At 38.3% G+C, this 72,089-nt stretch overlaps 3 protein-coding genes across 5 annotated transcripts; 2 read left to right on the top strand and 1 right to left on the bottom strand.

Annotated features, from left to right (window-relative positions):
* Positions 1–22,752: 22,752 nt before the first annotated feature.
* On the bottom strand, positions 22,753–27,692 carry LOC142235487 (uncharacterized). The gene is made up of 2 exons (XM_075306739.1): positions 27,117–27,692; positions 22,753–22,890 (listed from the first exon to the last, which is right to left on the bottom strand). Exons 1-2 carry the CDS (start codon positions 27,690–27,692, stop codon positions 22,753–22,755), a joined length of 714 nt encoding a protein of 237 aa, XP_075162854.1.
* A 9,141-nt stretch (positions 27,693–36,833) lies between these two features.
* LOC142234656 (putative small nuclear ribonucleoprotein Sm D1) lies at positions 36,834–38,780 on the top strand. 3 transcript variants are annotated; one of them, XM_075305824.1, is made up of 3 exons: positions 36,834–36,984; positions 38,147–38,523; positions 38,577–38,780. In XM_075305824.1, exons 1-2 carry the CDS (start codon positions 36,971–36,973, stop codon positions 38,505–38,507), a joined length of 375 nt encoding a protein of 124 aa, XP_075161939.1. In that variant the 5' UTR covers positions 36,834–36,970; the 3' UTR covers positions 38,508–38,523; positions 38,577–38,780. The 3 variants fall into 3 exon arrangements, with proteins under 3 accessions (XP_075161939.1, XP_075161940.1, XP_075161938.1); XM_075305825.1 differs by having other exon boundaries at positions 38,589–38,780; XM_075305823.1 differs by having other exon boundaries at positions 38,147–38,780.
* A 21,835-nt stretch (positions 38,781–60,615) lies between these two features.
* Positions 60,616–63,817, top strand: LOC142235488 (uncharacterized). The gene is made up of 3 exons (XM_075306740.1): positions 60,616–61,201; positions 62,966–63,692; positions 63,757–63,817. The coding sequence occupies exons 1-3, from the start codon at positions 60,616–60,618 to the stop codon at positions 63,815–63,817; spliced, it is 1,374 nt and encodes a 457-aa protein (XP_075162855.1).
* The last annotated feature ends 8,272 nt before the right edge of the window (positions 63,818–72,089 follow it).

Genomic DNA, 72,089 nt, shown 5'->3' on the forward strand with positions numbered 1-72,089 from the left:
CACGCGATCGTAAATGGACTCGTTAAGCCCGATCGATTTTTAAATTTCAAATAAATTTGACTCGGAAGAGCCGGGTGTCGAGGACTCATTAAGTCGGAAGACAATGGAAGATTGTCTTACACCCAATTATATGGGGTGGCGAAGCCACAAACAATTCTCCTGGAGGAACCCCAGAAGCCGTCGACAACGGTTTTTTATTGGTTGCTGTTGCAACATTGTCGGCCAGAATGGCAGAATCAGTAGTCGTACTGATGGTATGTTCATCGGCAAGGGGTGCGATGCTAGAATTAATCTCCCGTTCCTCATCCAACATGGGGACGTCGTCCTCAGACTCTGGAAGGGTAGCAGCCATCTTTGCTATGTTTTCTATCTATGAAAATATAGAAAGATTTCGGAACGGAAAACCAAATTAACATAATGGTCAGGGTGACCAGAAACCGTAGGTCGCCTTACAACTTGCAGTCCGATCTATTGCGATTCGAACGCGGCCATCAACCCAAAGATTTTTCACGTAACAAAAACTAGGGAGGACGCGAGCATAACGCGACAGATAGACCTATGTTAACTCCCTAAAAGACAAGGATGTAATCCATTTGAACAAACGACGACCGTTAGTACCCGGATGAACATCGCGAAGACGACATAATTTCCACGTAGTGGGGAGTAATAGTTCTCGTCGAGAATGTCGTGGACAAATCAAAAGTAGCATGTAAAGTTACCGCTTTCGTAGAAAAGCAGTCAGTTTTGTAAACATAACCGTGGGTTATCATCAAGGCGTGACCTGTAAAGCATTCCACATAATCCCATTGTCAAAACCAGTAGTGGTAAAATAGCGTCGCGCTCTATGTGAGAAGACAGCTCAGAATTATGGTGTATATTGTCCCTTGAACCAGACGCATTATTCAAATTATGGTACCCCGTCAATACGTCGTCAACGTACATGCTCTTCCGTAGGACTTGTACATAAAGAGGAAACCCATTCTCCGTGTCGTCAGCCAAATGCAAAAGTTGTCCAAGTCACTGTCTGTAACTAAAAGTTCCGGATAATATTTTGCAGAGAATATCTTAACTGTTTTCAATGCAGAAATGTCTAGGACGGGTCAACATATATATGTCTGTATACATCTGTGTGATATCGCAATTGTATACGAATTTATACAACCTCCACCTCAAAACGAGGAGAAACAAGTCTGATTGTTGAGTCGGACCGACGTGTAAAAATGTCATTCAAGGCAGTGAAAACCAATCGAAGTCAAATTGTCTTTCTATCGGTGGATGACCGGCGATAAGGCAGATAACAAATTTTCATTTGTAGGCGTAACCCAAACTGGCCTCATATGGTATAACTGTATATACCCCCGGACAAAGTCGTGGTGAATCGTCTTAATTCATGGTTTTCACAAGAGGGATGCCTAATTTCGAAGAAATTGTGTCAGCCAGGCCGTCCTTGGTTTCCGATTTGTCCGAAGAAATAAGTTTCAAGAGGAAGAGTATCTTCACTCAGAATACTGTCGGGATGTCGTTTTATAATTTTCCTCGCAAAACTTATCTAAATCAGATAAGAGAGGACGTCGGGGAAGCTCTTCTAGTTCCCAAAGTGCGGAGAAGTGTCTCGTGAAGACCATTTTCCTTGGAGAGGTCCACAGTAGTCGTGTAGACAGAAATATTCGAGGAAGGGATAGGACCCGTGACAACCCAGCCGAAGACTGTGTTTTGTGTGTGTTAGTAATGATCCCAAAATATTCGTTCGCGTACCCTCCAACACAATTTTCGGATAAAGATCCGCGCCCAAAAGCAGGTCAACAGGACGACAAACAAATAAATTGGGGTCAGCCAAACGTAGATTTGGCATACTAGACACAATGTCACGATCTAGAGAAAAAGATGGCAGGTTGCCGGAAATGTTCGGAAGAACATACGCTGTAGTCTCCAGTAGGAGCGACTCATCTAGTGGGGTACCAATGCAAAGTGAACAAAGTTCTCTCGACGTGATCGAAACACTTTGATTCACACCAGAAATTGTAGCCGAAGTCGAAGACGTACTCAGTCCAAGTCGGTTCCGCAATCCTTCCGTAATAAAGGATGATTCCGAAGCGGGATCTATTAAGGGCCTAGCAGGATACGTGATACCCTGGTGAACGATATTCACCATTGCAGTTCCTAATAATACATTTCCAGTACGCGAAGTATGGAATACCTGTCTACTCGACGTCCCTGACACAATGCCAGTCGATGTAGAAGGCTGATTGGTATCCACTGATGCTACCCCGGTATCTCGTATAAGCGGTGCGGAAACGACCGGAGCAGTTATGGGATCATATATCCCTGTGCAGAAGAGTGTGGTGTCTTCTACCACATTTACCGCAATCATATGCGCTGGGGCAATTAGCTGCAACATGTCTGCGGGACAGACAATTCATGCAGCACTGATGGCTCCTAATAATATTCATCCTCTCACGAACTGAAAGATTATGAAACCTAGAACACGTTCTGAGGTGATGATGTCGTCGAAAGAGAACGCATAATCTGTCAGGAGAGGATTGGGAGGAAGGAGGCGTACTTGATGGGGAACGAGTCGTTTTCGCATTCGTGAAATGCGAGCGAATTCTTTTGTTGGCCGGAGGCCTGGCGTCAAAGCCGCGGATATCGCGAAGACATGTCAATGTCTGGATTCTTTCCGTGAGAAAGAAGTCCAAATCTGACCAAGAAGACAAAGCAGACTTTTCCTTAATACTCTGTTCCCAAAGTGTGACAGTACATTTCGGCAATCTTTGAAGGCATAAAAAGACGAGGATGGGATCCCAGTCATCAGTAGCCACATCGTAGATGGACATTGTCGAAATGCATGTTGAGATACCACGTTGTAACTTCTTCAGTCCTGAACTGGTCTCAGACTCCAAGACTGGCAAATCAAATAATAATTTGAGTTGGTGGTTCACCAAGAGGCGGGTATTATCATAAGTACCCTTTAGCGCCTTCCACGCAAGAGCGAAGCTTCTATGCGTGAGCGGAAATTTCGAAACCACATCGCGAGCTTCACCACTGGTTTTCTTGAGTAAATGACACAATTTTTCAATATCGCTAAGTCGGCTATTGTTAATGTATACCGCTGTGAAGAAATCTCTAAATGTCGGTCAATTGAGAAAATCGTCGTCAAAACATCTATATCACAAGGCGGCAGATTGAGACTGTGGGAGGAACTATTGTCTCCCCTAGAGCTGATAGAAGAGCCGCGTGACTCATCGGACCTATGGGAAACATTCAAAAGTGATGTTTGGTCCTCCAACCGAGGCGATTTAGCAGAATGCTTAGATGGTGCACGTAGTGCCTCCAATTTACGTTGAATTGACTCCATGACATTCAGATAACAATTATAAGCCACGTCATATTTGCTGTCAGCAGTGGCGACTGCCTCGGTTGCTTTGCTCTGTGTGGACACAAAGTCAAGACATTCGTCGAATAAGCTCTTAACTTTTTCCCACAACGACTTAGCCTCGGAACCATGACATTCTAGTCTATAGGCGGTTAAATCATCGTCTCGCAAACTGTGAAACTTCGTTTCAAATCGGACTACTGCGTCAGTTGCTCTTGTGGAAGCAGTCAGTGGTGTAGTAGTCATTATGACCAAGTACTGTCAAACTTAAAGGGCGACAAAATTGACACGTGATTTCCAAAACTCTCGAAAAGAGTATAAATCGATCCAAACGCTACTTCGATTTGTCGTGGAACAAATGAAAATGCAGTTTTTTCCAGTGTATGCGAAATGTGTATCGTCAACACACAATATTTTTCGCAGTGTACCGAAAGTACCACAAATGTGAACAAGGTAACGTAATTACCACAAAAACACAAAAAATGAGATCAGAAAATTTCTCACAGTGTACGGAGTACAACCAATTTTTTACAGTGTATCGTCGATACACCAATTTCCTCACAGTGTATTGGAAATACCAGCTAAAATTAGCTCTGTAAGGTAAATTATAAGTATTTCAACTTTTTGTAAAAATTGGCGAAAAATTTCTCCAAGTGTATGAAAACACGTAAAGTTTCTTCCAGTGTATCGTAAATACAAGAAACCCTTTTTCGCGTGGCGAAATATATGCAAAATCTTTATTTGGAAAATATTACAATATTTTTCCAGTGTACCCTGTGTTCCAAAAGATTTTTGCAAGTGTATCGTGAATACAAAAAATATTTTCAGTGTATCGTAGAATACAAAGAATAATTTTTGCGTGGCGAATTATCGAAAAAATTGAAAACTTTATATATTACGAGAAGAATAATTTTTGCGTGGCGAATTATCGAAAAAATTGAAAACTTTATATATTACGAGAGAGGGGAAAATTCCCATCAACAACTAGAGATATTATACAGAGAACCCTCCGGATGACTGAGAAATGGGCGAAAGATAATGGTCTTGGGGTAAATCCTGCAAAGACAGAAATAGTCATGTACTGCAAAGATCGCAAAACTCCCACGGTTAGGCCCATTTCCTTAGGGGGTATTGAAATTCCCTTTAGGGAGTGTGCAAAATACCTTGGCGTTATTTTGGACAGGAAGCTGAACTTTAAGCTTAATATTGAAGAAAGGGCGAGGAAAGCAACGGTAGCTTTATACTCGTGCAAAAAGGCAATAGGGAAAAAGTGGGGACTAAAACCAAAAATTGTACATTGGCTATACACGGCAGTGGTTAGACCTATAATGCTATATGGTGTTGTAGTCTGGTGGCCGGCACTTCACCAGCCGACAAGTTTAGACAAAGTTCAGCGTATGGCGTGCTTGTGTATCTCAGGTGCATTCAGCAAGACAGGAACAAACTCCCTTAATGTCATACTGCATCTATTGCCTTTAGACATTTTGGCCAAACAGTCAGCTGCAACAACGGCTGTGCGGTTGCGCGAGCTATCGCTGTGGTCGGAAAAAAGTTACGGTCACAGTTCGGTCCTCAAAATAATGCCAGATGTGCCTAACGTAGTGGATTACACTTTGGCGAGTCCACTTTTCGACAAAAAGTTTGAGACTCTAATTCCCAACAGTGAGGCGTGGTGTACACGGACCCCGGGGAATAAAAGATATATAGATTTCTACACTGATGGCTCCAAATTGGATTGCCAAGTGGGTTTCGGAGTATATTCTAAAGATCTGGAACTTCGAATAGCGAAAAGATTACCTGATCACTGTAGTGTTTTTCAGGCTGAAATATTAGCAATAAGAGAGGTGGCGAATTGGCTGAGAAGTAATGTTCCAAAAAATGTGGGCATTAATATATACTCAGACAGTCAACCTGCAATAAAATCCTTGGACTCTGTGTTCCTCAACTCGAAAACGGCCATCGATTGCCGCAAATCTCTCAATGAGATGGCTGAGCAGTACAATATTCACCTAATATGGGTGCCTGGCCATAGGAACATACCGGGGAACTGCGAAGCGGATGAGTTGGCAAGGCTAGGGACTACCTTACATATTCCAGGGGAACTAGAATTTGTTGGTATGCCCCTAGCTACCTGCAAGCTCATGCTGCGTGAGAAGGCTGTTATGATGGCAAATGTTCGATGGGAGAATTGCAAGGGTTGTAACGACACCAAGCAAATATGGCCCCATTTCAACTTAAACCGCACACTAGATATGCTAAGGTTCTCGAGACGTCAGATATCACTCCTGATATCTGCTATAACGGGTCGCTGCCTGATAGGAGATTTAGCAAAAACTATTGGCGCGAAGTATAATGACTATTGTATGAGCTGTCATGATGCGGAGGAAAAATAATCAATTAAACACCTCTTGTGTGAGTGTCCTGCATTTTGTGTAAAGCGCAAGCAACTTTTAGGAGCATATAGCTTCAGATTACTGGCGGATCTGCAAAACGTTAACTTAAGCAGTCTGCTAATATTTTTGGAACAATCTGGTTGGTTCAACAAAGAAAAATAATCAAGAAGGTTCAGCGGTTAAAACTAGAAGTGCCCATATGTAATAGGTACTTTTAGTTAATGTGGTATCACAATGGACTGAATAGTCTAAGTGAGCCTGAATCTTAATCGGGCTGCCACTTTAACCTAACCTAACCTATATTACGAGAGAGTTTCTCTCAGTGTATATATTATCCAAAATTTCTCCCAGTGTACGTAGATACACAAAATTTGTGCAAGTGTATCGTGAATATCACTTGCCAAATGGAAAAAATACAAGACAATGAAAAGTCGTGAACTTTAAATTGTAAAATGTCAACTTGGCCGATTGTAGGGTGCACGGACTGTAAGATGCACACTACGAAACAGTAAGGTCCAACAACAACAATAATATAAAAAATAAAAAAGTTTCGTGGAAACTCAAATATGTCAGTATTACGATAATATAATATATAATAAATACTGTTATTTTATTGTTTATATCGACCGACCGTAGGGTACACTACCACGTAACACGAACGATAATAGTAAACGACCGATATCCGTAGGAATCAACAATAAATACTTTTCTCAATTGAACTTGCAAAAAATTATTTTTATAATTTCGCGCCCACGCTAATAAACCAACGTGTATGCAGTTCGAACGTATGTTGGATGTAACACCTGTGTGCGTACGTGTGTATAGCAAGTTGAACGGCAACTGTATAACACTTTACTATTGATGCCTATTGGCAAACCAATGCTTACAACCAATGCAATTGTTTTTGTTTTTTCTATGCCGATCGAAGATCAAAAAACCAAAAGAAAAAACACAACAATATGAATGTAATCAAATGGAGAAATACAGCGAAATTGAATTCAACTCTGACGTAGAATATTTGGACGAAAACAAAGTGGAATTAAACGCACTTTTCAACACTTTAATGACAATGTAACCGGGTATTAACGACCGACGGATAATTTAATTTTTTCTCGTAGAGATTTAATGTACAACCGATATAAAATACGAGTTGTAAAGCGACCGTAGGCGAGTGTTTATTTCTGTTTTATTTATATTTACACCGAAGGATATGCTCACTTTTTTATCACTGAAAGTACATACCTTGGTTGTTGATAATAAAAATATTTGTGTAATAAATTGAAAATGCCTCGTAGAGGATGGTGATCGTCGATCGTTTGTTGTTGATGTTGTTGATTGGCGTAGCCTTTGCCTTCGAGGAAGAAATAAAAAGAGCGAATTAATTCTTTCCAATTAATATTCGGCTCGAATGGACCAATGAATGCGTGGCATAAAAGTAGAAAAGAAATAAAAAGGCACTGGTTTAGAATTTGAACCAAAATATATGGGCTTTATTTAATAAATTATTGTTCGTCAAACAATATTTACCTTCGTAGAAGCGAGAGAGTCTCAAAGAGAATGTCAAAAAGCTTGAATGTCGAAAGGCGGGGGTTGATGACATTTGACGTTAGAAAATGTCCTTATTTTCGTACCGAAAAGCAGAAAAGGTATAGACAAATCCTAACGGCGGGATTACACTTGAAAATGATTATATGATTTAACAAAAGCTAAGAAAACGGCATTTGAACTTAAACACCTTGAGTCAAAAGCAAATGGTAGCAATTTTAAATCTTGCCCAACAAACAATGGGAAAGATTCAAATAATGGATTGATATAAATTATCGTATTTATTTGTGTGTGCAAAAAAGATCTTAATTTCACATTTGATGCCAATTGATCTCTATATTTCAAATTTAAGGCAATGTCTGTCCTATGTTTAATAAATAAAATAATTATATAAATACCCATCACAATATTAGCAGCTACCAACAGTCTTCAGTATATGTATTTTTAGATAAGTAAAGAAAGTTCAAAGTCGGACGGAGCTCATTGTATTATACCCTTCAACACATTGTGGACCAAAACTATTGAAACCATCTCAAATCCTTTAAATTTTTTATTTATAATTTTTTAGACAATTTCGTAAAAATGCACTCATGATTCATCAGTCGATATATATGTATTAGAGGTATAGGAACATTTGAGTCATTTTTACAAATTTTTTACTTATATATGGTACAGAAATAAAATTTTGACATTTTCTATATAAATAAAATGTTGACCAAAATATGTATAGAAATAAAATTTAAAGAAAAATTTCTATAGATATAAAATTTTGACAAAATTTTCCATAGATATAAAATTTTCACAAAATTTTCTATAGAAATAAATTTTTGAAAAAATTATTAATAAAAACAAAGTTTTCTATAGAAATAAAAGTTTTACAAAATTTTCTATAGAAATAAATTTTTGAAAAAAAAAAATCTGGCAATATTCGCCATATGTATATGGTTTTAAAATAAAATTTAAAAAAATAAAATTGATTGTTCGAAATATTTCAAATAAATTGTTTTGATGGTGGACATTAATATGGATTGATTCAACCCATCTGCTAGTCTAACATTTTAGGAAACATAAAATGACCTCCTTAATTGGAAGTTGCTTTTCATTTACATTACTTACATTTATCGAATGAATAACGCAATGGAAACGATTTTGCGTAAAAGCTTGTTTAATTACAAAAATGTGAAGTGATTTAAAAAATTTAGTTTAGCCGGAGTCGGAGTTGAGCAAACTTTTTACAACTCCAACTCCAGCAAAATCTTCAGACTCCGACTCCACAGCCCTGGTTTCGACGTTTGTGCAATTTCATAAAAATAAAATATTTGTTTTTAATTTGTATGTACATTTCACGGTATTTATTTGGAAGTCATTGAAATTCAACAAAACAATATAGGTCTACCAATATACGTGATGGCATATAAAGGAAATATGACATAAAGGAAACACCAGTAGAACAACCCCATTCATTCTTTATTGTGGAATTGTTTATGATGAGGTAATATTCAGTGACGCTAACCTTTGGGGGAAAACTCTTTTATGATCTTCTATTCGTAGGGATTGAAATCCGAAAAGGAGGTCAAAATCGTTGCGGCAGCAACTTAACTGGAAGGTAGAAACAATGGATGAGAATAAGTAATTTTACTTTAATATTCATTTAATTTTATATATCCTATTACATGTATTAATAAAATAATATTTCAATGTCAGTAAATGCTGGTATGATTCGTAATAAATATAACTAATAGAATATAAATATATAATAAAACAAGTAAGTAAAGTCTGAAGTCGGGCAGGGCCGACTATTAAATATATCCTTCACCACGATGTGTTACCATCTCAACTCCCTCAAATTTGTTGGGAGTTATTATGAAGGTTTATATTCCAATATTGAAATATTTATATCTTAGAAGATATGGAGACAATTTTTTTTACAAAATCTCTAGAATTAAAATTTAAATCGGCTAACGTCTTGGGATAAAGCACAATGATAGAAAAAAAGTATAGGAACTATAAACCAAAAGCAATTTTAATGAATTTGTACAAAAGAGCATTTATGATTTATCGGGCGATTCATATGTATTCGGAATAAATGACAATTTGAGTAATATTAATAATTTTTATTATTCTCTTTGATTTTCTTCGACCTTTTTATCCCAACAAAAACTCTCATTACCCGGTAATCTTGTAGGTAAGCCTATTTAAAAATTAATAACCACTTATTAATTGGCATCGTTTCGGATTACATTTACATACGCATGTCCTAGGAGGAAAGTACTTCTCCCCAGGCATACTTTCGGCCATAAAATAAGTAGTGCATTTAAAGCATATAATCACCTAATATGTAATGACTTATTCGTAGATACACCAAAGCTTGCAAAATAGCCACTTATAGTCTCAGGCAACCAAATCTCGAAGATATTGATTTCTATCGCCGATTACAATGGATCAAAATATGGCGAGTGGTGCTGTAATAGGAGAACTACTGAATAGAAATAGAATATTGTATAAATAAACAAAAAATCTAATAAATAATCTAAATACGATTACACTCAAATTAATGTCACACTTAAAATAGAAATAAATGTAGGTTGTTTAAGGGAGTTGGATTCGTGAATTACGTTATAATATATCCAATAGCCAATTCACATAAGGTTCGAAATCTACTAAAAGTGGATTTTAAGTCTCTTTTTTATAAGGCAAATGGCATTTGATTTATTTATTTATTTATTATTGTAAAACTAGTACAACAAGATTTGATATCTTATAAATTACAGTACTAGCTGATATTTGGCAATACAAATGATTTGAAATTATTATTAGAATTATACTTAGTATTAATATAAATTTTAATATAATTTTAAGATTTTAAATAATTGAACATAACAAAAAAATTTGAAATTTAGTTTAAGCGCATTTTGGATTATTATCATATTATGTTTATTTAAAACATAATATGATAATGTCATTAAACACAATTATTATGAAATATTTGTGATAAAAAATTCTTAACGGAAAAATCTTCAGAATTACCGTTACATTACATATTCTTTTTGATTTTTTATGTAAGTGCTCGATTATGTGAATACTTATATTAACTACAACTGCCTAAAAATTTGAGAATAACAATTCGAAAATTACCGAGAAGTATTTATTTTTGTCATTACAAGTTAGTCATTATAACTCGCCGCAATGTAATGCAACGTGTAATGACAGCTTTACTCCTGGTAATGTCAATTGTAATGAGATGTGGTTACCTAGTTTTTGCTGGGATGTTATAATAATAAATTAATGATTTTTCAAGCTCGAGGTCTTTTTTCAATGGTTTACGAATCCGCAAAACGCAAATTTTTTCTCAACCTCTATTTTCTGAACCATAATTATAAATAATACGAAATTTGTATAAATAAAGGGTGATTCTTTTGAGGTTAGGATTTTCATGCATTAGTATTTGACAGATCACGTGGGATTTCAGACATGGTGTCAAAGAGAAAGATGCTCAGTATGCTTTGACATTTCATCATGAATAGACTTACTAACGAGCCACAACGTCGAATTTTCAGTGAATGGGCCCTAGAAAAGTTGGCAGAAAATCCGCTTTTTTATCGACAAATTTTGTTCAGCGATGAGGCTCATTTCTGGTTGAATGGCTACGTAAATAAGCAAAATTGCCGCATTTGGAGTGAAGAGCAACCAGAAGCCGTTCAAGAACTGCCCATGCATCCCGAAAAATGCACTGTTTGGTGTGGTTTGTACGCTGGTGGAATCATTGGACCGTATTTTTTCAAAGATGCTGTTGGACGCAACGTTACGGTGAATGGCGATCGCTATCGTTCGATGCTAACAAACTTTTTGTTGCCAAAAATGGAAGAACTGAACTTGGTTGACATGTGGTTTCAACAAGATGGCGCTACATGCCACACAGCTCGCGATTCTATGGCCATTTTGAGGGAAAACTTCGGAGAACAATTCATCTCAAGAAATGGACCGGTAAGTTGGCCACCAAGATCATGCGATTTGACGCCTTTAGACTATTTTTTGTGGGGCTACGTCAAGTCTAAAGTCTACAGAAATAAGCCAGCAACTATTCCAGCTTTGGAAGACAACATTTCCGAAGAAATTCGGGCTATTCCGGCCGAAATGCTCGAAAAAGTTGCCGAAAATTGGACTTTCCGAATGGACCACCTAAGACGCAGCCGCGGTCAACATTTAAATGAAATTATCTTCAAAAAGTAAATGTCATGGACCAATCTAACGTTTCAAATAAAGAACCGATGAGATTTTGCAAATTTTATGCGTTTTTTTTAAAAAAAAAGTTATCAAGCTCTTAACAAATCACCCTTTAGTTCTTATCGAAAAGAAATTTAACTGGAAAAAATTTCATGACAAAACATGGAATGATTCAATAGAAAATGCAAAATTATGCGTTTTGCGAACTCGTAGACCAGAACATGGAGGCAAGTTCATTTTACTATCGTATGTTCCTCCATATCTTTATGCACTTTGTATTACTTTTTGTTTTTTTTTTAGATATCCAGTTTCTCAATAACACTTTGCATCTTAACTTTGCAATAAATTATTTGGAATATTGCGCTTTTTCCATATCCTTCTTCTTGATTTTTTGTCAGCACATTTTGACAATTCAAAACTAAACGATAATCGATAGCATCGATTATATATTTATCGTATACAAATCTGACCGATTGGACACACTGTACGATTTCTTTCCAACACCGACATTCCGTCCGGAATAACTGATAGTCTGTAAAGCGCATAACTTCACGGAGGTAATACTCGCCCTTTCGTTTATTGGGATGGTCAGAGAGATTAAAAATACAAGAGAACGAAAAGCGCTCTTCTACAAAAACAACAAATGTCAACCGTATAGATGTCGCAGAATGCCTGCAGCTTTGGTATTACCGACGTTGCGGTCGATAAATTCTTTATAAAGGCATCGGTCAATATATATTTAGGAAGGTGGTTTCAGGCTACCAGGTGATTACATTCATGTGAGCAAAACTTTGATTGTCGGTATTTGCTTAATGGCAAAGGCGTAGCTAAAGGGGTTTTATGGGTTTGTCATCTCCCCTATCAAATACCATGCAGTATTTCTTCAAACTATGATTATATATCATTGAATTAAATATTCTGGTTTCTTCCCATCTACAAGAATTTATTTTTTTCTCTTTTTGAGGTATTTTCACAACCCTGCCAACATTTTTTGAATTTGACGGCACTACTGAGAATCCCACCACGTCGAAAACAACCGTATACGACATGAAAAACTCGGCATCACTACCCTGCCAGCATTTCAAAGTTCCATTTCATCCTCATCGCTACCACAGACTCGTAAGTGACACTGCAACAATCGCCGACTGTGATAGTATTTTACCATCACTATTCGCATGAAAGTATTTTGCCATCACTATTGTTACAAGAGCCATTTTATATTTTGTGAAACACCAAGCACAGCTAGCTTCTTATAATTTATTTAAATAAAAACGATAATCAAGTGTTGAAAACATAGTTATTTCGTTTAAAATTGTGAAAGGTATATTGGTGAACAATTTTTGACTTTTCAAATGGAATAAAGTGATAGTTTTTCAAATATTTTTCCAGACACGCTGCCTCCATTGGGAATAAAAGCACTGCCTGATAGACGCTACAACCTGTAACTAACTTGTAACTCAATGTGATGTGATAGTCGTATAAATGTTATATTTATGAGAATTTATAAATGTTTAATAAAAATAATAAACATCTAAACAATCGTGTTTTACTTGACCACAATGATTCTTTTACAACTATCTTAAAATGCACTTTGTCTGATTGTTTGAAGGGGCTCTTATTGGCGTCTTTCTAAATGTATCCAGAAGGGCACCTAATAATGGCACTCATGCGATACTTTTTTGTAGTAACTTGGCGTGGTACAACTTCTCAATAGTGACGGCGTTTTTCCGAGGAGTTTTGGATATCGTATACGACTGTTTTCGACGTAGTGGGGTTTCTCAGAAGCGCCCCCAAAGTCAAAAATGTTGGCAGGGTATTGAGAAGTTGTACCACGCCAGGTTATTACAAAAAAGTTTCTCATCAGTGCAATTATTAGGTGCCTTTTAAGATCAATTGAGAACGACGCCAATAAGAGCCACTTCAAACAATCTGAAAAAGTGAATTTTAAGGTAGTTGTAAAAGAATCATTGTGGTCAAGTAAAACACGATTGTGTAGATGTTTATTAATTTGATTAAACATTTATAAATTCTTATAAATATAACATTTTACCGTTTACCTCATCACATTTAACATAACTTTTTTCATTAATAAAAGAATTAATTTACACGTACAAATTACATGTTGCAGCGTATATTAGCCGTTTGTTTATTCTCGATGGAGGCAGCGTGTCTGGAAAAATATCTAAAAAAACAATCACTTTATTCCATTTGGAAAGTCGAAAATTGTTCTTCATATACCTTTTAACAATTTTAAGCCTAATAACTATGTTTTCAGGACTTTATTTTCGTTTCTGTTTAAATAAATTATAACAAGCTAGTTGCGCTTGGCGTTTCACAAAATATAAAATGGCTCTTCCCAGCCAGCATTTCATAGTTCCATTTCATCCTCATCACTACCATAGACTCGTAATGCGCTTTACAGACTATCAGTTATTCCGGACGACAGTGCTTGTGTCGAATATACCCCAATAAACACAAACGTTTGAAAAATGCTAAATTTCAACAATTTTTCAAACATTTTTTCAAAGGATTAGGGTAATATTCAAGAAATTGTTGAGAAAATCGCGTTCTCAACAAAAAACAGACATTACCCTCAACAATGAAATTCAACACATTAGCAATAATATCTCAAATGTTATCCTCAAATTGAAATGCATCGCTACTCAATAATTTGTCAAACAATTTTCGATGCGAGTCAAATTCAAAATTAACATCGTTGCAAATACTTCTCAATCTAAATTTGTATGAATGATATCCCCACTTCAAATTGAAAGTCAAAGCCAAAATTCTATGAATTTTGTAATATAATAATACACTACACTACATAAAGGCCGGTACTCTGTTCGGTTTTCGCGTTGAAACTCCATACAAAACCAAAAAATGCGAAAAATTTGCGAAATTTTTTCCATTTGTGATACTTTGTTTTTTCGTGTTGAAAAACTGACGTTTATAGCACGGCGCCATTTGCAATGTGAATTAAGAAATAATTTATTTATTAAAAACTATTTGTGCGGGTTTATAAATCAAACACGGACCATATTTTCTTTCCGAAACTATACAAAGGATCAAAGGAATAGCAGATCAATTGCCCAAGGAAAAATAAAATGTTATTTTGTAAAAACAAGCAACACCACCAACTTAATCCAATATCGCTCCCTGTAAAATAGCGCTCCAAGCTACCTAAAAAAACGCCGCTTTCTATGTGCGAAATAATGGTTTCCATAAAAATTTTTCGCAAGAATGAACATAGTACCGGCCTTAATACACTACAATACCAATTGATAAATAATAATTGTAAAGGGATGAGACTCCTAGTTTATTATACTTTATATTATTTAGGGTCAAAACCAGACATTTGTCCAAGTCGTCCACTAAATAATTAACTTTTATTTTTATAGTACGAGGCTTGAACAGACGACCAGCATCCAATTCGCCAACGTACTATACATTAATTTGATTTTATTATGTGAAATTTATGGAGTTTGCTTATCGTACCGAGAGCCTTGTGAAATAAAACTCCGTGTTTTCATTTAAGATGTTTATTCGACGAAACCAAGTCATAAAGGGTGATTCTTTTGAGGTTAGGATTTTCATGCATTAGTATTTGACAGATCACGTGGGATTTCAGACATGGTGTCAAAGAGAAAGATGCTCAGTATGCTTTGACATTTCATCATGAATAGACTTACTAACGAGCAACGCTTGCAAATCATTGAATTTTATTACCAAAATCAGTGGCAGAAAATCCGCTTTTTTATCGACAAATTTTGTTCAGCGATGAGGCTCATTTCTGGTTGAATGGCTACGTAAATAAGCAAAATTGCCGCATTTGGAGTGAAGAGCAACCAGAAGCCGTTCAAGAACTGCCCATGCATCCCGAAAAATGCACTGTTTGGTGTGGTTTGTACGCTGGTGGAATCATTGGACCGTATTTTTTCAAAGATGCTGTTGGACGCAACGTTACGGTGAATGGCGATCGCTATCGTTCGATGCTAACAAACTTTTTGTTGCCAAAAATGGAAGAACTGAACTTGGTTGACATGTGGTTTCAACAAGATGGCGCTACATGCCACACAACTCGCGATTCTATGGCCATTTTGAGGGAAAACTTCGGAGAACAATTCATCTCAAGAAATGGACCGGTAAGTTGGCCACCAAGATCATGCGATTTGACGCCTTTAGACTATTTTTTGTGAGGCTTCGTCAAGTCTAAAGTCTACAGAAATAAGCCAGCAACTATTCCAGCTTTGGAAGACAACATTTCCGAAGAAATTCGGGCTATTCCGGCCGAAATGCTCGAAAAAGTTGCCCAAAATTGGACTTTCCGAATGGACCACCTAAGACGCAGCCGCGGTCAACATTTAAATGAAATTATCTTCAAAAAGTAAATGTCATGGACCAATCTAACGTTTCAAATAAAGAACCGATGAGATTTTGCAAATTTTATGCGTTTTTTTTTTAAAAAAAGTTATCAAGCTCTTAACAAATCACCCTTTAGAATGATATCATTTATGTTGCAATTATCATTTATATATAATCGAAATGAGTACATATGATGGATAGAGTGAAGAGATAAAGAGAGCGAGAGTATTTCTTTTCTAATGCAAATTCAATAACACAAAGAGCTCAAAAGGTTTACATCAAAACATTAAACTCAATTACACTGCAGAACAATTATATACGATTAACATAACTAATTCAAGCGAAATATAATTAACGTTATCAATAAATGAAAATATAATTAATACTTGTTACTAATGTGTAAAATAGCCACATTAATCGTCTCGATGATGGGGTTGACTTTTCCAAATTAGTTTGCCTTTACTAGAACGCAATTTCCTGTTGTATTCATTCTGCATATTTGTAGTTGTGCGCTCCGATGAGTTCTCGTTACTTTGGTTGCTTATGTTTGTCTGAGTGTGGAGTAATGTAGGATCTTCCTTATTGTTGTGTCTCACTGTGTTCTGTGGGATCCTAGTTCTTGGGCGGCCACGCCTTCTTATTGGGTATCTAGGCACCTCCGATGAACCCTTATATAGAGTCAGATCTGACGTATGATATGTTCCAAGTGGCACCTCAGGATTTTCCTCTGAAGCTACAGTATAAGAAATTCCTTTTCTATCTATTACAATGTAAGGACCATCTCTGCGAGGGATGAATTTCGATGTAACATTATTATTGGCGTTGCTCAGCACATGTGTTCTAACTAGGACTTTGTCGCCGATGTCAAAGCTGATTTGAGGTCTCCGCTTTAAGTCACCATACAGTTTGTTTCTATCTTGTTTCTTTTCTGTTGCTTCCTTTGCTTTTTCTAATGTGTCGGACATTTTGATGAGATGAGGCGTAATCTGCGAAATAAAGTTTTCCGATTCAATTATTGCCTTCAGGTCGTGATGTGCCTCCAAGGGACTTCTAAGTTCACGTCCAAATGTTAGGTAGGCAGCAGAGTAGCCTGTGCTATCGCATTTCGCTGTATTCATAGCAAAACGTATCGCTGCTAGTCTTGAGTCCCAGGTATCGTGCTCCTTTCCAACATAAATAGAGAGTTGCGTTTTTAAATCTCGGGTTTTCCTCCCTACCGGGTTCGCCTGCGGGTGATAAACGGGTGCAAATGTTTGCGAGATTCCCAGACAGTATGTGAGTTTTTGCATTACGCTCGATATAAATTGGCAGCCATTATCTGTATGAATACGTCTAGGAACACCATACCGTAGAATAATTTCGTTCAGTATAATTGCTGAATAACATTCTGCTGTTGCTTCCTTTAAAGCGAATAGTTCCACCCAGCGGCATCATATGTCCTCGATCACCAATATCCATTGATGTCCCTCCGCTGTACGTGGTAGCGGTCCCACAAGGTCTATGGCTACCACTTCGAAACGTTGATTACTTGATACGGTTTGAAGTAATCCTGCAGGTTTTAAATTTGATGCCTTGTACCTTTGGCATTCGTCGCACTTCTTAACGTAGTTTGCTATTTCCGACCTCATGCCCTGCCAATAGTAGTGTGGAGTAATACGGTTGATTGTTCTTTCTAAACCGTAGTGTCCCGCAGTGGGTTCATCGTGAAAACGATATAGGATCTCATTCCGCATCGACTTCGGTATAACCAATTGTCCGTTTTCCGATTCTTGGTCCGAACAATATCGGTATAGAACACCATCCAACATCATATACCCTCTATTAGTGTATTGAGGCACATTCTCATTATCTGCTTCAAAAGAGTCTATTATAACTTTTAATTGCTCATCATCGAGTTGTGCCTTCCTTATCTCTGCGGCACCTTGGATTGGAAAATCTATATGAATTGCAAAGTATTGACATTTTGTATCCTCATGCGACTCTTCGCAACACGGTGGTCTCGAGAGTGTGTCGGCTACCACATTTTGACGGCCTGGGGTATACCCGAATTGAATGTTGTACGACTGTAATTCTAAAGCCCAGCGGGCCAACCGCCCTGTAGGTGACTTTAAACTAAAGAGCCATTTTAATGGTTGATGATCAGTTAAAATCAAAATTTCCGATCCTTCGATGTACCCTCGAAATTTTTTAACTGCCCATACAACCGCTAATGCCTCTCTTTCTATTATCGAATAGTTCCTTTCGGCAGGAAGTAGTAACCGGCTTGCATATTCTATCGAGTGTCCCTGCTCTTTCTCCCCCTGGAGAAGAACAGCTCCGAGCGCATAACTACTAGCATCTGTTTTTAAGGAGAAAGGTTTAGTTTCATCAAGTTGCTGCAAAATAGGAGGAGCTGCTAGTAAGGATTTTAAAGTATTAAATGCATCGTTTTCCTCGTTCATCCATTTCCATGCTAAGCCTTTCTTTGTAAATTTAAACAATGGTTTCGAAATTTCCGCAAAATTTGGTATGAACCTTCGATACCAGGGACAGGTTTGTAAAAACGATATTAACTGTTTCAAGTTTCTGGGATGAGGTCTCTCCACAATAGCAGCTGTTTTTTCTGGGTCGGGTGCTAAACCATTTTCAGTTAAGATATGTCCCAGATATTTTACTTGTGCTTTACAGAAATTGCATTTATCTCGATTAAGCTGAATATTGAAGATTTTAGTTCTTTCTAGTACCTTTCGCAAATCCCTCATGTGATTTTCAAAATCCTGTGAACATACGATTATATCGTCCAGATATGCCAATATAGTAATTTGGGGAAGCCCATTACGAAAACGGTCAACTATTCGTTGAAAGGTCGCTGGCGCATTCTTTAAACCAAACGGCATTCGATTAAATATGTAAATACCAAAAGGTGTTGTGAATGCAGTTTTTATTTTATCCTTTTCGGCCATTTTTATTTGCCAATATCCTGCTTTCAAATCAATTGTTGACATATATGCAGATGTTTTTGCCGCGTGTAATAAATCATCCATTCTCGGGAGGGGGTATTTATCGTTTATGGTGACGGCATTTAGTTTGCGGTAATCAACACACAAGCGAACCGTCCCATTTTTCTTAGGTATTAGCACCACAGGAAAAGCCCATGGAGATTCACCCTCCGTAACAATTTTCTTATTTAGCATATCCTGTACTTCACTTTTAAGCTTTTCCTTTATTTTTGGAGAAATGCGATATGGTGGACAAGCAATTGGGACATGATTCCCTGTATTTATAAAATGTTCCACATGTGGTGTAGGCTCCGGATTTTCTTCAAAAACGCTTTGCATTTCTAATAACAAATTTTCTAGTCTTCGTTTCTCGTCCTTCAGGAGATTTTGTCCTTCATCTTCTCTCAGCTTTAAGTCAATTGAATTTATTTCGAAAGTTGTTTTAGCAATTTCATTTGGTTTCACCCTTTTTAAAGGCGGAAATAAGCATGTATCGGATGAAGTCTGTAAGTCTACAGGAACGCTTCCTTCGAAAATTTTATTTATTCCTCCTGGCGAATAATCCAAAAGGGACGCATGCTCTGTATTATTTGGGGTACACGCTCCATTTGTAGACATTGTATTTCTGTTTTCAAACCACTCTAGAAAATCATTCATAGCGTTGTGCTCTATAATATTAGCTTGACTTAATGGTAAAGTTTTTTTTCCAAATTTGGCTCATTCATTTTAAATTCAAATTTTGTTTTTGGATTGTCTACGAAATGCCACGTTCTTTGGGCCAAATCTAGTATGATTCCCGCTTGTTCAAGAAAATCTATTCCAATAAGTGCTCGGTTGTCTTTAGCTTTTGGTAAACAGATAAATCTAATTCGTTTTAATCGTTTTCCAATAAGGATGTGTACAATTGTTGAAAAAACAGTTTCTTGGTGAGGTATTCCGTCAGCCAATATAATCTCTGCCGAAACCTTCTGAAATTCTACGTCCTTTTCTCTCAAATTTCGATACAAAGTATATCCAGCAATGCTGGTGCGTGCAGCAGTGTCCAAATATGCCTTTTTATTTTATCCTTTTCGGCCATTTTTATTTGCCAATATCCTGCTTTCAAATCAATTGTTGACATATATGCAGATGTTTTTGCCGCGTGTAATAAATCATCCATTCTCGGGAGGGGGTATTTATCGTTTATGGTGACGGCATTTAGTTTGCGGTAATCAACACACAAGCGAACCGTCCCATTTTTCTTAGGTATTAGCACCACAGGAAAAGCCCATGGAGATTCACCCTCCGTAACAATTTTCTTATTTAGCATATCCTGTACTTCACTTTTAAGCTTTTCCTTTATTTTTGGAGAAATGCGATATGGTGGACAAGCAATTGGGACATGATTCCCTGTATTTATAAAATGTTCCACATGTGGTGTAGGCTCCGGATTTTCTTCAAAAACGCTTTGCATTTCTAATAACAAATTTTCTAGTCTTCGTTTCTCGTCCTTCAGGAGATTTTGTCCTTCATCTTCTCTCAGCTTTAAGTCAATTGAATTTATTTCGAAAGTTGTTTTAGCAATTTCATTTGGTTTCACCCTTTTTAAAGGCGGAAATAAGCATGTATCGGATGAAGTCTGTAAGTCTACAGGAACGCTTCCTTCGAAAATTTTATTTATTCCTCCTGGCGAATAATCCAAAAGGGACGCATGCTCTGTATTATTTGGGGTACACGCTCCATTTGTAGACATTGTATTTCTGTTTTCAAACCACTCTAGAAAATCATTCATAGCGTTGTGCTCTATAATATTAGCTTGACTTAATGGTAAAGTTTTTTTTCCAAATTTGGCTCATTCATTTTAAATTCAAATTTTGTTTTTGGATTGTCTACGAAATGCCACGTTCTTTGGGCCAAATCTAGTATGATTCCCGCTTGTTCAAGAAAATCTATTCCAATAAGTGCTCGGTTGTCTTTAGCTTTTGGTAAACAGATAAATCTAATTCGTTTTAATCGTTTTCCAATAAGGATGTGTACAATTGTTGAAAAAACAGTTTCTTGGTGAGGTATTCCGTCAGCCAATATAATCTCTGCCGAAACCTTCTGAAATTCTACGTCCTTTTCTCTCAAATTTCGATACAAAGTATATCCAGCAATGCTGGTGCGTGCAGCAGTGTCCAAATATGCCTCTCCATTCAAACCATTGATATTGATATTAACAGTGGGTACATTTCTTCCAACTAGGGTTGTATGAACTGAATTAAAATCTAGCTTTTCCGGACTATTTATAGTATTTCGCTCTCTTGAGAGTTTGGGATGCCCTTACGGTCGGCTTCAATTTTCTTATAGCACGATTCGTCCGTGTGATTCTTTTTACGACAATACGAACAAGGAAGAGAAGGTTTATCAATGAACTCAATAGGTTTTGGGTTTGGTTCCTTATTTTCCCTTATCAACATTTCAACTTCCCTGGCTTTTTGTAGCAAATCTTGGAAGGAACTAACTTTATCTCTTGCTATTTTCTCGCGTATTGAAATATGGATTTGTGAAAATAGCAAGTTAAGCATTGTATATTCGGAAAGCGGTTCTGACAATTGAGCAAATAATCGCCGTTTTCTGCATATGAAAGCATCTGTGGACTCGATAAAATATCGTTTGAAATGGTTTCTGTGAAACTTCGTCGCTCAATACCATTTGAATTATAATTCTGATTAATTCCCTGTCCTTCATCTGTATTTTGTATTGGAATCTGTACAGGATTTTGGGCTTGAGATGTTTTTGGTTATGCCGGGGACTGCTTTGCATTTTGGCTTATTTATATTGATGAAAATTTAAGTTTGAATATTCTGTAGCAACATTTACGGTGCACCCTGTATTCTACTATGTCAGCGTTAGATTTGAGTGCACTGAAACGACTAAAGAGTGCTTGTTCAATATTTACTCAATAACTCACGCCGAAATACAAAATGAGTGCTGTTATAATAATCTCTTGTTAGTGAGTACTCTCCGTGCCATAAAGCAATGATAGATCATCAACCAAAAATAAAAGATGGTCACCCCACTGGGAAAAGAGAAGAGACACAACCAACCACCAGCGATGAGAGCTTTGATTTTACCACACACTCAGACAAACAGTGATGTTAAAACACAACAACAAGTACATTGCAGCAGCTTCAACGTCGACTGTGGCTTTCTGGTGCTGCGAAGCTCCACTATGCATTCAATGCACGTGCAGAAATATTTTTCCCAATTCAGAAGAAATTTTATGTGTCCAAATTCCGGACTTTCGTAGGTTTTTATTGTTGGGCGCCAATGTAAAGGGATGAGACTCCTAGTTTATTATAGTTTATATTATTTAGGGTCAAAACCAGACATTTGTCCAAGTCGTCCACTAAATAATTAACTTTTATTTTTATAGTACGAGGCTTGAACAGACGACCAGCATCCAATTCGCCAACGTACTATACATTAATTTGATTTTATTATGTGAAATTTATGGAGTTTGCTTATCGTACCGAGAGCCTTGTGAAATAAAACTCCGTGTTTTCATTTAAGATGTTTATTCGACGAAACCAAGTCATAGAATGATATCATTTATGTTGCAATTATCATTTATATATAATCGAAATGAGTACATATGATGGATAGAGTGAAGAGATAAAGAGAGCGAGAGTATTTCTTTTCTAATGCAAATTCAATAACACAAAGAGCTCAAAAGGTTTACATCAAAACATTAAACTCAATTACACTGCAGAACAATTATATACGATTAACATAACTAATTCAAGCGAAATATAATTAACGTTATCAATAAATGAAAATATAATTAATACTTGTTACTAATGTGTAAAATAATATAATCCATTACATGACTGTTACAGCCTCCCCCTCAGCCACATTAATCGTCTCGATGATGGGGTTGACTTTTCCAAATTAGTTTGCCTCTACTAGAACGCAATTTCCTGTTGTATTCATTCTGCATATTTGTAGTTGTGCGCTCCGATGAGTTCTCGTTACTTTGGTTGCTTATGTTTGTCTGAGTGTGGAGTAATGTAGGATCTTCCTTATTGTTGTGTCTCACTGTGTTCTGTGGGATCCTAGTTCTTGGGCGGCCACGCCTTCTTATTGGGTATCTAGGCACCTCCGATGAACCCTTATATAGAGTCAGATCTGACGTATGATATTGTTACGAATTTGATAATTATAGATATAAGTTTATTTAAATTAGTTTCCGTTAATTTAAAATTTAAAATTGTAACGATAAAATTTCGCTATCACTTGTTGGAATCATCTATTCATTTTCTAGTATTTTCCTGAATTTCTTTTATGTTCTTTTGTTTGCTTACCGAAATGTTAGTTCTTACTCTCTCATAGAATAACAACCCCTTTGCTTTGTTATTTTGCTTTCTCATTTCATCTCATTGTCTATTGTCATTGTTGTTGTAGTAATGCGAGCATATATCTATGTGTGTATGTGTTTGGCAGCCACCAGACGAATTACTTAATGGTCGTAGATCCTTCTAGCATTGTCTAAGAAGGTTCTGGCGTTGCCAGAATATTGTAGTGATACCAGAATGTTCTCGTATTGCCACACCGTCATATATAAAAGCGCTCGCATGCTGCTAACGAGTCAGTCTTAATTAAAGCGTCAAACGAATAACTTCAGTGTGAACGAATTGTAAAGTGTGAAGTCATAGTAAATAAATTGTAGATTGTCGTTATTTAAAAGAACTGTGTTTTAATTGTCGGGTAATTAAAAACGCCTAAATATAAAAACGTAACAATTGGTGTCGGAAGTGAAATAACGGAAAAAAAATCTACAATGAAGTTTAATGAGCTTCGTGTGGAAGACTTAAAAAAGGAATTGAGCAAACTGGAGCTGCCGACAACAGGAAACAAGGCTCAATTACAAAAGCGACTACTGGAAGAGTTCGAGCGGCGCAGTATTGATATCGAAACACATGAGTTCGATTATAAGGAAGATCTTGACGAATCAGTAGTAGCCAGCGCCTTGGAAACTCCATCTGTAGCTTCTAATGTTGTTGATTACACATCGATGGTCAATATTTTGAGCAAAATGATGGAAGAAAATTCTCTAAAAATGCAAGAGAATTCTAGAAAAATGATGGAAGCTAATTCTAGAAAATTGGAAGAAAAATTCGACGAAAATTCAAAAAAGATGGACGAAAATTCTAGAATTCTACATGAGAATCTTCAACAAATTGCTGAAGGCATGGGAAAACGTGTGGACCATATCGAAAGCCAAATTGGGGAGCTGGATAAGAAGATTATTTCTGTGGATGAGAAAATTATGGTTCATGATGAGAAGTTTCTACATATTGAAAGAAAAATGTCAGAGCTGGAAATTAAAGGTGGGCCAGTGCGCGTCATCGAGGGCTCAAAAACCAAACCTCCTGTTTTCGATGGCTCAACTTCATTTGATGTATTCAAATTCCAATTTGAAATGGTTGCTTCTAGAAATTTATGGAACGACAATGACAAAGCAATTGAACTTCTATTGGCATTAAAGGGCAACGCCGCTGATGTGATACAAAGCATTCCCGCTGCCTCTAGAAATAATTATAATGAAGTAATAGCGGCACTTCAACGTAAGTACGGCGGAGAACATAAGCAAGACATCTTCAGAATGGAATTAAGAGGAAGAGTCCAGAAGTCAAATGAGACTCTACAAGACTTTGCAACAGAGGTTGAGCGGTTGGTGCTTTTGGCATACCCAGGAGAGAGTCACCCACTTGTGGACCGCATCAAAATTGAGACCTTTGTGAATGGCATTCGAGACCCAGACATAAAATGTGCAACATATGCGTCACAAAAAGCTACATTTGTGGAAACTGTAACATTTGCCCTTACACAAGAGACAGCAAGGGTACTAGCACGGCCTCAAATTCACAAAGTACGCAGAGTAGAGACCGAGTGTGAAGAATCGAAATCGGTCATTGAATTGGTAAAAGAGGCTCTAAAGCAGATAATGCAAGAAATGAAGCAGCAAGCAAATAAATCTAGAATGAAATGCTATAACTGTGATAAGGCTGGACATCTTTCCCGGGAATGTAAAGCGTGGCGTAAAACGTCGGGGTCAATCTCGCCATCTCCATTAAACAATAATCAGAAGAAGGCGACCACAAAGCCAAGCGACTCAAATTCAAATTTTGCGGATAATAGAAAAGGTGGCAAACAAGTTATTGATCAAGCCTTGACACGACGGCATTGCAATGTAGAAAACAGACGCTACTCGAAGGCTGAACCAAAGGAGACAGTTGTAAATGTCAGGCAGTTACACATCGAATCTGGCACAGACTGGTCAACAGAGCAACGTAAAGATCCCATTCTGAGAAAAATTATTTCGGCAAAACAAGAAAATAAGAAACCCAGCAAGAAAGACATCGCAGCCGAAAGTCCACTTATGAAAGCATACTGGGCTCAATGGGATAGTTTAGTTCTAGTTAATGGATCCCTGCAACGTAAATGGGAAAGCGAAGATGGCAAGAGCAGCCGAAATTTGATCATCGTTCCAGATTCCAAAATAAGAGACGTTTTGGCGGAGTTCCATAATGGTCCCAGTGGAGGTCATCTGGGAATAACCAAAACCGCCGAGAAAGTGAAGCAACGATTCTACTGGGTTGGATGCCAGAAATCAATTGCTGAATGGGTAGCCAATTGCGAGAAGTGCATGAAGGCGAAAGGTCCAACAAGGAAAAGTCGAGGTCCTATGCAAGAGTATAGACCTGGAGCCCCGTTTGAAAGAATAGCAATGGACGTGGCAGGCCCTTTCCCAGTAAGTGATTCTGGAAACCGTTATGTCCTTGTGGTCATGGATTACTTCAGCAAATGGCCGGAGGTGTATGCAATTCCAAACCAAGAGGCAAAAACGATTGTGGATGTGGTCAACAAAAACTGGATATGTCGCTACGGTGTGCCGTCCGAGATTCACTCAGACCAGGGAAGAAATTTTGAATCGGCCATATTCAAAGAGATGTGTGAATCCCTTGGTATCAAGAAAACGAGGACTACACCATTACATCCACAATCCGATGGCATGGTAGAAAGATTTAATCGCACTCTGGAGGAACATCTTCGAAAAGTAGTGGACAACGGCCAGAGGGACTGGGACGAGCATATACCAAAGTTTTTGCTGTCGTATAGATCTGCCATTCATGATTCCACCTCTCGAACACCGGCCAATGTTCTATTCGGAACTGAGTTGAAGTTGCCTGGAGATCTGATATTCGGCGCTAAACCTAATGAGCTCGCCATGGAAGAAAACAGAAACGACATCCCAAACACTTTCGGTGAAGTTCACGAATCAGTGCGCAACAAAATAAAAATGGTCAGCAACAGAATGAAGGCGAGATACGATCGTGCTGTAAATACTGAGGGCTTCCAAGAAGAAGAATTGGTTCTGCTATTTAACCCGCAACGAAAGAAAGGATTGTGTCCTAAACTGCAAACACAGTGGGAAGGCCCATACAAAATCATCAAGAAGATCAATGATGTTGTATACCGGATTCAGAAGGACGACAGCCCTAGATCAAAGATGAAAGTTGTACATCTGGAACGATTGGCTCCTTACGGAACAGGTTCTGTGCCTGTTCGGGACGAACAGGCTTAAGCGGGAGGCAGTGTTACGAATTTGATAATTATAGATATAAGTTTATTTAAATTAGTTTCCGTTAATTTAAAATTTAAAATTGTAACGATAAAATTTCGCTATCACTTGTTGGAATCATCTATTCATTTTCTAGTATTTTCCTGAATTTATTTTATGTTCTTTTGTTTGCTTACCGAAATGTTAGTTCTTACTCTCTCATAGAATAACAACCCCTTTGCTTTGTTATTTTGCTTTCTCATTTCATCTCATTGTCTATTGTCATTGTTGTTGTAGTAATGCGAGCATATATCTATGTGAGTGTGTATGTGTTTGGCAGCCACCAGACGAATTACTTAATGGTCGTAGATCCTTCTAGCATTGTCTAAGAAGGTTCTGGCGTTGCCAGAATATTGTAGTGATACCAGAATGTTCTCGTATTGCCACACCGTCATATATAAAAGCGCTCGCATGCTGCTAACGAGTCAGTCTTAATTAAAGCGTCAAACGAATAACTTCAGTGTGAACGAATTGTAAAGTGTGAAGTCATAGTAAATAAATTGTAGATTGTCGTTATTTAAAAGAACTGTGTTTTAATTGTCGGGTAATTAAAAACGCCTAAATATAAAAACGTAACAATATGTTCCAAGTGGCACCTCAGGATTTTCCTCTGAAGCTACAGTATAAGTAATTCCTTTTCTCTCTATTACAATGTAAGGACCATCTCTGCGAGGGATGAATTTCGATGTAACATTATTATTGGCGTTGCTCAGCACATGTGTTCTAACTAGGACTTTGTCGCCGATGTCAAAGCTGATTTGAGGTCTCCGCTTTAAGTCACCATACAGTTTGTTTCTATCTTGTTTCTTTTCTGTTGCTTCCTTTGCTTTTTCTAATGTGTCGGACATTTTGATGAGATGAGGCGTAATCTGCGAAATAAAGTTTTCCGATTCAATTATTGCCTTCAGGTCGTGATGTGCCTCCAAGGGACTTCTAAGTTCACGTCCAAATGTTAGGTAGGCAGCAGAGTAGCCTGTGCTATCGCATTTCGCTGTATTCATAGCAAAACGTATCGCTGCTAGTCTTGAGTCCCAGGTATCGTGCTCCTTTCCAACATAAATAGAGAGTTGCGTTTTTAAATCTCGGGTTTTCCTCCCTACCGGGTTCGCCTGCGGGTGATAAACGGGTGCAAATGTTTGCGAGATTCCCAGACAGTATGTGAGTTTTTGCATTACGCTCGATATAAATTGGCAGCCATTATCTGTATGAATACGTCTAGGAACACCATACCGTAGAATAATTTCGTTCAGTATAATTGCTGAATAACATTCTGCTGTTGCTTCCTTTAAAGCGAATAGTTCCACCCAGCGGCATCATATGTCCTCGATCACCAATATCCATTGATGTCCCTCCGCTGTACGTGGTAGCGGTCCCACAAGGTCTATGGCTACCACTTCGAAACGTTGATTACTTGATACGGTTTGAAGTAATCCTGCAGGTTTTAAATTTGATGCCTTGTACCTTTGGCATTCGTCGCACTTCTTAACGTAGTTTGCTATTTCCGACCTCATGCCCTGCCAATAGTAGTGTGGAGTAATACGGTTGATTGTTCTTTCTAAACCGTAGTGTCCCGCAGTGGGTTCATCGTGAAAACGATATAGGATCTCATTCCGCATCGACTTCGGTATAACCAATTGTCCGTTTTCCGATTCTTGGTCCGAACAATATCGGTATAGAACACCATCCAACATCATATACCCTCTATTAGTGTATTGAGGCACATTCTCATTATCTGCTTCAAAAGAGTCTATTATAACTTTTAATTGCTCATCATCGAGTTGTGCCTTCCTTATCTCTGCGGCACCTTGGATTGGAAAATCTATATGAATTGCAAAGTATTGACATTTTGTATCCTCATGCGACTCTTCGCAACACGGTGGTCTCGAGAGTGTGTCGGCTACCACATTTTGACGGCCTGGGGTATACCCGAATTGAATGTTGTACGACTGTAATTCTAAAGCCCAGCGGGCCAACCGCCCTGTAGGTGACTTTAAACTAAAGAGCCATTTTAATGGTTGATGATCAGTTAAAATCGAAATTTCCGATCCTTCGATGTACCCTCGAAATTTTTTAACTGCCCATACAACCGCTAATGCCTCTCTTTCTATTATCGAATAGTTCCTTTCGGCAGGAAGTAGTAACCGGCTTGCATATTCTATCGAGTGTCCCTGCTCTTTCTCCCCCTGGAGAAGAACAGCTCCGAGCGCATAACTACTAGCATCTGTTTTTAAGGAGAAAGGTTTAGTTTCATCAAGTTGCTGCAAAATAGGAGGAGCTGCTAGTAAGGATTTTAAAGTATTAAATGCATCGTTTTCCTCGTTCATCCATTTCCATGCTAAGCCTTTCTTTGTAAATTTAAACAATGGTTTCGAAATTTCCGCAAAATTTGGTATGAACCTTCGATACCAGGGACAGGTTTGTAAAAACGATATTAACTGTTTCAAGTTTCTGGGATGAGGTCTCTCCACAATAGCAGCTGTTTTTTCTGGGTCGGGTGCTAAACCATTTTCAGTTAAGATATGTCCCAGATATTTTACTTGTGCTTTACAGAAATTGCATTTATCTCGATTAAGCTGAATATTGAAGATTTTAGTTCTTTCTAGTACCTTTCGCAAATCCCTCATGTGATTTTCAAAATCCTGTGAACATACGATTATATCGTCCAGATATGCCAATATAGTAATTTGGGGAAGCCCATTACGAAAACGGTCAACTATTCGTTGAAAGGTCGCTGGCGCATTCTTTAAACCAAACGGCATTCGATTAAATATGTAAATACCAAAAGGTGTTGTGAATGCAGTTTTTATTTTATCCTTTTCGGCCATTTTTATTTGCCAATATCCTGCTTTCAAATCAATTGTTGACATATATGCAGATGTTTTTGCCGCGTGTAATAAATCATCCATTCTCGGGAGGGGGTATTTATCGTTTATGGTGACGGCATTTAGTTTGCGGTAATCAACACACAAGCGAACCGTCCCATTTTTCTTAGGTATTAGCACCACAGGAAAAGCCCATGGAGATTCACCCTCCGTAACAATTTTCTTATTTAGCATATCCTGTACTTCACTTTTAAGCTTTTCCTTTATTTTTGGAGAAATGCGATATGGTGGACAAGCAATTGGGACATGATTCCCTGTATTTATAAAATGTTCCACATGTGATGTAGGCTCCGGATTTTCTTCAAAAACGATTTGCATTTCTAATAACAAATTTTCTAGTCTTCGTTTCTCGTCCTTCAGGAGATTTTGTCCTTCATCTTCTCTCAGCTTTAAGTCAATTGAATTTATTTCGAAAGTTGTTTTAGCAATTTCATTTGGTTTCACCCTTTTTAAAGGCGGAAATAAGCATGTATCGGATGAAGTCTGTAAGTCTACAGGAACGCTTCCTTCGAAAATTTTATTTATTCCTCCTGGCGAATAATCCAAAAGGGACGCATGCTCTGTATTATTTGGGGTACACGCTCCATTTGTAGACATTGTATTTCTGTTTTCAAACCACTCTAGAAAATCATTCATAGCGTTGTGCTCTATAATATTAGCTTGACTTAATGGTAAAGTTTTTTTTCCAAATTTGGCTCATTCATTTTAAATTCAAATTTTGTTTTTGGATTGTCTACGAAATGCCACGTTCTTTGGGCCAAATCTAGTATGATTCCCGCTTGTTCAAGAAAATCTATTCCAATAAGTGTTCGGTTGTCTTTAGCTTTTGGTAAACAGATAAATCTAATTCGTTTTAATCGTTTTCCAATAAGGATGTGTACAATTGTTGAAAAAACAGTTTCTTGGTGAGGTATTCCGTCAGCCAATATAATCTCTGCCGAAACCTTCTGAAATTCTACGTCCTTTTCTCTCAAATTTCGATACAAAGTATATCCAGCAATGCTGGTGCGTGCAGCAGTGTCCAAATATGCCTCTCCATTCAAACCATTGATATTGATATTAACAGTGGGTACATTTCTTCCAACTAGGGTTGTATGAACTGAATTAAAATCTAGCTTTTCCGGACTATTTATAGTATTTCGCTCTCTTGAGAGTTTGGGATGCCCTTACGGTCGGCTTCAATTTTCTTATAGCACGATTCGTCCGTGTGATTCTTTTTACGACAATACGAACAAGGAAGAGAAGGTTTATCAATGAACTCAATAGGTTTTGGGTTTGGTTCCTTATTTTCCCTTATCAACATTTCAACTTCCCTGGCTTTTTGTAGCAAATCTTGGAAGGAACTAACGTTATCTCTTGCTATTTTCTCGCGTATTGAAATATGGATTTGTGAAAATAGCAAGTTAAGCATTGTATATTCGGAAAGCGGTTCTGACAATTGAGCAAATAATCGCCGTTTTCTGCATATGAAAGCATCTGTGGACTCGATAAAATATCGTTTGAAATGGTTTCTGTGAAACTTCGTCGCTCAATACCATTTGAATTATAATTCTGATTAATTCCCTGTCCTTCATCTGTATTTTGTATTGGAATCTGTACAGGATTTTGGGCTTGAGATGTTTTTGGTTATGCCGGGGACTGCTTTGCATTTTGGCTTATTTATATTGATGAAAATTTAAGTTTGAATATTCTGTAGCAACATTTACGGTGCACCCTGTATTCTACTATGTCAGCGTTAGATTTGAGTGCACTGAAACGACTAAAGAGTGCTTGTTCAATATTTACTCAATAACTCACGCCGAAATACAAAATGAGTGCTGTTATAATAATCTCTTGTTAGTGAGTACTCTCCGTGCCATAAAGCAATGATAGATCATCAACCAAAAATAAAAGATGGTCACCCCACTGGGAAAAGAGAAGAGACACAACCAACCACCAGCGATGAGAGCTTTGATTTTACCACACACTCAGACAAACAGTGATGTTAAAACACAACAACAAGTACATTGCAGCAGCTTCAACGTCGACTGTGGCTTTCTGGTGCTGCGAAGCTCCACTATGCATTCAATGCACGTGCAGAAATATTTTTCCCAATTCAGAAGAAATTTTATGTGTCCAAATTCCGGACTTTCGTAGGTTTTTATTGTTGGGCGCCAATGTAAAGGGATGAGACTCCTAGTTTATTATACTTTATATTATTTAGGGTCAAAACCAGACATTTGTCCAAGTCGTCCACTAAATAATTAACTTTTATTTTTATAGTACGAGGCTTGAACAGACGACCAGCATCCAATTCGCCAACGTACTATACATTAATTTGATTTTATTATGTGAAATTTATGGAGTTTGCTTATCGTACCGAGAGCCTTGTGAAATAAAACTCCGTGTTTTCATTTAAGATGTTTATTCGACGAAACCAAGTCATAGAATGATATCATTTATGTTGCAATTATCATTTATATATAATCGAAATGAGTACATATGATGGATAGAGTGAAGAGATAAAGAGAGCGAGAGTATTTCTTTTCTAATGCAAATTCAATAACACAAAGAGCTCAAAAGGTTTACATCAAAACATTAAACTCAATTACACTGCAGAACAATTATATACGATTAACATAACTAATTCAAGCGAAATATAATTAACGTTATCAATAAATGAAAATATAATTAATACTTGTTACTAATGTGTAAAATAATATAATCCATGACATGACTGCTACATAATCTTATTAAACATATCAACAAATAAGAACAAAAAAAAACAACAAAACTTTAAATATCTTAAACATTATTAGTAAACACTTTTGCATTGATAATTCGATTTCCTTCCTTTTGGTGTCATAAAACAGCATTAAAATGTATTAACATGCGGGCAATTTGAAATTAGGAACGTACTGGACCGGGCGTTAGAATTGATTTCCAGCAGAAGGAATTCACAAAATATCCATTTTAAACTGATAATAGCATATGAATTAAACTGACGATGTGATGCACATTTTCATCCAGAAGTTGTTGATTTCAACAATTTCTTGTTTTTAACAATTTTAATTGGTTGCACTTGTAATGTTTCTGGAAACTTTTTCTTGTCGATAAGTCACTCATTTTTCATTGGTCAGCTTCTTAATGTTTGCAAGAATGTAGTATCCAAAGATTTTGGTTTTCTGCAAAGAGATTTAAATTTAGTGACTTCTCTAAAGTGTTGATTTAATTTTTCATATTGACGTACCAATTATTATAAACTATTTGAAGCAGTTCCAGTTAATTGTCCACCATTTTTTCATCGGTCAGCTTTTTAATGTTTTCAAGAACGTAGAATCCATAATTTTAGTTTTCTGCAAAAAGATATACATTTAGTGACTTCCTTAAAGTTTTATTTCATTTTTTATTTTCACTTACCTATTTGTATAAACTATTTGGTTATTTGTCTAAAATTTTCCATATTTTTATTTCTTGCAATTGACCACGAACTTCGTTGCACAAATAAGTATTGAAAACCACATGGTTTTTTCGTTGCATTTTAGGGTAGTGTTTTGTTAACGTTTTCTCATATTATCTTCAACACCTTTTCAAAGATTTCGTCAACATTTTGGCAAATTGGAAGTAATTCGCAAACAATTTAAAGATGTATTGAAGATGAGCTATTTCAAGTCAAGTTGAATTTATGTTGAAAATTATATTTACCCTCAAACTGAAAACTTGTTGCATTTGAAAAACGCTCATCCTGTGTTTATTGGGGAGATGTTCTGCCCAATAAACACAGGATGAGCGTTTTTCAAATGCAACACCTTTTCAGTTTGAAGGCCGGTATGTACCTCTAGCGAAATTTTCGGTAGCAAAAATTTATTTAAGTCTACAACAAAAAACAACAGGGCTGTGTACACAAATTTTAAACCAGCTAATCGCTTTAAAAAATTGTTAATATATGTTCCAAATATTCCTCAAATAAATTGTTTATTATTTACAGACCTTTTAAAACTTTTACGCACACAATGATTGTAATAAATTAAATGTTTGCTGCCAAAATATGCTTTTGACAACCCTGTTATTTTCATTAGAGGTGCGTACCAGCTTACGAAATTGAACGCTACCGAAAATTTCGTTAGCATAAATAGCAATGCATTTCTTATGGGAATGAAATTTTTCGCTAGAGGTGCATACCGGCCTTGAGGGTAAATTTCATTTTCAACATAAATTCAACTTGACTTGAAACAGCTCATCTTCAATACATCTTCAAATTGTTTGCGAATTACAACCAATTTGGCAAAATGTTGACGAAAACTTTGAAAATGTGTTGAAGATAATTGGAGAAAACTTTTACAAAACACTACCCTGAAATGCAACGAAAAAACCACATGGTTTTCAATACTACTTTGGACAACAAAGTTCGTGGAAGAAATACATTAGAAATTTTTGTGGAAATTTTTTAATAATCAATTGAAATTGCTTATAATAATTGGTAAGTAAAACTAAAACAAGAAATGAAAACTTTAAGGAAGTCACTAAACTCAAATCTCTTTGCAGACAACTAAAATATTTGGATGCTGATTCTTGGACACTTATCGAAAGAGAAAGTTTCCAAAAATCAAAGTGCAACCAAAAAAACTTGGTATTTATGCTTTTCCATATCAACAACTACTGGATGATAATTCGCATCACATCGATAGTTTAATATACATCGCATCATCGGTTTAATTTGTTATTTTGTGAATTGAAACTGATGGAAATTTATTCCAATTATCTGGTCATCAAGTTCCTGAAAATTGCCAGTATTTTAATAACAACAATTTTGTAACACCAACGTTCTTGAGGAAATCACGAAGTACGTGGTCAGTTGGAAGAAATGCAAATTGGTAAGTCAAAATAAAAAGTGAAATGAAAACATAATGGAAATCACAAAACTCGATTGTTTTGCAGAAAACTAAAATCATTGGATGGTATATTCTTGGAAGATGTTGGCCGATGAAAAACCGATGAAGGAAACAAAAAAGAAAAGTTTTCAGAAAACTTACAAAGTGCAACCAATTAAAACAAATTGCAACAATTCCTATATCAAGAACTTCTGGATGAAAATATGCATTTTACATCAATTTACATCCCGTCATCAGTTTGATATTTTGTGATTTCCTCTTGCTGGAATCTATTCTAACACACAAGCCAGCAAGTTCCCCGATAGTAATTATTTCAAATTGCCAGCATATTAAATAATAGTTATTTGACACCAACATTGTATTGTATTCATAGTTTTATTTATTAATACGTTTAATAAGATAATTACATTTTGATTGGTATTATATTATAATTTTTTATATATTATTAATGTTATTTTTAAGATTATTATATTTGTTAACGAAAAAAAAAAATAATAAAATTTACAAAATCCCTAGAAATTTAGTATTGACTTTCAGTTAGAACTAGGATTGACTTTCATACAAATTGTGGTATGAAAGTATTCGCAACAATGCTAATTTTTTATTTTTCTCACATTGAAAACTGTTTGAGAAATTATTGAGTAGCGATGCATTTCAATTTGAGGATTATAATTGAGAAATTATTGCTATTATGTTGAATTTTACTGTTGAGGGTAATGTTTGCTTTTTGTTGAGAACGCGATTTTCTCAACAATTTCTCAACTTGAATATTACCCTAATCCTTTGAAAATATGTTTGAAAAATATTGAATTTTAGTATTTTTCAAACGTTTGTGTTTATTGGGTGGATAGAACACCAGTGCAACGATGTTCTGGATAGCTCATACAAATGTTGCATTCAGTGCTAAAAGAAAACAGCCCTAATGATGGCAAAATACTTTCATGTACATTTCAACATGTAACTCAACATCATTCTATTATTAATGAAAAAATTATGTTAAATGTGTTGTGATAGTGGTATAAATGTTATATTTATAAGAATTTGTAAATGTTTAATCAAATTAATAAACATCTAAATAATCGTGTTTTACTTGATCACAATGATTCTTTTACAACCATCTTAAAATGCGCCTTTTCTGATTGTTTGAAGGGGCTCTTATTGGCACCTAATAATTGCATTCATGCGATACTTTTTTGTAGTAACTTGGCGTGGTACAACTTCTCAATAGTGACGGCGCTATTCCGACGAGTTTTGGATGTCGTATACGATTATTTTCGACGTGGTGGGGATTCTCAGAAGCGCCGTCAAATTCAAAAAATGATGGCAGGGTTCCAACAATAGTGAATGCAAAATACTTTCATGCGAATAGTGATGGCAAAATACTATCACAGTTGGCGATTGTTGCAGTGTCACTTACGAGTCTGTGGTAGCGATGAGGATGAAATGGAACTTTGAAATGCTGGCAGGGTTGTTGAACAATATGTTCAACAAGTGGGAAATTTAAAATTGTTACAAGAGCCATTTTATATTTTGTGAAACACCGAGCACATCTAGCTTCTTATAATTTATTTAAATAAAAATGATAATGAAGTGCTGAAAAGATAGTTATTTCCCTTAAAATTGTGAAAGGTATATTGATGAACAATTTTTGACTTTCCAAATGGAATAAAGTGATAGTTTTTCAAATATTTTTCCAGACACGCTGCCTCCATTGGAAATAAAAGCACTGCCTGATAGACGCTACAACATGTAACTTGCAACTTGTAACTCAACATCAATCTTTTATTAATGCATAAAAATATGTTAAATGTGATGTGATAGTCGTATAAATGTTATATTTATGAGAATTTATAAATGTTTAATAAAATTAATAAACATCTAAACAATCGTGTTTTACTTGTTTCTTTTACAACTATCTTAAAATTCACTTTGTCTGATTGTCTGAAGGGGCTCTTATTGGCGTCCTTCTAAATGTATCCAGAAGGGCACCTAATAATTGCACTCATGCGATACTTTTTTGTAGTAACTTGGCGTGGTACAACTTCTCAATAGTGACGGCGCGTTTCCGAGGAGTTTTGGATATCGTATATGACTGTTTTCGACGTAGTGGGGATTCTCAGAAGCGCCCCCAAATTCAAAAAATGTTGGCAGGGAAGTGAGAAATTTAATTCAATATGACTGACAATCAAAGTTTCAATATGGCGACTGACATTTTTGTTTTTGTAAAACTAAAACGACTTTACTAAATCTGCCTTGGGCATCGGCAGTTATAATTTCAAATTGTCTGTCAAAAAATTTAATAGAATGAAAAGATTTATATAAAAGAACATTTGTTATTACAAAGTTGGTTCTAAATCCTATTTTCCTTACGTTTCGTAAGGCAGAGAAGTGAACTGGGTGACGCCGACGCAAACTGTATGATATCTGAGATAAGCGCCGACAAAAACTGCATGATATTAAAGAAATTTTCCTCATGACTGCCATCTACTGTAGCAGTTTCACTTCACAGTTTCGTCCTCTTGCATTTTTATTCTCTTTGGGATGGTATTTAATAGATGATGCCACGAAAAACATTTGGTAGCACTGGCTAAAATTCGCCATTGCAATCTTTATTTACTAGTAGAAATAATAAAGCGGCTACGACCATATTCTTCCAATTTTATTTCCATTAATTTGCAATATAAATTGATAGGAATCATGAAACTTGTGAGGTAATTATTTAAAGAATATGGTAATATAAGATTAAAAAAAATTTACGTTAATAGATATTGTAATATTGAGATGTCGGTCGCGTGTATTGAAAGGGAAGAAAATGATATTCATAGTGTGTTTACTTAAATGGATGTATACGATGCATAACTGTCCGGAGTTCTGGTTATTACTTGTTTGCAAATAGTCATAACTTGAATAATATATTTATTGTAGGGTGGTTATAAAACTTGCTAATTATAAACTAGTCTTGTTTATGGAACGCACATCCTTGAGCCCCTATTGAAGCCGATTAGGGACTGTAACGGTCACAATCGTCCTTCGTGGAAGCCAAACCTTTCTTCAACTCGCTTTAATTAGCAGTAAATTTTAATTAAAATGATGACACCATAAACGGTGATTAAAAATGCAATTTCAACGATTATCGGTAACATTGAGGCATATTTGAAGTCAATAAAAAGATTGGGATTGTCACCTCAGCTTGTCCAAGCAGACGAAATAAAAGCAACGTTTTACCAAATTAACTAAAACCATTGTTTGCCATAGATGCCTCCGGAATTGAGAAGTATGTATTCGTTATCAGAATGAAACTAGCGATTTAATAAAATTCATTTATGTTGCAATCATACTACTGGAAATATTGAATTCCAACCATGCAAAGTACATAATCATTATTGGTGATTGTGAACTTCTAACAAGATCTGGCCTTCGTCTATCTTTCCATCCGCATCTTGTTGAAATTGGAATTATCTCAGGATCTGTTTTTTTTCCTATACCCCAAAATGTTGTACAGTTGATTGATACCAATCAATGTTTTGGTTGCTATATACTAAGAATAAGGATTACCCAGTTCCAAAGATTTTGTCGTTAGTTTAATGACTTTGGTATTGGTCCGGAGCCAAAGAAGCGGGAAATTACAGTAATGATATATTCTCGGTAGGTGATTGCGAGTATATCACTAAATACAATGCAAGGATATGATCAATATTTATTTTTTTGTACATAAAAATTATAATACTTTGACCACGTGCTGGCGTAGTGTAAAACAATTTGGTATTGTATGTATATTAGGATTTGTATGTATACGGGAAAATAGTGCATATCGCAAAACAGTATATTCAAAACATATTCTACTCACGTTATATTTTATTTGTTTATTTACAGATTTTTGATGAAGTTGAGTCATGAAACAGTTACAATGGAGCTGAAAAATGGTACGCAAATTCATGGAACTATAACTGGTGTCGACGTAGCTATGAACACACATTTAAAATCAGTCAAAATGACAATAAAAAGTAGAGACCCTGTTCAATTGGAAACTCTAAGCGTTAGGGGAAATAATATACGATATTTTATATTACCGGATAGTCTTCCCCTCGAAACGCTATTGATTGATGACACACCCAAGTCAAAATCCAAAAAGAAGGAGGCGAATCGCGTTGGCAACAGAGGTCGTGGTAGAGGAGCACGAGGGAGAGGAGGGCCTCGAGGTAGAGGTAGAGGACGTGCATCTACCAGGCGGTGAACATTATGGTGGTTAAGTGAGACAATATAAAATGCCAAGAAGTAAAAAAAAAATTAAAGAATTTGGAAGTTTTTTTTTCAGATAATATAGGCTTTGGGTGTCTGGTTTTTTAGGATACAGTAAATTTTTCAAAAGCATATATGTCAATCATTTGCTACAACTTTGTTAGATATACATTTCTGTGGTTGATAGTATTTGCATTCCAAACCAATATATGAGAAATTAAACATTAAATGAGGCAGTTTGTACGATGACTGTCATGTTCCCATCTTACTCCTCTATTGTTTTTCTTGCAATCAGTTGTACAAGGATATCAAGAGTTCGTAGGTATGTACAATACAAGCATTGTGAGATTTACACCACAATTGCCTTTCAAGTCAAAACCAACATATTCATTAAATTGAGAATTAATGATAGGAAAATTACAGTTGCAATAATCCCACAATAGTCGCATACCAGTACACAGGATGAGCATTTTCAAAAGCAATACCTTTTAAATTTGCTTGATAATTTTTGCATTAAATACAGTTTCAAATAATGTGTGTATTCAGATAGAAATTTTATTTTGATGATTGAACAGAAAAAATTATATTTTTACAAAGACATAAATTTCAAAGTAACGACAAAAATTGAAAAGCCTAGCGCTTAAGACAAACAGAAAATAGCTTTAAGTATTTTCTACAACACTTCCCAACAAACACAAGGATGAGCATTTTTCATAGGTAACGCCATATCAATTTGATAGTGAATACCATTTTCAACATTAATTCTCTATTCAACCGTCGAACGGAACGGACGTGTTTTTCAATAGCGGATAAACTCATCGTAATAGATACCTACTAAGAATTTCAAGTGTGGTGGGATATTAAGCCACCATGCAGCGAAATTCCAAGTCATCCACTGGGTTGCTAACTTCAAGGCCCAGTGGACGGGTATCGATTGGAGTTATAAATCTGGGCAATGACCAAGAGTTAGGCCCAATTAGTCGAACTGTAGACGGGTCGACAGGTGGCGACACTCTGACAAGTCGAACTTTTTCTAAGGAAACGACATCAAAAGGAGGTAATCCCTCACGAAAGAGATTCAAGGAACGCAGAAATGCTTTGTTTATCCTAAAGAAGTTAGGATCAGTCGACCCAAGAACGCTGTCGGCTAAACAAAGCGATTCCTTAAAATGGGCTCAAGGAATTCTTGAGACTGGAAAAAGGGAACGATCGCCGGATGAGCTGCCATCCTCCAAAAGGGATCAAAGATCGTTTGCCTCAGTTGCTAAAGACAGCCTTGTGATGGCTATCATTAATAAAGGAGCATTGGACGGTATGGTTCCAAAGCAAAAATGGGGGTAATTGAGTATGCTCTGTCTGTCGTCTACTCACAGGTGCTGGAAAAGTTTCCCGGCCCAGATCCTCGACACCAAGAGGCTGGTTGGTATCAAGGACGATTTAAGCTAGTCGCATTTGAGGACCAGAGGTCTATAGAATGTTTTAAAGCTGCTCTGATACTAATTGGTGAAGTTTGGAAAGGAGTTGCTCTAGAGTTAGTCGAGAAGAAAGACATACCGGCTAGACCTAGAGCGTGGATACGTGCAAACCCTTTTGACCCTGAATCTATTTTAAATAGACTGAAACAATGCAATCCAGATCTTCCAACAGCTGATTGGAAGGTTGGCCGTTTGGATGAAGTGGATGGACCAAGACAGCATGCAGTGTTTATATTGAACACTCAGTCTTTGCCACATCTCAGGGCCGTGTATGTTATGGCTTTCATTATATCCCAATGAAGGTGTATAAAAACGATCAGCTAAAGGATTCAGAAATGGACAAGCCTCTGTCTGAATCAAAAGTAAGCGGATCCTCTTGCGAAGTCGAGGGAGATACCAAACTTGAAGACATGGATAGATACCGTATGCGTGAGAAGGTTTCTACTGCCTCAGAACTCACCAAAGTTGAACCTATGGTTATTGCGAGAGTCACCGAGTTCTCTGAAGAGGACATTCTTGATGACTCGATTGAAGCGGCTGATGTGACGGTTATTGAAAATCTCGATGGTCCTACGGATCCTCCAGATAAATCTTCATCATTGTAAGGCTGCATGTGCTGCCTTAAAAGTTCACCTGATGAAAGGGGACATAGACATAGTTCTTATTCAAGAACCATACGTTTATAGAAACAAAATATGGGAATTAAGTACTCCGGGGTTCAAACTATGGCAGTATACTGGTAATGATGTAAACCGAGCCTGTATAATTGCTAAAAACGAGCTTTACTTGTTTCTGCTTCCTTCAATGTGCAATGCAGACACTGTCGTTGCCAATTTAGAAATAGCCAAATGCAAATATTGGGTATCTTCGGTCTATATGGGACATGACAGGGAGATGCCTCCATGTTCCGTTAAGACCTTAGTTGAGTCACTGAAAACAAAGACGAAACTCATTATGGGATGCGCATCATAGTATATGGGGAAGTAGTGATACTAATGCAAGGGGAGAGTCGCTAATAGAGTTTATTTTTCGTACTAATCTGGTAGTCTGCAACAAGGGAGATGCCCCAACCTTTGTCACTAAAAACAGGCAAGAGGTTTTGGACATCACATTGGCCTCTCAAGAACTGAATGAAATGATATCTGAGTGCAGGTTTTAAGTGAACACAGCTTCTCAGAACATCGCTACATCAGTTTCAAATTTGATGTTCATACCACCAAGAATATATTTCCGCCAAATGTTAGAAAGCTGACTGGAATAGGTATAGGGAATCGTTCAATATGATGGAAATAACAGACTCAAATATGAGAAATGTGCAAGATATCGAACACGCAGTGGAGCGGATTACTAAGGCCTTCAATATCTCACTGAAAGCTGCATGCCCTAGAGGGAAGCCAAGGGGGAAAAATCGACCACCATGGTGGTCTACGGAATTAAGTAATATGAGAAAATCCTGCAGGAAGCTCTTTAACAAGGCAAAGTCCACTAGAGCCTTTGAGGATTGGGACGCTTACAAGAAGAATCTGAGAGGATACAAGCGAGAACTGAGAAATGCTCAGCATAACTCTTGGAATGATTACTGCAGCAGTAGTGAGAATACGTCCTAGGCTTCCAGACTACGGAAGGTTCTAGCATCCACCAACTCCGCTCCAGGTTTCATTAAATCATCGGAGGGCAATTGGACAACGTCCAGTGAGGAGACGCTGGAGGTACTATTGGACACACATTTTCCTGTGAATCAGACGGTTGAACCAGGTTCTGGCGGTGCCACAGTGGCTCAGCGTTCGTTTCCTATCGAGGAAATTGTATCGGAATCTAGAATAAGATGGGCGTTAAATAGCTTTGGACCATTCAACTCCCCCGGACCTGATGGAATTACTCCGGCGGAGTTACAAGCAGTGACTGACAAAATTATTATTAAATGGTTGTCGGCGATATATAAAGGATGTATCAACTTATATATCCCAGGAAAGTGGAGGGAAGCAAAAGTCGTTTTCATACCTAATGCCTAGTACTAAGTTCGTTTTTGCGAAAAACGAATATCTTCATTTATCTCGGTAAATAGGGTCTCAAGCCCAGGGATGTTAACTTATTTATGCGAAATAATATACCTGCCTATTTGTTCGTGCGAAAAATCCAGGGTTGTATAAATATGTGTTTGAAAATGCTCAAAACAAAGATTTCGCATATATTCCGCGCTAACGTTTTTTATATGGAGTATAACAGTTTTCCGTGCGAAAACGTTATCTTAGTACTAGGCTTAAAGCGGGAAAAGCCTCTCACTCGAGGGCGAAGGATTTCCGACCAATCAGCTTATCCTCATTCCTACTTAAGACTCTGGAGAGGATGACATTTATCATAGAACTAGCATCGATTCAAGTTTGTTCTCGAAACGACAGCATGCATACTCGAAGGGCAGGTCTACTGAGACCGCATTACATGAACTAGTCAGCTTTATTGAATACACAATCGTGGCGTTTCTAGACATCGAAGGGGCGTTCAATAATGTCCATCCGAGCTCGATATTAAATGGACTGACAACTGTGAATGTTGATCCATGTATACTTAGGCTATTAGACGAACTTCCAATGAAGAGACGTATTTCAGCCACACTAGGACAAGCAAACATACAAAGGTATGTGAACAGAGGCACTCCCCAAGGAGGAGTTCTATCACATCTTCTTTGGAATGTTGCTATAAATAACATTCTGGTTACCCTAAAAAAAAAAGGATAAAAGTGGTGGCATACGCAGATGATGTGGAAAATTCCCATCCACAATCAGAGATATTATTCAGAGGGCCCTCCGGATGACTGAGAAATGGGCGAAAGACAATGGTCTTGGGGTAAATCCTGCAAAGACAGAACTAGTCATGTACTGCAAAGATCGCAAAACTCACTCGGTTAGGCCCATTTCCTTAGGGGGTATTGAAATTCCCTTTGGTGAGTGTGCAAAATACCTTGGCGTTATTTTGGACAGGAAGCTGAACTTTAAGCTTAATATTGAAGAAAGGGCGAGAAAAGCAACGGTAGTTTTGTACTCGTGCAAAAAGGCAATAGGAAAATACACGGCAGTGGTTAGACCTCTAATGCTATATGGTGTTGTAGTCTGGTGGCCGGCACTTCAGAAACCGACTTGTTTATATAAAGTTCAGCGCATGGCGAGCTTATGTATCTCAGGCGCATTTAGTAAGACAGGAACGGACTCCCTTAATGTCATGCTACATCTATTGCCTTTAGACATTTTGGCCAAACAATCAGCTGCAACAACGGCTGTGTGGTTGCGCGAGCTATCGCTGTGGTCGGAAAAAAGTTACGGTCACAGTTCGGTCTTCAAAATAATGCCGGATGTGCCTAACGTAGTGGATTACACTTTGGCGAGTCCACTTTTCGACAAAAAGTTTGAGACTCTAATCCCCAACAGTGAGGAGTGGTGCACACAGACCCCGGGGAATAAAGAATATTTTGATTTCTACACTGATGGCTCCAAATTGGATGGACAATTGGGTTTCGGAGTATACTCTAATTATCTGGAACTTCGAATAGCGAAAAGATTACCTAATCACTGTAGTGTTTTTCAGGCTGAAATATTAGCAATAAGAGAGGTGGCGAATTGGCTCAGAAGTAATGTTCCAAAAAATGTGGGCATTAATATATACTCAGATATGGCCCCATTTAAACTTAAACCGCACACTAGATATGCTAGTGTTCTCGAGACGTCAGATATCACTCCTGATATCTGCTATAACGGGTCGCTGCCTGATAGGCGATTTTGCAAAAACTATTGGTGTGAAGTATAATGACTATTGTATGAGCTGTCATGATGCGGAGGAAAAGGAATCAATAAAACACCTCTTGTGTGAGTGTCCTGCATTTTGTGTAAAGCGCAAGCAACTTTTAGGAGCATATAGCTTCAGATTACTGGCGGATTTGGAAAACGTTAACTTAAGCAGTCTGCTAATGTTTTTGGAACAATCTGGTTGGTTCAACAAAGAAAAATAATCAAGAAGGTTCAGGGGTTAAAACTAGAAGAAATGTGGTATCACAATGGACTGAATAGTCTAAGTGAGCCTGAATCTTAATCGGACTGCCACTTTAACCTAACCTAACATTAATTCAAATGGCCTTGCAAATTGCTTGCTTTCAACAAATTTTCCATAGGTTTGAAGCGTTAAAATGAAATTTAGTTTGGAAAGTTGTTGCTAATATGTTGAGAAATTGTTGCTAACTTGTTGAAATCTGCTGTTGAGGGTAATGTCTGTTTTTTGTTGAGAACGCGATTTTCTCAACAATGTCTCAAATTGAATTCTAATCTAATTCTTTGAAAAAATGTTTGAAAGCGTATTGAATATAAGCAATTCTCCAATAATAATTTCTTAATAACTTTCATTCCATAAAATATCGTCCACATACACTATCATTAAATTATACTCATCCAATATGTATCGCAATCTCATCGAATTTTTCATTCCATATTCTTCAGATTGTTCCAGACCATAAATGGATTTGATTAACTTACATACATTAGGCTAGGTTACGTTAAAGTGGCAGCCCGATTAAGATTCAGGCCTCGTCCCCATGACGCAGGGACAGCGTACACACCATGATCCGGACCATGGCGGGGTGGAGGCAGAGGTATTTGACCAGCTACAGAGAAGGACTCATCAGCCGGATATATTAAAACACAAGATCAAATATTAGGTTATTCAATAAAACTAAGGTATTAGTTAGCATTGTGATGCAAATGACTGTCCTCCAACAACAGCAGAAACATCAACACCACAAAAGAGACTCACAGTGTTGAATCATCTATCTGCAGCACCACGCAGAACGAGAGAGCTATTTCAAGACTCTCTGCACAATGTATCAAAAACACCACGCAAAACACTTTTTGAATCTCCCACACGCATATTGAATATTATTGATAAAAGGCTTGAAAAACATCAAGATGAAATCAAGCACATGATCCATCTCAGTGAACTTCGTTATATGAGTGAAATGGACAAACGAATGAGCGAAATCGACAAAAGAATAGATACTATGAAAATCGAAATAATAAATGATGTAAAAAATGAGCTTTAAGATATAAGCGTTAGTGTTAAAAGAGCAAATGAAGAGATCGACGTTTTGAAAGAGAGAATGCATAAATTGGAAACCTCTTCCCCAAACATAAATGAGATAAATGGTATAAAAGATGAAATAAAAAAGATTAATATGAAAATACTGCAACAAGAAAATGCTGGTGTAGCTTGCGATGTCCGGATTACTGGTATTCCATGTTTTGATGATGATAACTTAATGTTTATATTTAATAACATTTGCAATTGTTTGAATGTGACTAATCTGAATATAAAATCAATTTATCGGGTTAAGAACATCAAAAACAAACGCAATAATAGCGATGCACCGATAGTGGTTAAACTTAATTCGCCGTATGAGAAAAATTTCTTAATACGTTCAGTTATAAAGTACAAAAATGTAAACAAGTCGAAACTGTGTTTAAGACATATTGGATTTGGTGGTGATGCTGATATTCCAATATACACAAACGAAAATCTCACACCATACAATCACAAGATACTTATGGAAGCAATTAAACTAAAGAAAAATAAACTATTAAATGCTGCCTATACAATCCGGGGAATTGTTCATGTTAGGAAACCACATAACGAAGAGCTTTTTCGTGTTGACAATTATGAACAACTTCAGAAAATACTTCAATAATTACACCAATCTATTTATAAAAAATAATCCATCATTGTATTTAAGTCTTATATATTTTAAAATTACTCTTATTTCATTTATACACATTTCATCAGTTTTTTTTTTTAAATTGCCACATATTTCAAAACATATATATTTTTACAATGCTTATTTATGATTCACACTAATGCTAGAAGAAGTAAAGGGGCTAAGTTCTCAATTGACTCTATTCTTACTTGTAAAGATGATGAACACGAATAGTAATTTGAGGTGTTCCAAAGACAATATACACGCAATGATAAGAATACTACCGAAACGCTGTCGAGGTTTTACGGTAATCCATATTAATGCGCAGAGTCTTATAAGTAAATTGGATGAATTTCGATTCATTTTTAGTGACTCTGGTATTGATGCTATATGTGTCTCGGAGACATGGTTTAGAAAGGAATTTACTGATGGTTTTTGAATTAAAAATAATGCGCATCCTAAGAATAGGCTCCACAGAAGCATAATTCGAACGTTGAAAATCAATGTAAAGAAACTGGTAATTCCTAGATGCCCTAAAAGGAACATTTATCCTAATCCTAGATATCAATTCCGAGCATGGAATATCCCCACTAACTTACCTATACATCATCATGGAGCTCAACATCGTCCGTCGGCTCCTAAGAGTAGGCAAATTAATCAGCCTCAATCTAGAAGTGTATGAAGGAAGAATCACTGTTCCAATGAAGATGTCTCAAAGCGAACAACAAGAACTGCTTCTGAACCGATTCTATGCTATCAATGTAAACTTCATACTGAGGATCCCACACGATAGAACCATACTCTAGAATGGGTCTAACAAGGGCAAGCCTCTTTGTAACATAAAGGTCCGAAAACTCCTTCGCCCAACGCTTTATGAATCCTAGAACCCTATACGCCTTACTCACCATCGAATCAATATGACCATTAAAATTCGATCTATAACAATGCCAAGATCAACAAAAGAATCAACCTCTTCCAATAACGAGCCCCGTATACTATACCGAACATCAATAGGCCTAGACCTAAAGAATCGCATAAACTTCCATTTCCTCAAGTTCAAATCCATCAGATTTACCCTACACCAATCATCAAAGCTATCCAAATCACCTTGTAATAAATGCACCTGACCAGAATTATCAAACGGGGAGAATAACTTAACGTCATCAGCATACATCAAAATCCTGAAGCTAACTACGGACTGAGGTAAATCGTTTATAAATAACAAAAATAAGACAGGCCCCAAATGACTAACCTGAGGCACACCTGATGGGACATCAAAACACCTTGAATTGGAATCACCAAAAGACACAATCTGCGTACGGCAATCAAGATACGACGAAATCCAAGCCAAAAGTGTAGTGGCCAATGCAATCCAGCTTATATAACAAGAGCTTATGATTCACCCGGTCAAAAGCCTTTCTAAAATCCGTATAAATAACATGAGTCTGATTCCCAATAACAAACTGATTAATAACATGAGAAGTAAATTCCACCAAGTTCGTAGTAGTCGATAGGCCCTTACGAAAACCATGCTGGCAGGGATCCAGTATCGAAGAAATGCCATGCGACAAATCATCAGTCACCATCTTTTCAAAAACCTTTTGCTATCCCCCTATAATTACCCACATCAAAGGGGCTCCCCGACTTATGAAGTGCTACGACAAAAGAGCTCCTCCATGTTAGAGGGAAATAACCGAACCTCAATGAACTATTAAATAACATCGACAATGGAGCAGAGAGACATTCGGAGCAAAACCTCAGAATTATCCCAGCAATCCCATCTGGACCACCACTGGTGGACGCCTCAACCCCACACAAATACCCAGACACAGACAGACTATCAAGTAATGGAATTGCCACCCTATCAAGCGATCTAATAGAATAGGGATATGAACCATCAGCATCATAAGCGCCCTTTCTATAAACAGATTCAAAATAGCCCGCGAAACAGTCCGCAATGGACTGGTCCCCATAAAAGTCAACACCATCCCTCCGGATCTTCGACGGCCTAGTCGAAGAATTACGTTTCATCCTAACAAAATCATAAATAGACCTCGGGTTACAATGAATGTCACCTCTAACCTTATCAATGTAACGAACATAACACGCTCTTGATTCCATATTATAAATAGACCTGGCGACAGAGTACCGAGCATAATCAAAATCAGATCCCGTCCTCTTATAACGTCTAAAACATCTATTTCTATCATTCCTGAGTCTCGTCAACACAGGAGAATACCGATTCCTAGGGAAATCCACCCTTCGCCTAGGAACAGTCCGCGACACAAAACCGTCCAAAACCTTGTAGAAATTATCAACAGCCATGGAGGTTAGGTTAGGTTATGTGGCAGCCCGATGTATCAGGCTCACTTAGACTATTCAGTCCATTGTGATACCACAGTGGTGAACTTCTCCCTTATCACTGAGTGCTGCCCGATTCCATGTTAAGTTCAATGACATTCCAGTGAAACTACTTAGAAAAGCTTTGAAACCCTCAGAAATGTCACCAGCATTACTGAGGTGGGATAACCCACCGCTGAAAAACTTTTTGGTGTTCGGTCGTAGCAGGAATCGAACACAAGTATGCAAGGTGGGCATGCTAACCATTGCACCACGGTGGCAACAGCCATATCGATATCAGTCAACCGATCACACTACAAACAGAGCCCCAGTCAACACCCGAAAGAAGCGAATTCAAGAAATCGAAATTCGTCTTCTTAAAACATAGTGAAAATACCACATCCCGAGCAGCAACCATTTGAGACCCATGAGCAACATCCAAGAGGGAAAGAGAGAAAGCAGGGTGATACCTCGGGATAAGAAACAGGATCACATCTGGACAAATCAAATTATAAGGATCGCCTACAAAAACCAAATCAAGAACCTTTCCAAAGACGTTCAAAACTCCATTGATCTGACCCAAACCAGTATCAAGAAAAAGATCGAAAAAAGTCGTCACCCATTCCGATCCATCAGAAGTAGTCAGTGGAGTCAACGCCTCCGTTTCAGGCAAGCTGAGCCAAGACACCATAGGCAAATTAAAATCGCCCAAAACTCATCCCAGACATTATTCTATTTATTGCCACAAAATGACGCTCATAGGTAGAATATTCTGAAGCCGGAGGAATATATGAGAATGTGACGAATACCCTAAATCCCAGAACATCTACCCTTACCGCAAGGAATTCAATACTATCAACACCGTCAATAACAATTCGCTCAGAGAGGAAGGTGTCAAGGACACCTATTGGACGTCGTGTTGCCGTACAGACGTGTTTCATTGAAGCTCTCATAAATGAACCTTTTTATAAGAATATAACCTTTAAATTGTGTAAAGAAAAGTGATATACTATAAATATTGTGTGTGATCCAGTCGAAATTATAGAACATAGAACAGTGAATGTTAAAAAAATTTATATTCTTATAAATAAAAATATCAAACAATCGCCAAATACGGTTAGTGTGCATAAAAAGATAATCAAAACACTCATACCAAATATAGAGAGTGCTTTCGAGAGTAACAAACGTCAAAACAATCATTATAAATAAAAGTTCTTCTTGTGCTTAATAAACATATCATCCTAAACTGTTAAATTCAAATCAACATAAAATATAAATCTTACGAAATTACCGCTGCTATAAAATCAGTGATATATTTTACACCGTAACAGTATGCAACAAAATTTACATTTACAGCCAAAAAGCATGCTAACGAAATTATAAAAACAAAACTCTAATTCAAATTCAAAATAAAACGAAACAAACTCTAATTTCAACTCGATAATAAAACCACCAATAAAATTATATTACCTGAGAACTTTTACAAACGAAATAAAACTAATTCAACAAAATATACTATGGAAAGTCCAAATATTCAAAAATCGAAACGGGCAAGGGAAAGCAACCAAAACTTTTTAACAGTTGACACAAGACTCTCAGATTCGCCTTTTCGTATAATGCAGATAACGGATACCAGGTTTGAAAAACAAAATCAGGTTATTCAAGCTAGTATGCAATCTCTTTTAGAGATATTTGAATTGCGACTCCCGCAGGAATTACATGTAAAAATTACTGAGTTGAGATCTAATGTCAACAACATCATCCAACGGGTATCGGAGCTTGACCCAATTGTCAGTGAAGTGGATACAGTAAAGTGAGAAATTAAAGAGCTCAAACTACAGTCTCTCCGTCAAGAGAATTCCGCCATTGCATGTGAAGTCCGTATAAATGGTATTCCATACATGCAAAATGAAAAATACAAATTATAAAACAAACAAAAATCAAATGAAAATATCCCACTGCCTCAATATACTAACCCTGCCAGCATTTCAATGTTCCATTTCATCTTCATCGCTACCACAGACTCGTAAGTGACACTGCAACAATCGCCAACTGTGATAGTATTTTGCCATCACTATTCGCATGAAAGTATTTTGCCATCACTATTGTTACAAGAGCCATTTTATATTTTGTGAAACACCAAGCGCAACTGGCTTATTATAATTTATTTCAATGAAAACAAAAATAAAGTGCTGAAATCATAGTTATTACGCTTAAAATTGTGAAAAGTAAATTGGTGAACAATTGTTTACTTTCCAAATGGAATAAAGTGATAGTTTTTCAAATATTTTTCCAGACACGCTGCCTCCATTGGGAATAAAAGTACTGGCTGATAGACGCTACAACTACGCTACGCTTACAACTTGTAACTCAACATCAATCTCTTATTAATGCATAAAAATGTGTTAAATGTGATGTGATAGCCGTATAAATGTTATATTTATGAGAATTTATAAATGTTTCATAAAATTAATAAACATCCAAACAATCGTGTTTTACTTGACCACAATGATTCTTTTACAACTATCTTAAAATTCACTTTGTCTGATTGTTTGAAGGGGCTCTTATTGGCGTCCTTCTAAATGTATCCAGAAGGGCTCCTAATAATTACACACATGCGATACTTTTTTGTAGTAACTTGGCGTGGTACAACTTCTCAATAGTGACGGCGCTTTTCCGAGGAGTTTTGGATATCGTATACGACTGTTTTCGACGTAGTGGGGATTCTCTGAAGCGCCCCCAAATTCAAAAAATTTTGGCAGGGAATGCGCTTTACAGACTATGCGCTTTACATACTTTACGGACGACAGTGCTCGTGTCGAACATATCCCATATATTGTGCACATTATAAGTTAAGTCCGAAGGCACAATCGATACTGCTGCATATTTACGGGATCGATAACACATTTACCGATTATTTAGTCATCGCCGACAAGTCGTATCGATCCGACACACTGTAAGATTCTTTACAAACACCGAAATTCCGCCCGGAATAACTGATAGTCTGTAAAGCGCATAAGATGTCACAAAAAAACTAAAAACGCCAAAAACACAAATCAACAAATACAAGTATTGACAACACCGCTTGATGTTGTTGTTGTTGTTGTTGTAACAGTTTATTGTGATCTCATCCATTTCATGTTATACGCTTGGTACATCAGCTTGTTGGCAGATCAAGGAACTCTGCGACTAAGATGGGGTGTGTCCAGAGTGATCTGGTGGTAAGTCGGGTTGGTTTGGCTGGGCAAGAGAAAAGATGACGCGTGTCGTGTGGCCCTTGGTTGCAAATTGGACAAACGTCAGCTACGCTGCTATCAATCACCGATAAGTAGGAATTGAGGCGGCTGCACTTGCCTGATCTTAATTGGGCCAAAACTACCCTAGTCTGCCGTGGGAGGTCTCTTTCCTCCGGTGCTATGGGCGGTGGTCGGACTCCAAGAACAGGATTAACCTTGTAGCTTCTCACCGCTTCAGCTACAGTATCCTCATGAATCCTGTTCAAACCTGCCTGGTACGCTGCTTGATCTAGAGGCTCTCTTTTATAGCGCTGGATCTCGCGCTCTAGATTATGTATATCAACCCTTACGTTCCTGGGTGGTGGTTGTGTATCCATAAGATGGTGGTTTGGATGATTACTGCGATAACAACCCAGGAGATACTGCTTTGACAACATGTAGTTGTGTCTTCGCACAGGGATGATCTTTGTCTCCACATAAAGGTGATCCAGGGTTGTGCTGCGGAGACACCCAGTCGCAGTTCTAAGAGCAGCGTTCTGGCAGGTTTGTATGTTATTCCACTGCGTATCACTGGTCTGCGGTGTCCACACTGGCGCTGCATAGTTTACCACTGACCGGCCAATTGCCTTATAAGTAGTTAGCAAGGTTTCTTTGTCCGCACCCCAAGTACTGCCGGCTAGTGACTTGAGGACCTTGTTTCTACCACGGAGCTTATTACAAATTGCAGTGGCATGGGCAGATGACCTAAAAAGGCTGTCGAATGTGACCCCAAGAATCTTGGGGTAATTTGTGGTCGGAATTATTACTCCATCGACTCTGATATTCAACTGCCTGCGCACTTCTGCCGTCCATGTAGTAAATAGTGTGGCTGAGGATTTGGTGGGGGATATCCTCAAGTTTCTCGCAGTGAAATAACTGGTAAGATTAGCTATGTAGACGTTCAACCGATCGCAAATGTCATCAACATTGGGCCCAGATGCCAAGATTGTACAGTCATCCGCATATGATACAATCTCGACGCCGTCAGGAGGGGGTGGAATCGAGGACATGTAGAGGTTAAACAGTGCCGGAGATATCACCCCACCTTGAGGAACTCCCTGTTTAACTCTACGCGGTCTTGACTTTCTGTCCCGGAATTCCACGTACGACTGGCGTCCACACATATAATTCAGCACCCACGCTTCGCTCCTGCCGGTAGGGACGTATTCTCGATGTCCTCAAATAATGTGGCATGGTTGACCGTATCGAATGCTTTCGATAGGTCAAGCGCCACGAGGACGGTCCTGTGACACGGCCTGGGCTGGTTAAGTCCCTTATTAATATGTGTCGAAATGGCATGTAAGGCTGTTGTCGTACTATGTACCTTACGGAATCCATGTTGATGGTGGGCAGCTGGAAAATTCTCCACAAGGCTGGGGAGGAGTAATGCCTCAAGTGTCTTGGCTACTGGCGAAAGAAGGGATATCGGTCTGTACGATTCACCTTTGCTCGAATCTTTGCCCGGTTTCAGTAGTGGAATCACCCTTCCCATTTTCCAGACATCGGGTATAATGTGTGATTCCAAAGACAAATTGAGGAGTCTGGTCAGGTACTCAACTCCCAGTATTCCCAGATGCTTCAGCATTAGCATTGAAATTCCATCAGGGCCCAGCGCCTTAGATGGTTTCGCGCTGTTGATGACATTGGTAACTTCGGCTGCAGTAAATTGTGGTGTGTCATCGGCTCGGAGACCACGTACACGACGGGTGGCTCTCCTTTTCGCTCTATCACTCTCGGGATGCTCGACAAACTGTCGGTTGAAGTATTTGGCGCACCTCTTCGGATCAGTCACAGTCACGTCGCCAAATGTGACTGAAATCCCATCATCCCTTGTTGAGGGGTTCGAGAGGGCTCTAACTGTTGACCACAATTTGCCAGTTCCTGTTCCTAAGTTACATTGCTTCAGGTGCTCTAACCAAGTGTTCCGCTTGTGCTCGTCGACTATCTTACTAATCTCTAGATTTAGTTCTCTGATTCTAGGATCAGCAGGGTTAGCACGACGGCGTCCATCACGCTCGTCTGCGAGTCCCGCCGCTTCGGCTGGGAAGTTGGGCCTCACCTGGGCAATTCGACCAGCGGGTATGAAGCGAGCGGCTGCTGCGTTGATGATGTCCCGGAACTCCCTCTGGGCAACATGAACATGTGAGGGGGACGGGAGCTCACTGAAGCGGCGATCGGTGTATTCTCTGAAGCCTTCCCAGTTGGCTTTCTTTTGATTAATAAACGTCCGGCGTTCAGAGGTTATGAAATCGGAGGGTCGGTTGATGGTGAGAATTATGGGGAGGTGGTCCGAACCCAATGAAATGACGGGTTGCCAGGAGACGTCATTTATCAGACCAGGCGATGCTAACGATAAATCTGGCGAACTGCTGCAGTCACCCATAATTCTCGTGGGGGCCTCTTCGTTCACCGTGCAAAATGTGGAGTCGTCTATCTGCTCTGCCAAAGCTATGCCCCTCTGGTCATTACCCAGGAGAGAATGCCAAAGTTCATGGTGGGCATTAAAATCTCCTAGAACCAATCGGTTATGCCCGCTCAACAACCACTCAATGTTTGGGCTATAACCAGGAGCACAGCTACCAACCGGCGGTATGTACACATTGTATAGCTCTATCTCGGCAGCTCCACACTTAACTGCTACCCCCATACATTCCATGTACGGGTCATTAGTGTCTAGCACAAGCGTGATAGGTCTATACTGCACGGAACGGTGTAATATGAAAGCCAGGCCACCACCTCCATTTCTTGTGCGATCCTTCCGTAGGACATTGTACCCATCACAATCTCACTAATCTTACCACGGAGCCCGTTGCAATTAAATTGCAAAAATGATGCACTCTCCGGAACTGGTACAACAATATTCGGTGTAAGATGCTGCGGCGGAGAATATTGTTGTGCGGGAGAAGTCGGTGGGGTCACATAATCAGATGACCCACTGCTGCTGTCATTGGTACAGCATCCTGCCACGAAGTCAGTTTGACTATACTCCCGCAGCGATGTTAGGCCGAGCAGTTCCGGAAGTGCACCCATTCCATGCACCGGTTACACCTCACCGAAACCGAGCGATGGTGAATTCGATTTCGGCAGACGGCACAGTACCATGGTCCGGGGTTTTCCTCTATCCCGGCTCGGACCAAAAGCAGGCGGAGAAGGCTCCCCGGGATGCACCTTCTCCAACACGAAAAAACGGACGAGACAACACGTACACTGAGGTGGCAGCCGCTGGCCGATGGCTGGTATCCATCGGGTCAATCCGGTGCGTAGAACCCGCCGCCGTGGGATTGCACCGTTTGATAATAATGTATGTATGTATACACCCATAAAAAATTATTCGGTATTGATAGTTAGCCAACCCCGTATGGTACAATATCAATACCGAATGGTACAGGCGGTACGCAAGGCATGAAAGTACCATTCGGTATTATGAAAATACCAAAATGGTATTAAAAATAATACCTAAGTGGTATTAATATTTATAACATTAAAATATTGATGTATAAACAGTGTGGTATTACCAAATAATACCAAAACGGTATTGGGTTTAATACAAACCCGGTATTTATTGTTGAATTTTATGTCCCATCACAGGCTCTGTATGCCTCAAGCTGCCTGTTGTGAGATTTGGAAAGCTTTTGTATGTCTCTTACGTATCTAATGAGAGAATGGTTCCGAATTAGTAAACATTAATAATACTAAAACATTTTATACTTACGAATACTTCGGTATATCCACAAATTTAGTTTTTTCAGTCAGGATGAAATATTGCAATTAACGCGTCTATTTACTCTATGTGAACAAACTAAACTACTAAGGCGACAACTTAGTTTTTAGTAACGGCGACATCCCTGCCAACATTTTTTGAATTTGGGGGCGCTTCTGAGAATCCCCACTACGTCGAAAACAGTCGTATACGATATCCAAAACTCCTCGGAAAAGCGCCGTCACTATTGAGAAGTTGTACCACGCCAAGTTACTACAAAAAAGTATCGCATGAGTGCAATTATTAGGTGCCTTTTTTAATAAATTTAGAACGACGCCAATAAGAGCCCCTTCAAACAATCAGAAAAAGAGAATTTTAAGATAGTTGTAAAAGAATCATTGTGGTCAAGTAAAACCCGATTGTTTAGATGATTATTAATTTTATTAAACATTTATAAATTCTCATAAATATAACATTTATACGACTATCACATCACATTTAACATATTTCTATGCATTAATAAAAGATTGATGTTGAGTTTTAAGTTGCAAGTTACATGTTGTAGCGTCTATCAGCCAGTGCTTTTATTTCCAATTGAGGCAGCGTGTCTGGAAAAATATTTGAAAAACTATCACTTTATTCCATTTGGAAAGTCAAAAATTATTCACCAATATACCTTTCACAATTTTAAGCGAAATAACTATGTTTTTAGCACTTCATTATCAATTTTATTTAAATAAAATATAAGAAGCTAGTTGTGCTTGGTGTTTCACAAAATATAAAATGGCTCTTGTAACAATAGTGATGGCAAAATACTTCCATGTACATTTTGTACTTTTTGATATATTTACCCCATCACAGTTGGCGATAGTTGCAGTGTTACTTACGAGTCTGTGATAGCGATGAGGATGAAATGGAACGTTGAAATGCTGGCAGGGATATCATATGCTACGGGTATGTGATAGTTAATACCATAATAATACCGGATGTAAATGATTTGATAGAAAGTGGTATCAAAATTAGAAGGCAACGTGAACCAATCAATTAATAACAAACGGTAATGGCCACGTACGGCCTTTTTTCTACCAGTGTATCCACAGCCACTGAGAAAATTACATTTACAAAAACAAAACAAATGGTACAAGAAAGCAAAGCACACTTGTTATTGTAAACTAACACAAACTATTTAACAGACAAATAATCCAATGAGAATAAATACAATACAGATTAATTACACTTATCGGAATGATTTAAAATACACCGGCACAAATTAAACCTTTCTTTACATGCAAAAACACAAAAATTATTCAAATTTTTAATAGCGCTAAGAAAAACACCACTAAAGCACAACAGTGTTGCCAACACTTTTGAGAGATTTGCGGCAGTCGATGTCCGTTTTCGAGTTGAGGAACACAGAGTCCAAGGATTTTATTGCAGGTTGACTGTTTGAGTATAAATTAATGCCAATATTGCTTGGGGCATTAATTCTCAGCCAATTCACCAATTCTCTTGTTGCTAATATTTCAGCCTGAAAAACACTACAGTGATCAGGTGATCTTTTCGCTATTCGAAGTTCCAGATCTTTAGAATATACTCCGAAAGCCACTTGTCCATCCAATTTGGAGCCATCAGAGTAGAAATCTATATATCTTTTATTCCCCGGGGTCCGTGTACACCACGCCTCACTGTTGGGAATTAGAGTCTCAAACTTTTTGTCGAAAAGTGGTCTCGCCAAAGTGTAATCCACTACGTTAGGCACATCTGGCATTATTTTGAGGACCGAACTGTGACCGTAACTTTTTTCCGACCACAGCGATAGCTAGCGCAACCGCACAGCCGTTGTTGCAGCTGATTGTTTGGCCAAAATGTCTAAAGGCAATGGATGCAGCATGACATTAAGAGAATCTGTTCCTGTCTTACTAAATGCGCCTGATATACACAAGCACGCCATACGCTGAACTTTATCTAAACTTACCCGTTGCTGAAGTGCCGGCCACCAGACTACAACACCATATAGCAATGCACAATTTTTGGTTTTAGTCCCCACTTCTTTCCTATTGCCTTTTTGCACGAGTACGCCCTTTCTTCAATATTAAGCTTAAAGTTCAGCTTCCTGTCCAAAATAACGCCAAACTATTTTGCACACTCACTAAAGGGAATTTCAATACCCCCTAAGGAAATGGGCCTAACCGTGGGAGTTTTGCGATCTTTGCAGTACATGACTAGTTCTGTCTTTGCAGGATTTACCCCAAGACCATTGTCTTTCGCCCATTTCTCAGTCATCCGGAGGGCCCTCTGAATAATATCTCTGATTGTGGATGGGAATTTTCCCCTGACTGCTAGAGCCACACCATCTTCGTATGCCACCACTTTTATCCTTTCTTTTTCTAGGGTAACCAGAAGGTTATTTTTGCAACATTCCAAATTGGTCGGAAATCCTTCGCCCTTGAGTGAGAGGCTTTTCCCGCTTTAAGCCTAGTACTAAGATCACGTTTTGCACGAAAAACTGTTATACTCCATATAAAAAACGTTAGCGCGGAATAAATGCGAAATCTTTGTTTTGAGCATTTTAAAGCACATATTTATACAACCCTGGATTTAACGCACGAAAAAATAGGCAGCCATATTATTTCGCATAAATAATGTAAAATCCCTGGATTTGAGATCCTATATACGGAGATAGATGAAGATATTCGTTTTCCACAGAAACGAACTTAGATAGGATGAGAATCCCGCGCAAAAGGACGCTTTTTTGAGAATTTTCCAATTAAAATAAAAAAACCCGAATTTACTGTGGAAATGGTTTTCCCGGAAAGCGAGTATTTCGACACGGATGACGGGAAGAGGATACCTCTTCCACGTATTAGGAGATATGATCACTTCCAGCTCGAATATACGGCGATCATTCAACCTCACAAGGCTGGGCCATTCTCCAATATACTCCAAATACAATGACTTGGAAATTCACTACATGACAAAGAGGAAGCTGCGTTTGATAAGTCCTAACAAGGATACAATAAATAATATTGTTAGCGATTCAGGAATTCGACGTGAATGCTATGTATACATACCAATGGAGCTTTGTGAATCAAAGGCAATTGTAGAGATTCCAGCAGAAGACAACATTGATGAGGAATACATTTACAAAAAGGCAGTGGTCAAACACCGTGCTGAATACGGTCCTCTTCTTGGAGATATCTGTATAACGGAGGTCAAACGACTGACCAAACCTGATCCTGAGAAGGCGGACATACGCATAGATATTGACATGGTTGTTATTTGTGTAACCGGAAATAAACTTCCATCCCACATAGCACTTGACAACATAATATTTCCTGTAAAACCGTTCATCGAACACGTAGTGCAATGTAGACGCTGTTGGAGATTCGGCCATACAACAAAAGTATGCCGTAGATATAAACAAATTTGCTCACGTTGTGGCGGATCTCACTCAGAACCGTGTGAATAGCCGTGGGGATAGCCAAATGTTTGAATTGTAAGGATTCTCACGACTCCGCCTCCTTCGACTGCCCAATTCGCAAGGTTTTGCGCGAGCGGGCAAGGGTCAAAGCGGAGCAAAGAGTGCCAAGAAGAATCGTTACGATAGATAGTACTCAGATACACAATACACGGAACGACAATTTCCAGTGCAATGACACCGATTTTCCACCAATTGGAGTCAAGAGACCAAAGCTAAAACCACGGAAACGAACCAGAAAGCGACAAGGCACGGCATTAGAATCGGCCAACGAAGCCATTGAAACTAATGTTGATATATGCGAGGACGAATTTGATGCTACGCCTCAAAACGGCACTAATACAACAATAGGTTATTGTCAATAAGCCATAAATTATATGATTTGTCCACAAACGCAAACGATACAACTGACAACAGTTTATCGAATTCACAAAATATTAATGATACCGATGAAGATACGTCTCCAGCAGATGATATCATAATCGACACAATGGCAGCTGACCTCATAGCTGGTCAGATGGCAATAGTCGATGACACCAATCACAAAAGTGAGACCCTGAAAACCAAAATATGTAACAAACAAGATCCCTTTCAAAAATTCCAACAATCTGTTCCTGTAGAAGAAAATTACCAAATACCTGACAATGATCACGATACACGCTTTAACCAATTTAAAAACAAATATTAAGTATGAAACTATTACAAATTAATCTCACCAGTATCAGGAACAAGAAAGCACAACTTATGGAATTTTTGAGGGAACATAACATAGACATTGCTTGTCTTTCAGAGACTTTTTTGAATCCAGATGAAACTTTCAATATACCCGGATATGACATTATTAGATACGATAGAGCCACATATGGTGGAAGTGTTGCCATTCTAATACGAGGCGCTTTGAAATACAAGAAGTTAACAGTAAGACCATCGAATACAAGATTGGAGCTTGCTGCATGTACCGTGGATACAAATTTGGGCAGTATAACAATAAGCTCATTGTACATTCCACCATCTGCATCTTTCACCAGAAGCGATTTAAATTATGTATTACAATTAGCTCCAAATAATGGTCACTATATAATATGTGGAGACTTTAACTGCCACCACCAAATATGGGGAAACGATTCATGCGACGAAAAAGGACAGATCATGATGGATTTTATAGAGGATAATGGTATTGTTTTGTTGAATGATGGATCGAAGACTTTTTTTGGGTGTGCTAATCCAACTGCTATAGATTTGACATTATGCGATCCAGCCCTGGCATTAACCGCATCTTGGTCAGCTATGAATGAAACTTTGGGTAGCGGACACTGTATTCTGAAGACGTCATTTCAATTGAGACCCACAGTGTATCAGAAGATTGCTTACGGTGTTCCTCGTATTATTTCTAAGGGCGCTCTAAATAAAGGTGCGTGGGAGATATTACAGAGTGAGTCATTTAATGCTGCGTATCAAAGTGAAAAATTTGATGTGTTTTCCAAACTTTTCTATGAAAAGTTTATGAAAAAGACAAATATAAAGTCACATACTGATACACCATGGTGGAATCTGAATTGTAAAAAGGCAAAGGCCAAACAGATTAAGGCGATATCCGAATTTAGAAAGCAGCCATCTAGAGAGAATTTCATTAGATACACTACATGTAAGAAAGAATATTTCTATATAATTAAATCGGAAAAGCGACGTGGATGGAAATTGACGTGTGAAGGTATCGACAGTGAAATAACACCTAGTGAGCTCTGGAAGATTGTGAAGCGGTTTAGAGGTATAAATATACCTAAGCCGCCATCTATTCCTGAATCCTGTATTGAGCCCTTCTGTGATATTTTGGCTGGCCCGCAAGGACCTATACCTATAATACCTGAAAGTGAACAGACAGCATTGGAGGGAGACTTTGTGTTGTCAGAACTTGAAATGGCTATTTCGTCTTCCAAAGACACATCTCCAGGTCTTGATGGAATCCGCAACGGCCACATCAAGGAATTTGATAACAGGGTCAAGGTGGCATTACTTTAGATGTTTAATAGTGTATGGAGAAGCAAATGCATTCCTAATTCATGGATGAAATATAAGATAACACCAATACATAAAAAAGGTAAACCACATGACCGAGAAAATGATTTGTCATAGAATCGAACATTATCTTGAATCGGAAATGAAAATTAGCAACTCGCAATTTGGCTTCAGACGTGGCAGATCAACACAAGATAATGTTATCACGCTATGGTCAGCTGCTCAATGCGCCCGAAAAGAGGGAAAGTATACTACATGTCTATTTCTAGATATAAAAAGTGCGTTTGAAAACGTAAATATTGAACAGCTGATTTTGAAATATAGAGCACTCGGTGTTGGTGGCCACACTTGTGATGTACTTTACAACATGCTACGATTCAAGGATTTATTAATAGAAAGAGATGGTAAGTCCTATTATAGAAGATCATTTACGGGGACGCCGCAGGGTTCGGTGATAAGTCCCCTGAGCTTCAATATTTATATTAACGACCTATTCTACGATCTGGATGTGGAAATACTGGGCTACGCGGACGACGTGTCCATTTTTTACTCTGACATATCGCTTGATAGGAGCATTGAGAAGATTCAAAATGCCATTAACATCCTTGAGAGGAGATTAGATGACATACAACTCTCGCTATCCGCCAACAAGTCAAAGGCTATGATCATTACAACTGGTAAAAAAAAGTTGAACCCCACATGTCCACGATTATCGATCGGGGGATCCACAGTAGAATATACAGACAAGTTCTGTTTTCTAGGATTCATCTTGGATTCTCATATGAACACAGACAAACACATACGATATGTTAAACGGAATTGTTTTGCGTTCATGAATATATTGCAAGCACTTTGTTGTGTTACTTGGGGGGCAGACCCCCCTAAATTTGTTATTGCTCTACAAAGGGGTCGTAAGACCTAGAATTGAATATATGGCCCCATTATTATTAGAATGTTCTGCTTCGAGTCTATTGGTGCTGCAGAGAATCCAATTTCGAGCTGCAAGAATAGCTTTGGGCGCGTTAATCTCCACTCACACACTTGCATTGGAGCATGAGGCAAATCTCATGCCCTTACCGGAGAGATTCAGATTTCTCGCAAATAACTACATAAACAAGATAATTTCTAATATAAATCATCCAGCAAGGAAATATATAACCCATTTCATAGATAGTCGTTTCTCTGGATCTAAATTTATATCTGAATATGCGGAGAAAACACGCACATTCCACACTGAGGAGTACAAGTTGCCCAGACATCAACACTCTTTTGGGAGCATTATATACAGACCAACAGTACATTTTTTGGATACTCGTAAAGATGACATAAACCCAAGTGTTGTGCTGACAAAATTCAACTGCCTGATGAATAATAAATGGAAACATTTTACCAGAATTTACACGCATGGAGCCAAAAATATGGATAGGACCAGTTTTGCCTTTTGGACACCAGATATGGACATAAAGGGTGATTTGTTAAGAGCTTGATAACTTTTTTTTTTTAAAAAACGCATAAAATTTGCAAAATCTCATCGGTTCTTTATTTGAAACGTTAGATTGGTCCATGACATTTACTTTTTGAAGATAATTTCATTTAAATGTTGACCGCGGCTGCGTCTTAGGTGGTCCATTCGGAAAGTCCAATTTTGGGCAACTTTTTCGAGCATTTCGGCCGGAATAGCCCGAATTTCTTCGGAAATGTTGTCTTCCAAAGCTGGAATAGTTGCTGGCTTATTTCTGTAGACTTTAGACTTGACGTAGCCCCACCAAAAATAGTCTAAAGGCGTCAAATCGCATGATCTTGGTGGCCAACTTACCGGTCCATTTCTTGAGATGAATTGTTCTCCGAAGTTTTCCCTCAAAATGGCCATAGAATCGCGAGCTGTGTGGCATGTAGCGCCATCTTGTTGAAACCACATGTCAACCAAGTTCAGTTCTTCCATTTTTGGCAACAAAAAGTTTGTTAGCATCGAACGATAGCGATCGCCATTCACCGTAACGTTGCGTCCAACAGCATCTTTGAAAAAATACGGTCCAATGATTCCACCAGCGTACAAACCACACCAAACAGTGCATTTTTCGGGATGCATGGGCAGTTCTTGAACGGCTTCTGGTTGCTCTTCACTCCAAATGCGGCAATTTAGCTTATTTACGTAGCCATTCAACCAGAAATGAGCCTCATCGCTGAACAAAATTTGTCGATAAAAAAGCGGATTTTCTGCCGCTGATTTTGGTAATAAAATTCAATGATTTGCAAGCGTTGCTCGTTAGTAAGTCTATTCATGATGAAATGTCAAAGCATACTGAGCATCTTTCTCTTTGACACCATGTCTGAAATCCCACGTGATCTGTCAAATACTAATGCATGAAAATCCTAACCTCAAAAGAATCACCCTTTAGAAGCATCCTTTTCATTACACCCAATATGTACAATTTACTCAGCAGAGGCACAGGCCATAATAGAATCTCTTAAATTCATAAAAGCTAGTGATTTGGACAGATACATTATTATTTCAGATAGTAAGTCTGTTCTAATGGCTTTAAGTTCATTTGGAAACAACAGAACACATCCTTACATTTGGATTATAAGAGAACTGCTATATGAACTTGATCTGGAAGGCTATACTGTTCATTTTCTATGGGTTCCCAGTCACACAGGAATTCCAGGAAATGAACACGCGGATTATCTGGCTGTAAACCATACAGACACATTACATTATCCGGCGATACCCTATATGGACATTAAATCATATGATAAGAACAAATCTTTAAGATCTTGGCAGCAGAAATGGAACGAGAGTCCATTCGGACGCCGTCTCTATTCATTATCTAGAACTGTTAATACAACACCTTGGTTCCGAAACCGAAAACTGCCTAGGGAGGTGATTACACTAATATGCAGAGTCAGATTTGGTCATACTTGCGCCAAGGCACATTTGTTTAGAGTGAATATGACAGACAGCAGTGCATGTGAATGCGGATCAACGCAAACCATCGACCATCTCACATTTGAATGTCCCAGCATGAGTCTTACATCAAGAGATTTCCTGATTAGGAAACTTCGCAATGCTGGTATCAGACAACTCAATTGCATAGAAATATTGAAGAAGGATGACCAAAATAGCTATGTAGCACTTCATAAATTATTCAAATGCTCAGACAAGATACTGTAATTTCAAAACAACAATCAGATATTCCCACAACTTTTAATAATACCCACAACTAAAACCCAGGAAAGGTGGCATCATAGATCTGGTGTCTCAGCCACCTTTTACTACAATTCATATGTGCTGAACACATATGAAACAGAAGAAGAAGAAGAAGAAGAAACGAACTTAGTACTAAGCATTAGGTATGAAAACGACTTTTGATTCCCTCCACTTTCCTGGAATATATGCTAAGTTGATACATCCTATATATATCGCCGACAACCAGGGGATAATTCTGTCAGCCACCGCTTGTACTTCCGCCGGAATAATTCCATCAGGTCCGGGGGATTTGAATGATCCAAAGCTATTTAACGCCCATTTTATTCTAGATTCCGATACAATTTCCTCGATAGGAAATGACCGCTGAGCCACTGAGGCACCGCCAGTACATGGTTCAACCGTCTGATTTCCGGGAAAATGTGTGTCCAATAGTACCTCCAGCGTCTCCTCCTTATCATGTCCCATGTAGACCGAAGATACCCAATATTTGCATTTGGTTATTTCTGAACTGACAACGACAGTGTCTGTATTGCACATTGAAGGAAGCAGAAACAAGTTGAGCTCGTTTTTACCAATTATACAGGCTCGATTTACATCATTACCAGTATACTGCAATAGTTTGAACCCCGGAGTACTTAATTCACATATTTTGTTTCTGTATGTCTATGTCCCATTCACCAGGAGAACTTTTAAGGCAGCACATGCAGCCTTACAATTGTGAAGATTTATCTGGAGGATCCGTAGGACCATCGAGATTTTCAACAACCGTCACATCAGCCGTTTCAATCGAGTCATCAAGAATGTCCTCTTCAGAGATCTCGGTGACTCTCGCAATAACCATAGGTTCAACTTTGGTGAGTTTTGAGGCAGTAGAAACCTCCTCTCGCATACGGTGTCTATCCCCTGCCAACATTTTTTGAATTTGGGGGAGCTTCTGAGAAACCCCACTACGTCGAAAACAGTCGTATAGATATCCAAAACTCCTCGGAAAAGCGCCGTCACTATTGAGAAGTTGTACCACGCCAAGTTACTACAAAAAAGTATCGCATGAGTGCAATTATTAGGTGCCCTTCTGGATACATTTAGAAGGACGCCAATAAGAGCCTCTTCAAAAAAGCAGACAAAGTGCATTTTAAGATAGTTGTAAAAGAATCATTGTGGTCAAGTGAAACACGATTATTTAGATGTTTATTAATTTTATTAAACATTTATAAATTCTCATAAATATAACATTTATACGACTATCACATCACATTTAACATATTTTTACACATTAATAAAAGATTGATGTTGAGTTACAAGGTGCAAGTTACATGTTGTAGCGTCTATCAGTCAGTACTTTTAGTCCCAATGGAGGCAGCGTGTGTGGAAAAATATTTGAAAAACTATCACTTTATTCCATTTGGAAAGTCAAAAATTGTTCACCAATATGCCTTTCACAATTTTAAGCGAAATAACTATGTTTTCAGCACTTCATAACTATGTTTTCAGCACTTTTTATTTAAATAAATTATAAGAAGCTAGTTGCGCTTGGTGTTTCACAAAATATAAAATGGCTCTTGTAACAGTAGTGATGGCAAAATACTTTCATGCGAATAGTGATGGCAAAATACTATTACAGTTGGCGATTGTTGCAGTGTCACTTACGAGTCTGTGGTAGCGATGAGGATGAAATGGAACTTTGAAATGCTGGCAGGGTCCATGTCTGCATCTTTGGTATCTCCCTCGACTTTGCAAGAGGATCCGCTTATTTCTGATTCAGACAGAGGCTTGTCGATTTCCGAATCCTTTAGCTGATCGTTTTTATATACCTTAAAGGTTAAAGTGGCAGCCCGATTAAGGTTCAGGCTCACTTAGGCTATTCAGTCCATTGTGATTTTATATACCTTCATTTGTATATAATGAAAGCCATAACATACACGGCCCTGAGACTTTGCTAGATGTGGCAAAGACTGAGTGTTCAATATAAACACTGCATGTCGTCTTGGTCCATCCACTTCATCCAAACGGCCAACCTTCCAATCAGCTGTTGGAAGATCTGGATTGCATTGTTTCAGTCTATGTAAAATAGATTCAGGGTCAGGAGGGTTTGCAGGTATCCACGCATGTGCTCTAGGTCTAGCCGGTATTTCTTTCTTCTCGACTAACTCTAGAGCAGCTACTTCCCAAACTTCACCAATTAGCATCAGAGCAGCTTTAAAACATTCTATAGACCTCTGGTCCTCAAATGCGACTAGCTTAAATCGTCCTTGATACCAACCAGCCTCTTGCTGTCGAGGATCTGGGTCGGGAAACTTTTCCAGCAGCTGTGAGTAGACGCCAAACAAAGCATTCTCAATTTCCCCCCATTTTTGCATTGGAACCATACCTCCAATGCTCCTTTATTAATGATAGCCATCACAAGGCTGTCTTTAGCAACTGAGGCAAACGATCTTTGATCCCTTTTGGAGGATGGCAGCTCATCCGGTGATTGTTCCCTTTTTCCAGCCTCAAGAATTCCTTGAGCCCATTTTAAGGAATCGCTTTGTTTAGCCGACAACGTGCTTGGGTCGATTGATCCTACTTTCTTTAGGATAAACAAAGCATTTCTGCGTTCCTTGAATCTCTTTCGTGAGGGATTACCTCCTTTTGATGCCGTTACCTTGGATAAGGTTCGACTTGTCAAAGTGTCGCCACCTGTCGACCCGTCTACAGGTCGAATAATTGGGCCTAACTCTTGGTCATTGCCCAAATTTATAACTCCAGTCGATACCCGTCTACTGGGCCCTGAAGTTAGCAACCCACTGGATGTCTTTGAATGTCGCCGCATGGTGGCATAATATCCCACCACACTTGAAATTCGTAGTAGGTACTTATTACGATGATTTTATCCGCTACTAAAAAACACGTCCATTTGACATCAAGTTGTTGCACATAGAGTTTCATTTCAACTGCTAAGGCATGTGCAATTCGTACTGTTGAGAGCCTAGTTACTGGCGAAAATGTTTCCGTATAATTCACGCCATATTTTTGGCTACACCCTTTAGCAACTAGTCTTGATTTATATATTTCTATTTCACCATCCTTGTTTCTTTTTATACTGAAACCCCATTTACTTTTGATTGTCGGCGTATTATTTGGTTTGTCCTGTAGACGGGTCGACAGGTGGCGACAATTTGACAAGTCGAACCTTTTCCAAGGTAACGGCATCAAAAGGAGGTAATCCCTCACGAAAGATATTCAAGGAACGCAGAAATGCTTTGTTTATCCTAAAGAAATTAGGATCAATCGACCCAAGCACGTTGTCGGCTAAACAAAGCGATTCCTTAAAATGGGCTCAAGGAATTCTTGAGGCTGGAAAAAGGGAACGATCACCGGATGAGCTGCCATCCTCCAGAAGGGATCAACGATCGTTTGCCTCAGTTGCTAAAGACAGCTTTGTGATGGCTATCATAAATAAAGGAGCATTGGACGGTATGGTTCCAAAGCAAAAATGGGGGGAAATTGAGAATGCTTTGTCTGGCGTCTACTCACAGGTGCTGGAAAAGTTTCCCGGCCCAGATCCTCGACACCAAGAGGCTGGTTGGTATCAAGGACGATTTAAGCTAGTCGCATTTGAGGACCAGAGGTCTATAGAATGTTTTAAAGCTGCTCTGATACTAATTGGTGAAGTTTGGGAAGTAGCTGCTCTAGAGTTAGTCGAGAAGAAAGAAATACCGGCTAGACCAAGAGCACATGCGTGGATACCTGCAAACCCTTCTGACCCTGAATCTATTTTAAATAGGCTGAAACGATGCAATCCAGATCTTCCAACAGCTGATTGGAAGGTTGGCCGTTTGGATGAAGTGGATGGACCAAGACGGCATACAGTGTTTATATTGAACACTCAGTCTTTGCCACATCTAGCAAAGTCTCTGGGCCGTGTATGTTATGGGTTTCATTATATCCAAATGAAGGTGTATAAAAACGATCAGCTAAAGGATTCAGAAATGGACAAGTATACTGGTAATGATGTAAATCGAGCCTGTATAATTGCTAAAAACGAGCTTAACTTGTTTCTACTTCCTTCAATGTGCAATGCGGACACTGTCGTTGCCAATTTAGAAATAGCCAAATGCAAATATTGGGTATCTTCGGTCTACATGGGACATGACAGGGAGATGCCTACATGTGCCGTTAACACCTTAGTTGAGGTGTCACTGAAAACAAAGACGAAACTCATTATGGGATGCGATGCGAATGCGCATCATAGTATATGGGGAAGTAGTGATACTAATGCAAGGGGAGAGTCGCTAATAGAGTTTATTTTGCGTACTAATCTGGTAGTTTGCAACAAGGGAGATGCCCCAACCTTTGTCACTAAAAACAGGCAAGAGGTTTTGGACATCACCTTGGCCTCGCAAGAACTGAATGAAATGATATCTGAGTGACATGTTTTAAGTGAACACAGCTTCTTAGATCATCGCTACATCAGTTTCAAATTTGATGTTCATACCACCAAGACCATATTTCCGCCAAATGTTAGGAAAGCTGACTGGAATAGGTATAGGGAATCGTTCAATATGATGATACCGGAAATACCAGAGACAAATATGAGCACTGTGCAAGTTATCGAACACGCAGTGGAGAGGATTACTAAGGCCTTCAACATCTCACTGAAAGCTGCATGCCCTAAAGGGATGCCAAGGGGGAAAAATCGACCACCATGGTGGTCTACGGAGTTAGGTAATATGAGGAAATCGTGCAGGAAGCTCTTTAATAAAGCAAAGTCCACCAGAGCTCCTGTGGATTGGGACGCTTACAAGAAGAATCTGAGAGGATACAAGCGAGAACTGAGAAAGGCTCAGCATAACTCTTGGAATGATTACTGCAGCAGCATTGAGAATACGTCCGAGGCTTCCAGACTACGGAAGGTGCCAGCATCCACGAGCTCCGCTCCAGGTTTCATTAAAACATCGGAGGGCAATTGGACAACGTCCAGTGAGGAGACGCTGGAGGTACTATTGGACACACATTTTCCCGGAAATCAGACGGTTGAACCATTGTATCAGAATCTAGAATAAAATGGGCGTTAAATAGCTTTGGATCATTCAAATCCCCCGGACCTGATGGAATTACTCCGGCGGGGTTAAAAGCTGACAGAATTATCCCCTGGTTGTCGGCGATATATATAGGATGTATCAACTTAGCATATATTCCACGAAAGTGGAGAGAATCAAAAGTCGTTTTCATACCTAAAGGCCGGTACTCTGTTCGGTTTTCGCGTTGAAACTCCATACAAAATTAAAAAATGCGAAAAACTACCGAAATTTTTCCATTTGTGGTACTTTGTTTTTTCGAGTTGAAAAACTGACGTTTATAGCATGGCGCCATTTGCAATGTGAATTAAGAAATAATTTATTTATTAAAACTATTTGTGTGGGTTTATAACACAAACACGGATTATATTTTTGTTCCGAAACTATACAAAGGATCAAAGGAGTAGCAGATCAATTGCCCAAGGAAAATAAAATGTTTATTTTGTAATAACAAGCAGCAACCACCAACTTAATTCAATATCGCTCCCTGTAAAATAGCGCTCCAAGTTACCTAAATAAACACCGCTTTCTATGTGCGAAATAATGGTTTCTATAAAAGTTTTTCGCAAGAATGAACATAGTGCCGGCCTTAAAGCGGGAAAAGCCTCTCACTCGAATGCGAAGGATTTCCGACCAATCAGCTTATCATCATTCCTACTTAAGACTCTGGAGAGGATGATAGAAATTTATCTTAGAACTAGCGTCGATTCAAGTTTGCTCTCGAAACGACAACATGCATACTCGAAAGGCAGGTCTACTGAGACCGCATTACATGAACTAGTCAGCTTTATTGAAAGCTCACTATCTGTCAAAGAATACACAATCGTGGCATTTCTAGACATCGAAGGGGCGTTCAATAACGTCCATCCGAGCTCGATATTAAATGGACTGACAACTCTGAATGTTGATCCAGGTATACTTAGGCTGTTAGACGAACTTCTAAGGAAGAGACGCATTTCAGCCACACTAGGACAAGCAAACATACAAAGGTATGTGAACAGAGGCACTCCTCAAGGAGGAGTTCTATCACCTCTTCTTTGGAATGTTGCTATAAACGACCTTCTGGTTTCCCTAGAAAAAGAAAGGATACAAGTGGTGGCATACGCAGATGATGTGGCGCTAGCAGTCAGGGGAAAATTCCCATCAACAGTTCGATATGTTATACAGAGAGCCCTCCGGATGACTGAGAAATGGGCGAAAGATAATGGTCTTGGGGTAAATCCTGCAAAGACAGAAATAGTCATGTACTGCAAAGATCGCAAAACTCCCACGGTTAGGCCCATTTCCTTAGGGGGTATTGAAATTCCCTTTAGGGAGTGTGCAAAATACCTTGGCGTTATTTTGGACAGGAAGCTGAACTTTAAGCTTAATAGTGAAGAAAGGGCGAGGAAAGCAACGGTAGCTTTATACTCGTGCAAAAAGGCAATAGGGAGAAAGTGGGGACTAAAACCAAAAATTGTACATTGGCTATACACGGCAGTGGTTAGACCTATAATGCTGTATGGTGTTGTAGTCTGGTGGCCGGCACTTCACCAGCCGACAAGTTTAGACAAAGTTCAGCGTATGGCGTGCTTGTGTATCTCAGGTGCATTCAGCAAGACAGGAACAAACTCCCTTAATGTCATACTGCATCTATTGCCTTTAGACATTTTGGCCAAACAGTCAGCTGCAACAACGGCTGTGCGGTTGCGCGAGCTATCGCTGTGGTCGGAAAAAAGTTACGGTCACAGTTCGGTCCTCAAAATAATGCCAGATGTGCCTAACGTAGTGGATTACACTTTGGCGAGTCCACTTTTCGACAAAAAGTTTGAGACACTAATTCCCAACAGTGAGGCGTGGTGTACACGGACCCCGGGGAATAAAAGATATATAGATTTCTACACTGATGGCTCCAAATTGGATGGTCAAGTGGGTTTCGGAGTATATTCTAAAGATCTGGAACTTCGAATAGCGAAAAGATTACCTGATCACTGTAGTATTTTTCAGGCTGAAATATTAGCAATAAGAGAAGTGGTGAATTGGCTGAGAAGTAATGCTCCAAGCAATATTGGCATTAATATATACTCAGACAGTCAACCTGCAATAAAATCCTTGGACTCTGTGTTCCTCAACTCGAAAACGGCCATCGACTGCCGCAAATCTCTCAATGAGATGGCTGAGCAGCACAATATTCACCTAATATGGGTGCCTGGCCACAGGAACATACCGGGGAACTGCGAAGCAGATGAGCTAGCAAGGTTAGGAACTACCTTACATATTCCAGGGGAACTAGAATCTGTTGGTGTGCCTCTGGCTACCTGCAAGCTCTTACTGCGTGAGAAGGCTGTCATGATGGCAAATGTTCGATGGGAGAATTGTAACGACACCAAGCAAATATGGCCCCATTTAAACTTAAACCGCACACTAGATATGCTAGTGTTCTCGAGACGCCAGATATCACTCCTGATATCTGCTATAACGGGTCGCTGCCTGATAGGCGATTTTGCAAAAACTATTGGTGCGAAGTATAATGACTATTGTATGAGCTGTCATGATGCGGAGGAAAAGGAATCAATAAAACACCTCTTGTGTGAGTGTCCTGCATTTTGTGTAAGGCGTAAGCACATTTTAGGGGCATATAGCTTCAGATTACTAGCGGACCTGGAAAACGTTAACTTAAGCAGTTTGCTAATGTTTTTGGAACAATCTGGTTGGTTCAACAGAAGAAAATAATCGAGAAGGTTCAACGGTTAAAACTAGAAGTGCCCATATGTAATAGGTACTTTTAGTTAATGTGGTATCACAATGGACTGAATAGTCTAAGTGAGCCTGAATCTTAATCGGGCTGCCACTTTAACCTAACCTAACCTTGGTTTGTCAACGAGAATCCATGTGTCCTCGAGATACATGCGTAATGTATTCAGAATTTATGGATTCTAACCACTTGTCTTTATCCTTTCTCGTTAAAATTTCTGACATGGGAGGCGGCAGGTCTTCTTCATCATTTTTAAAGGATTCCTCGTTTTTCAAGAGTTTATTATATTCTCGTTTTTCAGACCATAGCAATTTGAAATCCAATTCTTCATGCTCAGAATCCTCTATTTGATCGGATTGTTCAAGTTGGTGAAAATTTTGAGTAGTGGGCGGAGTAATAACCGACTCCTCTCTTACATCTTGAGTAGTTGTAAGGTGAACTTGTTCCAGGTTTCCTTCATCTTCAAAAGTTGCCACATCTAATTCCGTTGAATTTCTTGGAGAATTAAATATTTTATAGTCAATATCGCTAGACTTCTGCATACTTTTCTCGAGAAACTTCACATC

This window comes from Haematobia irritans, chromosome 4 (genome assembly GCF_050003625.1).
Source record: "Haematobia irritans isolate KBUSLIRL chromosome 4, ASM5000362v1, whole genome shotgun sequence".
NCBI lineage: Eukaryota > Metazoa > Arthropoda > Insecta > Diptera > Muscidae > Haematobia > Haematobia irritans.

Excerpts from the sequence above, each read along its gene's own strand:
- LOC142235487 (XM_075306739.1), bottom strand. The coding sequence starts at position 27,692 with ATGCAAAAACTCACATACTGTCTGGGAATCTCGCAAACATTTGCACCC. Across the intron at positions 22,891-27,116 it reads CTTCAGAGGAAAATCCTGAG|ACAAACATAAGCAACCAAAG; the intron begins GTGCCACTTGGA and ends CTCCACACTCAG.
- LOC142235488 (XM_075306740.1), top strand. The coding sequence starts at position 60,616 with ATGACCGAGAAAATGATTTGTCATAGAATCGAACATTATCTTGAATCG. Across the intron at positions 61,202-62,965 it reads GGCTATGATCATTACAACTG|CAGAGGCACAGGCCATAATA; the intron begins GTAAAAAAAAGT and ends CAATTTACTCAG. Across the intron at positions 63,693-63,756 it reads AAATGCTCAGACAAGATACT|GAAAGGTGGCATCATAGATC; the intron begins GTAATTTCAAAA and ends ACTAAAACCCAG.